General features: G+C 41.8%; 7 protein-coding genes across 10 annotated transcripts; 3 read left to right on the top strand and 4 right to left on the bottom strand.

Moving 5' to 3' along the window:
- Positions 1-908: 908 nt before the first annotated feature.
- gdf10a (growth differentiation factor 10a) lies at positions 909-5231 on the top strand. The gene is made up of 3 exons (XM_069144744.1): positions 909-1375; positions 2854-4001; positions 4149-5231. The coding sequence occupies exons 1-3, from the start codon at positions 1147-1149 to the stop codon at positions 4338-4340; spliced, it is 1569 nt and encodes a 522-aa protein (XP_069000845.1). The 5' UTR covers positions 909-1146; the 3' UTR covers positions 4341-5231.
- Positions 5232-8259: 3028 nt separating this feature from the next.
- znf488 (zinc finger protein 488) lies at positions 8260-11987 on the bottom strand. Of its 2 annotated transcripts, none has more exons than XM_069144745.1 (4): positions 11850-11987; positions 10862-11081; positions 10176-10404; positions 8260-9959 (listed from the first exon to the last, which is right to left on the bottom strand). In XM_069144745.1, the coding sequence occupies exons 1-4, from the start codon at positions 11858-11860 to the stop codon at positions 8869-8871; spliced, it is 1551 nt and encodes a 516-aa protein (XP_069000846.1). In that variant the 5' UTR covers positions 11861-11987; the 3' UTR covers positions 8260-8868. The 2 variants fall into 2 exon arrangements, with proteins under 2 accessions (XP_069000846.1, XP_069000847.1); XM_069144746.1 differs by having other exon boundaries at positions 10176-10401.
- Positions 11988-13616: 1629 nt separating this feature from the next.
- Positions 13617-36332, top strand: antxr1d (ANTXR cell adhesion molecule 1d). Its single transcript, XM_069144743.1, is given in 18 exon segments — positions 13617-13984; positions 18437-18508; positions 18596-18667; positions 19803-19884; positions 20130-20160; positions 20235-20308; positions 21500-21568; positions 21663-21743; positions 21931-21991; positions 26041-26139; positions 26351-26420; positions 29767-29845; positions 30126-30241; positions 30361-30394; positions 30578-30676; positions 30774-30938; positions 31033-31113; positions 35094-36332. Coding segments are annotated over 18 exon segments (1764 nt in total). The 5' UTR covers positions 13617-13829; the 3' UTR covers positions 35418-36332.
- Positions 36333-37039: 707 nt separating this feature from the next.
- Positions 37040-48088, bottom strand: rrp12 (ribosomal RNA processing 12 homolog). The gene is made up of 34 exons (XM_069144742.1): positions 47710-48088; positions 45178-45407; positions 44799-44882; positions 44606-44682; positions 44373-44478; positions 44177-44293; positions 43888-44026; positions 43637-43764; positions 43418-43516; positions 43240-43331; positions 43020-43131; positions 42776-42876; positions 42548-42662; positions 42319-42461; positions 42086-42207; positions 41935-41999; positions 41674-41836; positions 41414-41568; positions 41149-41216; positions 40915-41008; positions 40634-40792; positions 40447-40527; positions 40159-40264; positions 39975-40082; positions 39726-39883; positions 39530-39621; positions 38976-39131; positions 38704-38876; positions 38511-38621; positions 38384-38430; positions 38213-38291; positions 38054-38121; positions 37877-37959; positions 37040-37789 (listed from the first exon to the last, which is right to left on the bottom strand). The coding sequence occupies exons 1-34, from the start codon at positions 47846-47848 to the stop codon at positions 37687-37689; spliced, it is 3873 nt and encodes a 1290-aa protein (XP_069000843.1). The 5' UTR covers positions 47849-48088; the 3' UTR covers positions 37040-37686.
- A 654-nt stretch (positions 48089-48742) lies between these two features.
- Positions 48743-55964, bottom strand: ubtd1a (ubiquitin domain containing 1a). Its single transcript, XM_069144740.1, has 5 exons — positions 55662-55964; positions 55114-55200; positions 50530-50757; positions 49861-50046; positions 48743-49644 (listed from the first exon to the last, which is right to left on the bottom strand). The coding sequence occupies exons 1-5, from the start codon at positions 55711-55713 to the stop codon at positions 49409-49411; spliced, it is 789 nt and encodes a 262-aa protein (XP_069000841.1). The 5' UTR covers positions 55714-55964; the 3' UTR covers positions 48743-49408.
- Positions 55965-57977: 2013 nt separating this feature from the next.
- Positions 57978-63521, bottom strand: zdhhc16a (zinc finger DHHC-type palmitoyltransferase 16a). Of its 3 annotated transcripts, none has more exons than XM_069144056.1 (11): positions 63387-63521; positions 62200-62457; positions 61058-61252; positions 60871-60959; positions 60467-60495; positions 60216-60349; positions 59972-60055; positions 59788-59873; positions 59163-59286; positions 58705-58775; positions 57978-58603 (listed from the first exon to the last, which is right to left on the bottom strand). In XM_069144056.1, the coding sequence occupies exons 2-11, from the start codon at positions 62431-62433 to the stop codon at positions 58501-58503; spliced, it is 1149 nt and encodes a 382-aa protein (XP_069000157.1). In that variant the 5' UTR covers positions 62434-62457; positions 63387-63521; the 3' UTR covers positions 57978-58500. The 3 variants fall into 3 exon arrangements, with proteins under 3 accessions (XP_069000157.1, XP_069000158.1, XP_069000159.1); XM_069144057.1 differs by having other exon boundaries at positions 59972-60046; XM_069144058.1 differs by lacking the exon at positions 59972-60055.
- Positions 63522-63820: 299 nt separating this feature from the next.
- On the top strand, positions 63821-69149 carry mettl18 (methyltransferase 18, RPL3 N3-histidine). Its single transcript, XM_069144739.1, has 2 exons — positions 63821-64043; positions 66963-69149. The coding sequence occupies exons 1-2, from the start codon at positions 63939-63941 to the stop codon at positions 67923-67925; spliced, it is 1068 nt and encodes a 355-aa protein (XP_069000840.1). The 5' UTR covers positions 63821-63938; the 3' UTR covers positions 67926-69149.
- The last annotated feature ends 647 nt before the right edge of the window (positions 69150-69796 follow it).

Raw genomic sequence — 69796 nt, 5'->3', positions numbered from 1 at the left:
TGTCTGTGGGTGTGCGTGTAGTGGCGGAGAGTGACCTGAGAGGCCCAGCTAGTTACAGCCTCTCTGTTGGAGACCACCACTTCCACAAAACAAGCATTGTTGGTACAGAACTCCAGACACCAGAGACACACATTGGAAATAACTCGTATGCACACTCACACATACAAAAATACATACATACCGGAGACAAAACTGTGCTGGGTTTAAAACTGACAAACCCAACAGAGGTCGTGTTCTGTTTGCCATGAATAAAATCACAGTAAGTCCTTCAAAAGAGCCTCATCTCGCAGCTACAGCACAGACTTTCACTGCAAAACTCTCTAACAAACATAGAGAAACACACACACACACACACACACACACACACACACACACACACACACACACACACACACACACACACACACACACACAACACACTGTACAAAATGTGGATCCCTGTCCTAACAATAGCCCTTGGGTGGTTGGTCAGACTATTATTGTAGGTGTTTCTATGCTAATTATGTGTGACTGAGAGCATGTCAGAATCAGTTACTGGAAATAATGTGGTGAGCTGGAAATTGTGAGGTGGAATTACTTTGCCTGCAAAGAAAAAAAAGAGTTTGTAGAGTTTCAACAGAGGCTTTGTCTGAGCAGTGCTAAACAAATGAGCACAAGTTCTACTATGAAACACTGCGCCAAAGAAACTAGATCAATGTTATTACACATAGGTGCAAAAAAACACAGGGAAGATATCATCATCCTCATCATCAGCCGAGAAGAAAAAGGGGGGTCAGCATCATGACCTCCACTTCTGGCTGTGTGCTCTGCAGAGACCTCGTTGGCTAACAGGAGTGTACGTCAGCGCCTCTTACCGCTCCAGTATAACCCCCTCAAGCCTCTGGCGGTCACACAGACGCAAGTGTAAATGTAGCAGCTCAACTGTTGCCCGGGCAAACCCATTCAGCATCCAGGTCCCACACAGTCTGACAGAGAGGAGAGAGACGGCGCACCGAGCACGAAGAAGACAGCGAGAGGAAAGGTGGAACATTTGCGCACGAGCTTTTCATGGTCTGGATTGTTTTGGCGCGTCTTTGGATAGTTTTGGACATTTTTCTGCACAGTTCGCCTCTTGGATTCTAATTCTGTGTTCATATTACCACTTAAATGGCATTTATAAATATGATTTCCTCGCACCTGTTCCTGCTGATGTTAAACTGTCTCCTTGGCGCTGCATCGGTCAGGACAGTAACGGAGGACTCTTCATCGGATCAGTTCTCAGATGACCTGAATGAGGACATGGTCTCCCAGCACATGTACAGACTGTACGAGAAATACGACAAGGAAAGCCGCCTCAAAGAAGGAAACACTGTCAGGAGTTTCAGAGCCAGCCAAGGTGTGTGAACATACTGAACAACTTATCCTCAATACGCAGTAAATAGTTAAAGCGCTCAAATGCATCAACTTGGATTTCACTATGGAACCCGAAATAAACAACAGCCCTGTGTGCCATTAGTGCACCAGTAATCCGAGGTAAAAAAGCAAAACCTAAATGTGTAGTCAGAAAGGTCCCCTGATCCTCTCCATGGATGGTTATTAAAAGTACAGGCACTCTGTGGGGCTGCATGGCTCAGTCAGACGCTCTAAATAGTCAGGATTGTTTTGGAACAGTCTGAGAATGTATTTAAATGATTTTGGGACGCGGGAGGCACAGTGCGTTTGTGGTAGCAGCTGTGCCCCTTGTGCGCGGAGCCTGATCAATTACCGTAGACAGACGCGCAAGCATGTGATTCCCTGCGAGCAAAGCTCAGTAAAATACAGTCCAGTAAAACCTCAGTGGCAGTTGTGCGCTGCAAAGTGTCACTGTTGTGGCTCCTAGAGTCAAGGGGCTTAAAGCACAGTCCTTCCTCTCTGTCTGATGCTGTTTTTATAAACACAACTCACAGACATTTATATCCCACATAGTTCTCAGATAGCATATCATAACACGTGTGTATTTTTACTGCAGAGGCTTGGTGTAATCCAAGGAGAGATGTGAGAGAGTTTTCACAACAATGTAAGACCTGTTAAAACAGTTGATTATGTCTTGGTGTCTGGGCAGACAGTGCTGGTTGTATTAAGCTTAAGGAGAAGCTTTAAGAGAAATTGAGGTAAGCATTTCCATATGCAGGCTGAATCTGAGGTAATGTATATCTCTTGAGTCAGTCCATACTTCCGCTGAACTCTTATACAATGAACAATAACTCTGCTGTTGAAGTTAATGTTGATCATGAATATGTAGCTCCCGGCTCAACCCCCTCCACCCCTGCCAGCCGGATCCCCAGAGTCTGGTTCCTCTTAAGGGCACCTTCTGAAATCCTACCAAGGCATGAGGCTACGTACCGCTCACACAGCTCAGTCATGTAACACAGTGGAAGGAAAGGTGTTTCATTGTCCCACTTTAAGATTTTAACCCGCAATTGTGTACTTTTGGTGCAACAAAATACCTTTGTCTAAATGTTTTTACTGTCCTTTATTATTGTTTCCGTTTTAGTCATACTTGATAGTAGATATTTTTATCTAAAATTATTTGTAGCCTGAGAGCTCAAATGCCTATACTGGCAAATTTTGTAATCTTCTAATCACGGCAAATATTTATGTCCCAAAAGTCTAACATCAACCAGATAATAGTGGACTAATTTTGGCTAATTCATTCCTTTTAAAATAAGAGCACAGAAGCACCTGTGGGATACAAAACTGCAAATTATTTCCATGGGGATCTTTAAAAATAAATTTGGATTAAACAACATAACTTTATGGAAGAAAACCTGAGTTCATTCTAGTGTTGTTCACCTGCCTGACTGACACTGACTACTTGATTGATTGTCCTTGCAGACTCTGGTGACCACAGGATGATGTACCAACTAAACCTTACAACCCTTCAGGACTCGGAGGTCATCCTCTCGGCCACATTCCACTTCCTGCTTGATAGGCACCAACATCAAAAACCCTGGTTCTGTAAACGTTTCAAGAGCCCGTCCTGTCGTTCCTCAGCCATCCACCCTTCTCCGTCCATCAGCTTGCTCCTTCGCTCCGTCTCCTCTGGGTCAGAGATCAGATTTGGGTCAATGGGTTCATTTCTAGGCAATGTGACCTTCCACCCCCACAGGAGAGGGGTGTGGCAGATGAAAGATGTGACCCAGGTCATAAAGGAGGCACGGGACAGGGGTCATCTGCTTGTGGCAGTTGAACTGGACTTAGGGCAGCAGTACCACAAGAAACCAGAGGAGACGCTCTCTGCTGGCAGCATGCCCTACCTGTTACTGTATGCGGATGACCAAGCCTTGGCAGAGCCCAACAGTGTCGCTGCAAGTCTTCAGAGATATGACCCACTCAACGAGGGAGGACAGCCCTCACATTCCTCTCAGCTACTGCACAGACCTAACTCCTTGAAAGGACGCATGAGGAGGGAAGCAAATCTGCTCCCTGACCCCATCGAGAACAATGAGTTGCCTGAGGTTGACTACAGGCCTGATGGATACAGGAAAGATGACCTTTGGGAAAGCACTTGGTACCTGGCACTCAAACCCAAGCCTAAACCAGAAAGGAAGGAAAAGAAGATAAAGAGCCAGCAGGAGGAAGACATGGATCAAAGTAGAGGAGTGCATGAAGCTCAGGTCTTCGAAGAAAGAGAAAGAACATCACTGGGGATCAAAAATGATGATTCAACTGTGAAAAAACTCAAAGATAGTCACACATTGACTAACAGTGACAGGCGAAAGCATGACCAGAGAAATGAGGGAAAGGATGGAAAAAAGCACCAGAAGGGGAGTGCGAACACTCAGTCGCCTGTTCTTAGCTTTGATGAACAAACAATGCGTAAAGCCAGGAGGCGGCAGTGGGGCAGCACCCAACACCTAGGCTGCTCCAGGAGGAACCTCAGGGTGGATTTTGCAGATATTGGCTGGAGTGAGTGGGTGATCGCACCCAAGGCCTTTGATGCCTACTATTGTGCTGGCACGTGTGGATTTCCCATGCCCAAGGTAGGAGCGTAAACATCCAAGTCCCTATATCATCTCATTTGGTTCCAAATTGTCATTTTTAAGTTATACTTATTAACTAAAGTCCACTGTTCTCCCTTTTATTGATTTTCTCATTTGTATGCTTCTCCTTAACTCAAACTCTCCCAGGTGGCACAGCCGTCTAACCACGCTACCATCCAGAGCATAGTCCGAGCTGTTGGGATCATCCCTGGGGTTCCTGAGCCCTGCTGTGTCCCAGAAAATATGAGTCCTCTGGCTGTGCTCTACCAGGATGAATCCAGGAACCCAGTGCTTAAGGTTTACCCCAACATGTCTGTTCAGTCGTGCTCCTGTAGATAGAAAGGCGGCGGGGGCAGAGTACAAAGCACGGCGGATGTGGAGAGAAACAGAAAACAGGACCAACAGAGACAGAACCATACCTCTGTTAAGTGGTTTCTTGATACTGAGAAACAAAGTCACTTTGGCCAACGTTATTCCTTGAGGAACATAGGCTGTAGAGAAATCACTTCCATCTCTTCTGTCCTGCGGCAGCAGACTTGAAGAGACACATTGTCTGGCATCTGTGTAGCAAGAGGAACAGAGTCACACATGTAACGTCAGCGCTCCACATGTCTAAGAAGCCCAGTAGTTTTTATTCTGCGTTTAAAATAATGATGAGGATTTCATGGACTGGAGCATTTAAGGGATATTTCCTTTTTATCGCAGAATGTACTTGTTTTTCTCACAGCGAGCTTGTGTTCATGTTTTCTTTGGATACAAAGGCTATAAATAAAAGACTTTATTAATTTGTCATTGGGCAGTTTACACAGTAGCATACACGCGAGAGAGATTATGAAACATTTCTAAATTTTTACAAACTGTACAGCTGTTCTTACTTTTAAACTAATACGCCACATTGTATATACATGGAACATTAATTTGTTTGCAACACAAGAGGGTTATTGTACTTTCTTGTTCTTTATATCTTAAAAAGGAAGTATCCAATGAATTGTAAGGAGCATCTGGAATTAATTTACACCCACCAACCTCCGCATAACACTTCATGTTATCATGAAACCAGAAATATTTTTCTACTTTGAATGTGAAACTTGGTTAAAAATAATTTTGTCATGGTCATTAGGTTATGTATCACTATATTTTAGATGAGACTGTGTTTTTGTACATGTGTATTGTTTAAATTATGAAAAGGTAGCCTTCTATAAATTAGAATAAAAAAGTAATTTAATCCTACGCTTTTGCTGGAATATTATTGTTTCACACAGTTTGTGTTATTCTTACATTACCGTGTGTTTGATTTGTGGGGTGACCTGTTCTGTCAAAACAAACCTAAAAAGGAGACCACTGTTCCAAATAAGCTTAGTACAAAAGCAGGAAGGTTCCACTCAAACATTCCCTTAAGACCCCTTGAACCCATTATTACCCCCACACCAAAGGCTCTGTCGTCTGTTGCCCAGCAAATAATGCATCGGATGCAGCCACCGTGGATTAATGTTTGATGGAGGAAACAGGCACGCACCTATTAGGACGTCAGCCACTCGAACTTCAAAACATGGTGCACTTCCTCCTTTTATGTGTCCCCACATTCAAAAGCACAACATTTCCAAAAGCGCAGTTTGTTTTTTTAAACAGATGGTCACAGACAGATGATCTCAACCACTTTAAGTCACTGCTTCTTACTCACAGGAGGAGGAAGGTGACTGACGTTTTGTTTAAACAGCGTGTCAAACTGACAGTGAAATGACAGAGGGAACCATTTCATTATTAACCCATTACTCTGTGGCTGTTTTGCCTTGAGCCTCAAAGAGTTGGCGCAGACTACCACATCTGTTTGCAACAACAGAGGGCTTTGAAGTTTGCCATGACCGGACAGTAAGTTTGTCTCCAAGACAGAGACATTTAGTCACCACTTGGGGGAAAGGAACAAAACATTGAATCATTTTTCTGTTTATTGCATTTGAAAATAATGCTGCAGGTCTTTTGGCTTGTGTGCATGCATTGTGCATGACGAGCAGTAAGTTGTGAATTTTGTCACCCTAACTATCTGCACTGCTTTATCCATTAGATGTACAGAGATTATAAAATGTATTTACCCCCTTAGGGGGTTTTATTGTCTTACCGCAATAAATTTAAGAAAAATTTAATGTAGCTTTTTGACAATAATCAACAGAGTGAAAACAGATATCTAAAAATATGACACAGACTCACCAAAACTTTGACCTTTAAGAGTTGAAACTCCTTAACTACACAGGTGATCACCATTTAAATAATTGCGTGATATCTAAAACCAACAGGTGCACCACAAAGTGAGGATTTAGGTGTCTTTTATTAAAGGGGGTGAACACATTTATAAACATGCATTTTGTGTTTTATCACTGCATAGAAATCTGTTTTCACTTTGACACAAAGGGAACCTTTTTTGTTGTTGTTAAGTGTAAACAAGGGTTACATTTAATCCCTTTACATTCAATGTTGCAAAAGAATGAAACATGAAAACTTCCAAGGAGGGTAAATGTTTTGCGTCAAACCTGTAAGTGTAACGTAATTGAGATAAAACGTATTTTACTATTTGTTATTACAAGAGTTTAACGAAATGGATGTTTCGGAGAAAAAAGAGAATAAACGAGACAGGGTGGCCAGCAACTGATTATTCACTGACAGAGTGCAACATTATCATGAGATGATAAACAGTATCACAACTCAAAAAAGATGCTCTGTAATGCATTTGTGAGGATGATGGAGACACCAATAAGGGGAGAGAGAGATGTGTAAAATACCAAACTTATGATTCAGTTTTCTCCATTCTGAACGAGTGGAAATGTTCAGCAACTACAAGCAGCTTCACAAATGGACCATTTACGATGCCTAACCTCCATTTAGATTATGATGACTGTAATTATGGTTATTATAAATCATGTTTACATGAATAGATTTTGTAGCTTTAAAATATAGGCTGGCCCGACTCTAATGAACACATCCAGGTTAATTTTTTTTCCCTCATTTCCTAACTGATCCCTTTTACAATCTGGACCCACAGTCTGCTATTAGAAAGTGAACCCAATGTCAACCGCAATCACGGTCACAGGAGAGTACTTACAATGGTCAATTCCAGCCGAGAAAACCACAGTAGTCTAGGCTCGCGTTCAGAGCCCAATATGCCTAAAAGCCAAAACGAAACGAGGCAAGTGGGGAACCAAGCATAATATTTGTTTTTCCACATGATGACTGTTCAATTAAAGGAGAGCAATACAGCCATTATTAGACAACAGAGGATTTTCTGTGTCTGGGCTGAAATGGCTCTTTCCTCACATGGTCACTGAGCTCCCACAAGTAATAGTTCTGTTCATTAGGACGTGGCTTTAATAGAGTGACACTGTGACTCTTAACCACCTTTTCAATCATGTAGGCCGCTGCTTATTTTATTTAAAAATTGTATTTTTCCTTTCGAAACTTTAAAAAAAAAATCATTTTCAAACAAATTTTACAAATTTTATTCTGCCAAGAAGTCCATTTTAGCAAGGAAACAAATATCATTTGGGCTCCCTAAAGGTAAGTGCTATATTAAATATCCTTTTTAAAACATTGAGTATTTTGTGTGCAGTTGTCATGTCTTGGGTAAAGGTTTCAGTCACATATGAGTGCTTCTCTGAAACTGCTCATACTCACAAAACATCCATCAAGGAAATCTGTTAATATTTCCAGAAAACTATTAGTTGTCACTTTTGTGGTTCAAATACACTGGGATGATAAACTGTCATACTCAAACAGAGGTAGATTACAATAGTGTAGGGAAGTTACATACCTGCTTAGATTAAGAGGGACTGAACAAGGTCAAAGCTTGACCTTTCTATGAACTTCATGCCTTCTTCCCGCCTCATTTACCTTCAACAGAGAGGGCTATTTATGTCCATCTGTCCGCAGCCTAACCTGAGCGGGATGTGAGCTGCCCATTACTGGTGGAGGAAAATAAAATTACAAATTCAAAGCAGAAAAGCTTATGTGGACTCCATCCAGGTCTGTAGATGAATGATAAGCAAGAAACTTTTTTAACTATAGAACTTGATTTCATTTTTGAGTGGCAGCCTAAAAATAAGCTTCTTATTGCATCCCTATTTCAGTTCATCTCTTTAAATAGCCCACTGATATGTTGGGTGACACACCTTAAATGCCACATATATCAAATGGATGTATATTTAAAAAAATAAAACTTTGTTTAATATTGTCAAGTAGTGCATGAGAGCAGAGTGACAACAATAAAATGCACTGTTAATTTTTTAATAAATTACACAATCCTGGTATCATTAAGGGCAGCCTTAACACAAAGTAAATATATAGATAGTCACATTGAATATTCTGCAGAGGAAAAAATGTTGGTTTCAGTCGCCGCCTGTTGGAACATTAAATGCGGACACCCTTTTCTGATTTTAACCATCATGATGTTGGGGAAAAAAACCTCGACACATTTATTTTACTTTCATAATTTTAGATTTCAAAACGAATGTGCAAACACACTCAATCTATACCTGCACAAATTAGAGCAGAAAAAAGCTGATAAATAAGAAGATTGCGTCGAGATATTTATGACAATCATGAGCTGTCCTCGAGATCTCCCCGTTTTTCTTCCCTCGTGAGTTCCATAAGGCACAAAATAATCATTAACCTAACAGACAGGGCTAAAGAACAGACAGCAAACTGCAGTGAGATCAGATCACACGTACCTCTATCGTCATCTAGTGGACAAGCTGTAATGGTCATGTGTGCCCGTTTTCCTAAACTACCAACATTCAGTTATACTCGAGGTGAATTTGGAGTCTAAGCTTGTTGAGCATCATTGAGGAAATAAATAGAATTGTTATTGTCCCTTCTTGTCTCAGTTATGGGAAGTCATGTGTCTGGACAGGTGGTGCCGTTCTCGGAAGTATTCGTGGCAGATCGGGCACGTGAGTTTCTCCTCCCTCCTCCTCCTCACCTGAGACTCCACCGCGAACTCCTTTTTGTGATGAGAGCGCATGTGGAAAACGAGGTCGGAGGTCATGCGGAAGGACAGGTTGCATTTGGCGCACCAGTTCTGCACCGACACGCCGAATGAGGTGAAAGTTGGCGGGAGGATCGTGAGAGAAGATGTGCTCTGCATCTGAGCGCCAATGTTCCTGGACCAGTGTTCCGGTGCGTAATGGAAAGCACTGTTTAATGCCACCGGGGAGGGTACAGTCTGTAAATCACCGCCTAGGATGTTGGATACCATCAGATTGTTGTATCCCACAAGAGTCCTGGAGGTAAACGTATCAGCCATCTCCTCCAGGCTGCTAGAGGGGGCTATTATAGCACTGCTGAGATGCGCCTGAGGGTCAACAGAAGTTCTTTTACTCGGTTTACAAAAAGCGCTTTTCTGTTCGCCCTGGCTGTTGGGCAGGACCAGTGAAAATGCACTGTTGCTGCTTGAATGCACACCAAAACCTTCGCCTGTCTCCGGCCGTTTGCCCACCTCTCTGTCGTGCGTAAAAGTCCCCTTGGCTTCCCCAACTTCAGGAAAATGATCACTTTTACGTCCCAAATGATCCGTTTTGACTTTATCAGCTTTCAGTTTCCCCTCAGCGGAGGAGGCGTTTCCTGCTGCCTGGTCGTAGCCCTTGATCAGCTGCGTAATATTGTCATCATTGGAAATATTTGTTTTCTCTAACAGGACTGTTTTGCGCCATTTGGGGTAAAGACCTTCCTCGTATTTCCTCCTCTTGGGGGAAATCTCTGCGTCCTCATTGCTGCCAGATTTTTTGTGTTCCAAATCTCTGGCGATGTTGTGGAAATCTGTCACTCGGTGCTGCCTTTTAATTTCCACATGTTTGTGCTCGTAAACCTCACGACTCCAGGTGTCACTCTTTACTTGATTACACAGGAATCGGCAGTGAGCCAGGAAAGGATACTCATTTTTGAAGACCTGGTTACATCGTCCACATTTGAATTCTGCAAGAAATAAAATTAAAATCACACATATGGCAATGTACAGATAAAACCATATGTTGGAGTAATATACAATTTGAATTTTCTATTTCGCAGTCCAAAAGAAATACATTCCGGCAGTTCAGTGCCAGAATGTCAATCTCACGTTAAAGTGTTTTTAAGAAGGCCCAGAAGCCCCCCATCTTGACCTTGCACTTGCATTACAGAGCTCTGTCTCACCTTTTGATCCTTTGGTCATGTCTGTGAAGCCCAGTAGGTGAGACAGCTCCTGGTCGTACCACACCAGCAACTCTTCCTCCTGCTGGATGTCCCTGGTAGTCCGCACGTACAGGTGACCCGCTTTCAGAAAGGCCTCTATGTTCTGCTCCTCTCCATTGCGGGCAGCCTGAACGAGCCGCAACCAGGAGAATACCAGGGCAGAATTGCGCATGGCCTCGGGGTCGACCTGCTGGCAGGAATCACGGACATTTAAGTCGAGCTCCCAAATTATCACCTTTTAATGTCTGTCTTCCATACAAACTGGGATTCTTTAAAAAAAAATAATCAACAGCTAAAATATTTTGGGCACTTTTTGGCAGGTGGTACTTTTAATTGTTCAAATTATTTTACGCACGTTTTAAAATGCAAATCGTTTTGACATAATTCCTGAGACCGCAACATCATGACAACAACAAAAAATATAGCTTAAAAATATAATCACGGACATATTAAGATAAATAAAATGTAAAAAGTCGGAGTCCAAATTGAAAAACGAACACAAATCTTATATCAGAAACGTAATAATTACAAAATTAGTTGTTGGTCCATATTGAATCATGTAATCAACTAGCGCAAAGCTATTGGGAGATGCCATAAAGTAGTGTGACGTCCAGATGTCCATGTAACATGAAATTCTTTTCACTCACCCTGAACACATAGGATTTGGCTATTTTGTCGCAGGATTTCTGCGCTATGAAAGCGATAGTATCGTAGAAAGTGTTTTGGAGCACACATGGACCAAAGCACGTGCCTGCAGGGATGCTGCGCGTAACGAACACACTGGTGTAGAGGTCCGCTGGATGCTGGAGGAATTTACTGTCAGCAGTCCAGATGGACCGAGGTAGGAACGTGTGATCCATCGTTAAACTGTAACAGAATAGCAGAACTGTTATTATCAGTGAAAGAGCAGGTGAACAGTTAACCATTTAAAACCTTATGAATTAATATTGTTTCAACATAAAAGGTAAAATCACTAGGCCTAGGATAATCTTTACTATAATTAAACGACAGGCTTCCAAAAACTCTAATAAGTATAGCATACTTTTGAATTAGGCCGTTCATATTGAGAAAATATTGGAAAATATTAAGCTGTATGAAATTTAAAAACAGGCTTTAATGGCCTGGACATGATAGCCGATTTGGATTTCCAAGCGTCACAGAATTGTGTTGCCACACTGAAAAAAATAAAACATTGTGCAACAGTATTTTTTTTTTCTTACAGTAAAATTAAGAGTCCCACTGAAGCGGGCTCAGCCGGTGTCGAAGCAAAATGATTTCTAACGTCCTTTGTCTCAGTTTTTCACTCGGTTACTCCTTTTGTCTCCACATCTGCCGTGGAGTCCAACTGCCTCGTCTGTGTGCACGATAAGTTCAATTCCTTTTTTCATCATTTAGGAAAGACATTAACGCACGGAGATCACCTTACTATTGATTCTCCCCTCTCTGATCAATAAAAAGTATCGGATTTGGGTTCTAGTCTTAAAAATGATAAAAGTTGAAGGCGCAGCAGCATAAAATAATGATCTGGTGCCAATGAGAATGCCAGTGTCCCTATTAAAATGGCATTTGCGAGTAAAATCGTGTATGCCTGTGAACAAAACAGAAGTAAATTAGGAGTGTTGCATATGGACTCACCCGCCGGACATAGAGGAGGATGTTGATGCCGTGTAGCAGCAAGTTTCAGCAGGTGCAGTGGACCTCGGTAACGAAGCCCTGGCGTTATTTGGTGACGAGTTACTTATCCGACTGAATCTTCCTGCGCACTGTCGTCTCTCTCCTCTCCCACTCCCACTTATCCCCTTCAGAGAGCGCACTGAAGCGTGGCGCATTGATTTAAACGCGTGCGCGCTCACGCACAATCGCGCACACACAAACGCCTTCAATTTAGCTTTTCATTCGCAAATTCTCCTTTGTCTGATTTACAGTCCTTTCAGTGAGGAAGAGATAAGTGGGTGTTAGTGGAGACAGCAGTGATCATTTTGATAATTAACATTTTGGGATTTTATATTATGATTACACAGCATGCATTCTGCTCGCTGATATGGACACAGTGAACAAAAGCAACAGTGGCACCTTCCAAACAATATGAAATGTTTCATATACAATTTTCCAACTCTCAATTGTGTATTTTGGCATAGTGAGTCTTTCGTGGTGTAAATGAGCACAATTTGTGGTAGTAGCAGCTTTTGCCAGCCTGCCATCAATCACCTAAAAATCAAAATGTGTGCTTGGGAGTTATTCTGATATGTCATGGTTTCAAATGAATGCACTAATTATACGTTGAGCAACTGATATCCAAACTACAACATACACGCTATGTGCAATTGAAAGACAGTTTTTGGTCACGTTTATGGAAACAATAAGTCTAGCTCCACGCGAGTTGCACGCGCGTTGGAGACTGCCCTAATGTGGGCAATGGGAAATTGTAAAACTGGCCGCTATTACGTGACATGATGCAGGGTGGTCTGGTCTGGGCTTGCCACTGGGCAAATGCATTATTCATAAAGTAAATGTTTCTGTCTAATGAGCATTTAATGATTATTCTGCATCAAAGCTTTGGTTTGGGTAAATGTCCTGCTGGTTATTGAGCCAACTTTTTTATGAGAGAGCGGGAACACATTAAAGCCTCAAAGGAGGGCTGTTTGGGTGCACTCCAACTGTCTGGTCAAACTACAATTAGGACACTATGAATGAAAATACGGTCTTATTTGATGTGAGATAACGTTTCCTCTATTTGTGGTAGTTTACCACGTTACATTAGGGTGGGACGTTTGATGACAATCACCGGAATACTTGGGAATCGTTTCAGCATCACATCCTCTTGAGGTCATTTACATTCAGACCCGTACGCCTATTGAAGGGCGTGTCTTTGGAGTTCCCCTGATTTCCATTTTGGAACGAAATGTTGAAGACAGCGGATGGATGAAACTTAAAAAAAAAAAAATCAGAAGCACAGTTCCAAACAAGGTTCACATTGATGGGTCTCCTATAAACAGTGAGCATACGAAAACTGGAATGCTTCGATTTTACAAGTAGGCAATGAAGTAAAAAAAAAAAAAAAAAAAGCTATAAAGCTAAAGAACGTCAAATAATGTTAATGATTTATATAGTTGGGCTGTGAATAACATGGTTTCTTGAGGTTTCAAAACATGAATAAATCAAAGACAAAGCAGGTTTATAGGACTTTTGATTTCCCCATCCTCAAATACCCTGTTTATATTTTAGGTAATTAAATCTCAGACAGTAAATAGTTGACCCAAAAATTTGATAGCATCTGTGGTCAGTTTTATTTTCTGTGGAAAAATGAAGGAAAAAAAAAAAAAAAAAAAAAGAAGTGGAGTTTTGTGTCTCTCCTCGGGTGTCGCTCCTCTCCTTCATCCTGCCCCGCTTCCCTGATTTTTTTTTCTTCCCTCAGCCGAGGGAGAAGACTTTGGGAGAGCCCGGCTTTTCGGCTGAACAAGACTCCTGCAGGCTGAATGCACTCAACGTAACAGGACAGAACACCAAGAAACAAAGCGACGGAAGCACACAGTCGGTTCAGAAACAGATGTTAAAGGGAAATGTTTAGATCTTTAGTTGTCGCCGTATTGGAGTAGTCAACAGTAACCGGGAAAGATGGCGAGGACGCAGGCTCGCGTGTTTCTCGTCGTGGCTGTGCTCGGAGTTTTCTTTCTCGATGTCTCGGTGAGAGGAGAGCCGCAGGGAGCGCAACAGGAGGAGGAGGAGAGGTCCTGTCAGGGCGCCTTCGACCTCTACTTTGTTCTGGACAAGTGAGTCGCTGATATTATTTATGGGCTTTGTTACTTTCTGGTCGCTGCGCATTGCCATGCAACCGACTAGTTGTTCGGAAACGCGGAGCGCATCAGTCGGACGTCTTGTTGTAACGCCACCCGAGAAAAGTAAACTACAAGTGATCTTGTAAAGTCAGAAACCAAGCTTTTTAGGTGTCTTTTGTATCATCAAATCATTCCTAAAGACGTGCAATGGAACGAGTAGACTACATAGAGAATACACCGATTACCTTTTTTTTTTTTTTTTTTTTTTTTTTTTACCCTCAATGTTTATCTCCAAGTGTCTTTGTTGTATACAGGTATACAGCATTGCATTTGAAGAATATGGGACACTGTTGCATGCTTTTCTTTTGCTCCGGTTCAAAGTGGTGAGGTAAACAGATTGAGCTATACCCACGGGATGTGGGCAGGGCGAGCAGGATGGATAGTTTCAGGCTGATGACGCCTGCGGACACAGCTGCAGCAGCTGCCCCGCAGCGGTGCTGCACGGCCGGGTGATCTCTTTAACTTTTCTTCTCTCCATGTACAGTGAGCCAATTGGATCCTAGACCTGGTGACTAGAATCAGGGCCGCTCTTTATTCTTTTGTTGTTTTTCTTAATACTAAAAGTCATAAGGATGGTGTTTGTATTGAACAAAAACATGAGGGGGAATAAACGACATGCATATTGGTACTGTTTTATAAATGGGTTTAGATATATAGCAAATGCCGTTATTTTTGGGAAATAATTATTAATGCTTTTGCAATCTAAACATCTGGATTCACAATTATGACAAAATATTTTGGAGAGTGTAGAAAAACACAGCAGAATGAACTGAAATCGATTTATTGATAATTACAATTTAAACCCACTTATTCTGGGTACTACTCAATCTTCACAAATGTAAACCTCATATTGATTTTAGACTCATCCTAAACTTACCCTATTTCTAATTTCAAGTCCTTCTGCATTTTTGTTTTCATTTTACTGAGATGAAAACAAACAGAATCAGCAGAGGGTTGACAGGAAATGAAGCCTGAGAAAAAGAATGACAAACAAATGCCTGACTTGAATCGGGACCTTTCAAGTCACTCACTTCCTGGCTACCAGGATGCCCATGACCCTATTTCTGCCATTCACCAACTCTAACTCAACTAATGCACAACCAGACTTTAAACATCTTTATGCCAACAAGTCACCTGATAATCAACAGACTTGTAGCCTTATAATTAGTAATTCAAGACAGACGAGAAGAGTAACACACAACAGTCCTTAAGAGGTGCTGACTACATTCAAAATAGAGCTGTGATGGACAGATGGTCACACACATTTGTAGCCACGATACAAAAATATTTCAATACATAAGGAACGTTTCGACTTGACGTCTTCTGCATTAGAAATGCACACTAAACCACCTCTCAGCCTAAACAAACATTACTGTAAGATTTTTCAGACCGCATGGTCAGTGAAGTGAAGTTTTGCCACATTTTTTGGCATGTGTAAGCCTGACAGTCTCAGACTGTGCTGCTGCTCAGACATTATAATTTACATTTTTGTCATATCTTGGCTCAAGCTGCAAGGTGAGATTATGCACACGGGCACAGGACGATAACACATCAAAACATGCGTGAACAGAGAAAAGACACACCGAATGACAACAAAAACCATATGGGTATGTTTGAATTTATTGCCCTCTTCATGCAGAAGAATAGCAGGTTCTTATGTCAAAAGAATAATTTAGATTTTCCGAGTTGTGATTTTGTGGTGACGCAGCTAAACACTGTGGATTCTGTGTGTAACATTTAGAAATCCGCTGAGGTAATGGTTTAAAAAAAAGCTGTCTGGATGTCCTCATTTACCCTGTGTGCGCCACCTCTGAGCTGTGAAGGTATACACGTTACAGGACATTTCACTCTGGTTTCGACACGTATGACGTTCTTTCGGATGTCCATAGCAACATCTGTCAGCGACTCTTCTCTACTTACCCTTTGCTTCAAAAAGTTTAGGAGGAGCCTGGGGACCGTGGCACGTCAGGCCACTAGTACTTGTGCTTGTTTGACTGTCTGGACCTGCAAGCTTCAGCGGGCCTCCAGGAAGCTGCTGATCTTTCTCCCAAGATAGCACGGATTTTGCAGATCTTAAATGCCACACATTGACCTAATATCTCAGTGATGGAGAACAGAGCAAACTCCTGTATTAGGGATGATTTTACATGCAGTCTTCACCTCATCAATATCTGTCTGACATGTTTGGCTTTTTAGTTTCACTGGTGGGAGAATGTGTGTGCGTTCCACTGTAAGCGTCACACAGAATGAATGTTAGAAAAATGAAACTACCATCAGCTTCCCACATTCTTACACTCCCATGTCTGAGCCACACCAAATACCAGGCTGCATTTTCTTTTTTCCTCTCAATCTGGTTGCCCACAAATGGAAAAATAGGTGTTGTGTTTTTTGCGGCTGGGCTCTGAACAGATATCAGTTTTCACTTTTTTTTCAAATTCTGCCATCATAATTGAGGAATGCATGTAGAAGACTGAAGACTAATTGTTAAAGTTGTAGAAGGATACATGACCTGACTTTAAATGTAGAATATATTTGCTAATATTGCGATTTCTTCTAAAAACTGCAGTATTTAAATGAAATTTAATTCACTCAGTTTCCAGATTGATTCTTCATATTGGGCATAAATCTCTTACTTTCAGGTTAATCGATTGTTTGTTTGTTTTTTTTATTAAAAAAATAAATTTAAAAAAAAGTCAGAAAACGCATTTTGAATGTATTTGTTGTGTTTACTTTGGATTCTCAGAGGTAATGTTTCAAAAATTTCCAAAAAGATGTTTAATGATATAAAACAGAAAAACAGCAAATCTTCACATTTGAGAAGCCAGATCTGGCAGATGTTTGACGTATTTGCATCATGATTGACTTAAAATAAATAACTAACCTGTTTTTCCACATGTAAATTGCTAACTATTAGTAAAGCCAGATCCTCTTCAGCCATTCATGCACAGTATATAGTACAAAGATAGTCTGACAAGAGAGCTCTTTGTTTCAGTCTCAGTTTGACCAAAAGAACAAATGAAGAGCAGTTTTTACTCATTGCAGTTAAATCAATTCTTGTCCTGCACATGGGTTTGAAACTGAGCTTTTGTTGCTCATACGTATCAGTAAAGACAGTGATTTTTAAGATAGAGATAAGCTTACGATTTTTTTTGGGCACAGTGGGCCACTTGTTTGTCCAGGAGAGCGGCCTTTATCACGCATTCACTTTCAGGGAAGAGGGTAAGTGACTGGTTAAATGGGAGATACAAAGGAGCCATCGTAAATCTAACACCAGCTTAGACTTTCACTCAATTTATGACCCTGTTATGCACACACCCAGAGCCCTGCCCTTTGCAGAATTTGGTGTATAGGCTGTTTGATGTTGCATCCTTCAGTAGACACTCACACATTTAACCCCTGCTGAGTGTTACTTCTGGGTCCCTGTGTTGTTCATGTCATAGTCTTTTTACTCTGTGGACCCCCAACCTGTTATTGGGCTGGCTATGCTCAGTGGGACCATCTGTTCCCTCTCACAGACACACACATAAACACACACACTTGCACAGTCGTCTAAACACATATACTACACACACAGGCCAGCTGTATGCTACATGGGCCCTGCTAGAGGCAGACTGTTACATCTGTCCCTGTCTAACCTCAACCCTCTGGCCCAGCAGCAATTAGCCCCCATTAGCAGCCCCGTGGGACTGGGTTTCATTAAGGAGACTGTCATGTACGCAGCAGCATGTAGCAGGCTAACCAGCAGCTCTCAGCTGACAGGTTACAGTCCAAAGTAATGGAATGTGATCAGAAGAATGTCCTTGATGTGGGAGATAAACTGTTACTGTTGTTCTTAGAAAATATATCCTGGCATTAAATTTGTACACAGTATTAGTTCACGTCCTTACTTCAACTTCTTTAATGGCAATCCACTCTATGACATACAAATGGATTCAAAAACCGTTCCTCACAGTCCTACTGTGTGCAAATAAAAAAAAAAAAAAGAAAAAAAGAAAAGCACAAATATGCAACAACAATAAAACAGACAATGCAGTGCAAATATGGGTCCACAGTGCAAAAGTTCAGAGTTCATGGGGCAAAGGGGGAGAGAGGGGAGAGAGCCCAGCGTCCGGACAGCCTCATGGGCGAAGCTGTTCCTCAGTCTGGAGCGCTGCAGGATTTTGCTTCTGGAGCAGTGCCTCATTCCTGTTGTTGTTGTTGGGGTTAGGGGGGGGGAGGCACACCGCGACCACCACCAATGTGAAATAACAATACATTTAAATCACATTGTATTAGCAATTCTACCCTTGTTAGTTAGGTAAAGAGTAGAATTTTTATTTTAAAAAAAATTACTATTTTGGGGTCGTCCGTGACATCACATAAGCTTGTGTTTGTGTTATTTTTCAGATCTGGAAGCGTGAAGAATCACTGGATAGAAATTTACTCCTTTGTGGAGCAGCTGGCAGAGAAGTTTATCAGGTACAAGCACGGTTTGTCATTCATGTCTTTGGATGTTTTGTTTTCTGCTTTCATCAGTGGTAATGTGGAAGAACTTTGTATTTACAGCCCCATGCTGAGAATGTCCTTCATAGTCTTCTCCACAAGAGGAAATGTCATCATGAAACTGACTGAGAACAGGTAACAGCTACAGTAACTGATTTATCAGTTTTTCAATCCAACACTCTACACCTCTGAAAACAGTGGCATACGTCTTAATGCTTTATGAGACACCTCACACCAATTCCCCCTTAAAATATAAAAAAAAGGGTCACATTCAATAACCCAGCTCATGCATCCAGAAATACCAGATATACATGTGGCATGGTTGAAAGGATGAGACCTGACACCAAAATAAATAAATAAAAATGTATGCCAGTCTTTTATTTCCCCCAACTGCACCCTTTGGAGCACAGCGTTAATTTGGCAAATTTTGAAAGTACAGAACAATGTCCGTGACTTTCCCAGCATAAACAATTAACTTTTAACACACTTCACTTAATTAGCCTCTCAAAACACATAACATAGCTCACGCCTACAAATTTAAGGCCAGCACGGCCTGAGCTCCCCACTGCCTCAGTGGTAGCAGTGCACCTGGCTGCCCTTAATCACAATCATAGCTGCAGCTTCTTACCTTCCGCCTGGATCTTTGTGTAGCTACCTGCACCATGCAGGGATGTAACTGAAAGCACAGGTCATGAAAGAGTCCACGCTTTTGACTGATGTCCACATTCACGTTTGTTTTTTCCTGAAGTATCCCGGAACAGCTTGAAAACTAGAAAACAAACAAGATAGTTTCAAGCACAAACGTTAAAATAGCTTCGCGAAACAAATACTTCGCCTCTCATTTCCATATTAATACAAGTATAACATACTTAACAAGGTAATTCAATCAATTATTACCATGTCCGGCTGCGAGACCAACAGAAGAAAAACAAACGGGAGCAAACAAAAGTTTGCAGCTTTGCCGACGCTTCTCCTTCGCTCAAAACGTATGGGTGTTATGTTATGTGGCTTAAAACAAAAACTTGCTTATCATCATGAATAAAAACACAGGGATAAAAAGGTGCAGTAAACATGATGTATTTTTATTAGATCGTAAAAAAAAAAAAATACTCGCCAATATTTTAAAAATAAATTCATCCAGTTTAAGAAACCCACAAATACAAAGCAGTGTATTCAGTCTGTTGTACTAGGAATATTTCTCAATAATTTTTGTAAAGAGTATGTTCCTTTCAAAGTATTTTCTCAGGTTGTTTGTCTGTTTTCCTTACAGGGATGCCATCACTGGAGGTTTAACGGCCCTGAGAAGGGTTGTCCCTGGAGGAGACACGTTTATGAACCTTGGCCTGGAGATGGTGAGGCTGGGTTTAAGGACCCAATACTTTGGCAAAGTCAGCCTAAAGTACCCAAAAGCCACACTTGAGTAAAAGTAGAGCTATCTTACCAGACAATGACTTTGGTCAAAGTTAAAGTCACAAATTACAAAATCTCTTGGGTAAAAGTCTTTAGGTATCTGTTATTTACTATACTTAAGTATCAAAAGTAATATTTTGTTTTGTTTAAATCTGTTAACTGAATAATGTCGTCTTTGTAATTGCAGGCTAATGGCCAGATATATCAAGAGAAGCACGGTAAACCCCATCTAATATTCTCGTCACGTTACAGTACATTGTTTCAGAAAACATGACAGCTGTGTGTTCTGCAGGAACCGCCAGTGTTATCATCGCCCTGACTGATGGAGAACTGAACGAGTGGCAGTTTGACACAGCGCAGCGAGAGGTAAGATGTGTTATCAAGTCGAAGGATTTGAGGGGGCGGTAGAAATAATATTGTGAATACTTGAGCAAACATTGCTGTAGGGCGGGGCCTTGTTACTGCAGACTGTAGGGCTGTTAGCGGCTTGAGTTTCTGTTGCTGTTTTGTTTAAATGATACTATTTGTGGTTTTCATATTTTCCAGAGTGTTACCCTTCATCTGTTTAATAATTATACAGTTTTGTGTTGATTATATCTCCAATTTGGATGCAAATGGCCTGGTGTCTTGGTGCTCCATGATTTGTTTCACATTGCTATAAAAAATAGTTCCTAAAGTTTGCTTTTGTGACCACAGACTGTCACATAAACAAACTGAACACAAGTATTAAAAGCTCACCAGTTCCTGTGAATTTTATTTTTATTTTTACCTTGGACTACTGACAAGTGCTCATTGTTAGAATTCATTCAAAGCTGACAAATGAATCTAAGAGTTAATGTTGCTAATTACTATTTAACAAATATGACACACACTGTAGCAGTATGCATAAATCTGCTGCATCAGAGCTAATGTCCTTTTCATTTGTGTGTCATGTTTTGCACCTCCAGTCTAAGCTTTTTACTATGTAGACTGGGTAAATCTGAGAAAGTGTTTTTTGAGAGAAGGCCTGTAACAATTACGACACAATTGCCTAATTGAGCATAATCGTCATCATTTTTCATAATCATCAGAATAATTTCTGTTCGTTTTCATAAAAACAGATGAATTAAACTAACAGAGATTTTATTTTTAATCAATATTTTTGATTTGGTTTGACTGATGCTCTTTCAATGACGTCATCTCATCTCACCGCCAACTGTGTATCTTAAAGCCCTGAACTTTTAAGATTTAACCAACGACATTTCAATGAGCTATTGACATAAACATCATAGATTTGGTTGCAAAGTCCAACACCACAGCCAATAAATGGTTCTTCTCCTTCATAAGTTGTATGTGTATCATGAAACAATGATTACGCTTTTACTTTTGTCAATAGTAGCATAAAGTGACCAGAAAAAGTATTTTAGAACATTAATTGCAATTACTTGTATGACAATTAATCGTCAACTAAAATGTCAGGATGATGACAGACGTATTTTGGGGGCATATGGCTCCATGAGACCGGAGGTGTGTTTTTAAACTCCTTGTATTTTTGGTTTGCTTGTATTTTTCTTGCAGGCGCAAAGGGCCAGGTCTATGGGAGCCATTGTTTATTGTGTAGGGGTCAAAGAATTCAACCAGACCCAGGTAGTATCCACAGACGGATATTGGAAATGCTACAAATACATTAAAAAAAAAAGCATACACGTTATTTTCTTTCTATGTCTGTATATTTTTCTAGCTCGCAACTATTGCAGACACTGTGGAACATGTGTTTCCTGTATGGGGAGGCTTCCAAGCCCTCAGGGGAATCATTGACTCGGTATGACGCGCGTGTACACGTGTACACACACACACACACACACACACACACACACACACACACACATTGTACCACGTGTATGTCATATAAACACTCACCCACACAGAGAGACCTATATAATCATATTACGTTATTGAATTAACTCATGGCTGTGTTATAAAAAAAAAAAAATATTTTTCTCTCTCAGATCATCAAGAAGTCCTGCATTGAGATTCTAGCAGCAGAGCCATCCAGCGTGTGTGCAGGAGGTAAGAGGTGTGAGGAGCAAGGGCTTCCCCTTCCTTGTTAAGACAGTGGACAGTCACGGTGTGCGATTGTGTCAGATGACAGTCATTTAAAGCCTCTGGAGTGGAACATGAGGTTGAGTAATCGCATGGACGCTTATGACCGCGGAGTGACAGAGAGCGTATTGTGATTCACGGCCGGGGGAAATTAGCAAAGCCGCTTCAGCACAGCATGTGTGCAAAAAAAAAAAAGGGGAAAAAAAAAAAAGAGGAGGGGTAGGGCGCTTGTTGGTCCGAGGAATTAGCCGTGAATCTTTAAGCATCGCTGCATCTCTGGCCTAGTTTGCCACATCGTATATGCTAAATAGCCATTTGGGTTGTTTAGATCCTGTCCTCTTCTTCCATGCCCAGCTTCTCTGCTTCTCGACAGCAGTTTAAGGAAGTAAGAGGCAGAAAGAACTAAGAGACGCTGCCAGAGAGCCTTTATGAGCAACCAGCAGGATGGATGAGCTTTGACATGACCTTATTAGGACTCACTTAAGAGAGTGCATTTGCAGCCATGCTACCAGGACAACCAATGGAGATTAACATCCATTATAGGATATGAAGGACAGAAAAGGATATGGAGAGAGGAGAGGACATGAAAATGATGTCCTGAGAGGACAAAAAGGTGAAAGAAATAGTAAAAAAAAAATATCCTCTCGGGATAATTACAGTCTCCGGTCTCTTGCCAGAGACGGAGTGTATGTCACTCGACATGTGCCCAAATATCCTCCAACAGCCTCATTTATTATTCGATTGATGAGCAGCCTAATGGTCAGTGAACTAAGAAACCAAGGACCCGCTTTAACCAAGCGTTGATTCAGGCCTAATTAATGAAGATTGTACTGTGCTCACATGCTCATAGTGCACTTTGTTTGTCCTTGTTGTGATTTGATGTGTATGAATAAAATACAATTCTTATCTTAGACGCTTACATCTTATGCTAATGAAAAGCTTTACAGTGCAGGGTAGTGGAGAAATAACGAGCTTTTCTTTCTCAAAGCTTATTCTTTCAGCACAATGTGAAATAATGTGATTGCCAAGCATTTGTCACCATTTAGCACTTGCTTTATTTTTAACTGCAAGACCGTAGACAAGATTACACAGAGGTTCGAATATAATCTCCTCTTAAAGCATTTACATATACATTCATACATACTGAGAGGCATATATATTGTGACAGTCTCTCTGTTTTTCTTCCTGCCTGCACGTAGTCACATACCATATCGTTCATGCTTTACACCAACACACACATTTAGATGCTCTTTAGTCAGCTAGCGAACACACATCTTCAAGCACATGTACACATGTCCCTCACATTGATGTGAAGTGACCAGACCGAGCTGCCTGCAAACAGGCCATCAGACTGGACAGTGAACGTTGGGCCGCACTATCAGACATGACAGCACTGATTCCCCGCACACACACACACACACACACACACACACACACACACACACATACATTGAGGCCAGTGAGAGTTAGGCCTTAGATCTAACATGACAGGAGAGATTGCTGCTTTCATTAATGTCTGACCCTTTTCTCCCTGCTGTCCCTTCCTCCTTTGCCCCTCCCTGTCCTTCACTGTCCTTTCGCACTAACGTGATTGAAGAGCCGCCGTTCGGACAAGCCGTACCCCATTTTCTCCGCACACACAGGACACGCACATGCGTGTTCTGCACATAGTCACACATAGACACACACGTGTACAAATCTAATACTTGTCAGACACTCAGGTGTAGATGTAAAGGGACACGTGGCCACAGAGGCAGGCAGAAAGTAGACAGGAGAGGGCAGCAGCATATGTGCTGTACATGTTGGCAGGGCACTACCAGTCCCTGCCCACCATGTGTCTGACAGCACTGACCTTTCAGCCCATCAAGCCCTGCTGTGTGTGCAGGACATAACATGCTCAGATTGATGTTTTTTGTCAGTTAAAAGGTACCATTGATTTTTATTTATTTTTTAAGATTTAAAAGATTTACAGAAATCAGTCAAATATAACAATGCAGGATAAGTGAAAATGCGTTTTGCAAATATCTTTAATTTGCAAACTTTATGGATGACTCACATTTATAATAGAATGAATAAAGTTTGCTTTATTGCTTCTTTTTTTTTTCTTTTAGTGAAAGAAAACAAAATATAATGTCACCCACTTAATTGTTCATGAATAAATCAAAATCAACAACAAAAGTTTAGATTTCTTTTTTACATTTGCAAGAGAATACCAGTTCTCATTATTATAGGGATATCTGCCATTTAAGTTGTGGGTTAGTGTGTGTTCGCTCTGTAATGTTGCAGCATATGCTTTTTGATGGTAAAAAAGCAGCCACGACACTGAGCATTATGAATAATTAATGTCAAGTCCTTTCATTAAGTTGCATGTTGTTGTGGCTGCAAACCACATAAACCACAAGTTATATTGTATTGTACGCTATTATATTATATAGCTGTAATTATGCTGATTGTTGTGGCTGTGTTTTACAGCAGGGCAGGAAGATGGAGATGACATTAAACATTAAATAATTAGGCTCTCTGTAATGAATGAAATGTGTGGTTAATCCGGTGGTGAGTGTGTGTATGTGTGTAAACACATGTAGAGTCTGAGGCTTGTTGAGGAAATGACAAGGCAATGACAATGACTGATACGTTGCAAGTCACTGAACATCTGTAAATGATGCACACACATGTGGAGATAGACACTATTGTATGTTCACTGTGTGCCCAAAGGCAAGATAGTAGACATTTGACATACAGAAGGTTTTATTTTGCTGAGGCTGGATAACTGCACTGTCTATACAAACTAAGGTGCAGTTCCTGTAGTTAAATGCATTATCTAATATGAGAGCTCAATTTCAATTTCCATTTGTCTTGTAAATTAACTTTTTTTTTTCCTTCTGAATCTCTGCCAAAAGCAAATCAGCTTTCTCCAACACTTTTATACCATCTGTAAACATGCAGAGATATGCTGATAGCTGTAAAGTGGTCTTTATTTTCTCCATTCAGCTCTGCCTATTTCTGTATCTGTATTTATGGCTTTCAAGGCAGCTTATGTGACCTTTAAAGAAATACTGTCACATATACACCCACACCCTGTGATGTTTTTATCCAGTGATCTTCACGCTGGAGCTTTAAATGTTAAAGGTGTGGCAAATGTTCAGTTCTATTAGTCAGGATCATGCTAGAGGAAACCTCAGTGCACAGCCAGAGAGCGTGAACACACACACACACACACACACACACACACACACACACACACACACGTACAAACACATGGCTGCACACATTCATGCACGCATAGACTAAAGACGTGCAAATGCTTACTCATTCCTCAGAAAAACACAAATCCTCTCACACACACACACACACACACACACACACACACATTTGCATGCAGGCACACAACTGTTAATGCCATGCCATGGTGCCATAGGTAAGGTCAGACCTACTTTGACAGTACTGTGCTGTTGTCAGCCCTGCAGGCATGTTTTTAAGCAAGTGTTTTTTTCCCGCTCTTTAACATATGCTGGGTAGCAGCCACATAGACACTCCAGCATATGCTGGCAAGCCTCTGTCACTGCACTTTAACAGTGCCCAGGGGAAACTAAAGGTCAAAGTCACACACACACACACACACACACACACACACACACACACACACACACCCATACGCACACACACCTTCTGGCTACTGCACAGTCTGAGATATTTGTGAATAGCAGCAATTTCAGCATTGGCACCACTGGAGCATATTATGGCCTTTCCACACATACACGCACAAGCACACAGATATAAACAAGCAGTAATGAGGCATGCACCAGTTTATACTGCTCAAGTTGAGCACATCAGTAAAGGGAATGACCGCCGGCACTCACCATAATTGTACACTGGAAATTTTCATCAACATCAAATAGAGGACCAATTTTGATCTTTTATGACCCTCACATAGACTTAAAAATGTGTCTTACCATGAATGTGCGTGTTGCTAACCATTTTTGACGGTGCCTGCACGCTTTTTCTTTTTCGCTCAGAGAGTTTCCAGGTGGTTGTGAGGGGCAACGGATTTCTCCATGCCAGAAACATCAGCCAGGTCCTCTGCAGCTTCAAATTGAATGATACAATCACTGTGGGTAAGTTCTGCAGACGTATACAAGTATGTGTCATTTCTCTTGTATCCTTCTTATTCTAGAAAATGACTGTAATATATTTACTCCTCAGTTTTAATGCAGCATGGGATTGTGGTTTGGCCTTTGCATTTAACTAAAAAGTGAAATTTGCATTTAGGCTGCAGATGTTTAAAGTCTTCCTACATAAAGTATGATTTTCTTTTCCCCTTTGCAGACGAGAGGCCAGCTGGAATCGAGGATACCTTCCTGCTGTGTCCTGCTCCTGTCATAGAGGAAGTAGGGAGGTAAGTAGCACGTCTCTCGCAGCTCTTTCTAGGTTTTCACCCCCAGATCGTTTCTCCAAACTATCAGTATACAGCTTGCAGCGCAGATATTTGCCAGCTGCACTCAAGTTTTTGTGTAGACGCAGAAGACTCCTGTCCTTGAACAAATTAGGGCCAAAGTCATCGTGTGTCTGTGATCAATCAATGTTTGTCACAGCTAACGAAGCCAGACACCAATCACAAGGGGACAACAGGAGTAGAGCCCAGGAACATGACTTAATGAGAGCCTGTTTGAGAGGACCTCAAAACGAAGTGTGTGTGTGTGTGTGTGTGTGTGTGTGTGTGTGTGTGTGTGTGTGTGTGTGTGTGTGTGTGTGTGTGTGTGTGTGTGTGTGTGTGTGTGTGTGTGTGTGTGTGTGCAATGTTCCCAATCTATGTCTGGCATTTTGGGAGAGAGAAAGTGTGAGTGGAGTCAGCGGGGCAGTGTAAAGTTTCCTCTGGGGGCTTCCAGCTTTGCTCTTGGTGATTCAGAGCAGAGTTTCCTTGCGGGGCAGACAGAGCGGTGCTGTGGGCTGAGCTCGGAGAGCACCATCCCCGCTGCCTGCAGTCCTGTGCATAATTATACACCCGGGCCTGCGGCCTCAGACACCTCCCAGTCATCATCTGTCTTGTTTCTGTCGCTCAGATTTTTACCACGATTTGAGCTTGTCTTGTCCACCAGTGAAAAGTACTGCTTCGATGGGGAATTACCGCTCAGAGATGGGGGGAAAAATAAATGTTGTTTTTATACTGTGGCTGCAAGAAGATTTAAGAACCTGTCACACTACAGTATATTTACCTCACAACTCGTGACAAAAGTAGTACATAAGTGACAGATAATTGTTTGGGGTTCGACATAATGACACAAAAAAAGAGACGAATCAAAACATTCGTAAATTATGCAATGCAGCAAATAGCACTCTTCTCTGCTTTAGTGTCTAATAGTTGTTGCCAGTGCGGCTTTGTGGCAGGTGGAGCTGCTCCTCCTGAGAGCAGAGCCGAACAGGGAACATCATTACACACTGCAGTGATGCCTGAAGGAGGCGTCCTTCCATGTAAAAGAGGCCCATTAGAGCAGAGTCAGCACGGCCTAACACCCTGAGTGCTACTAAAGAGGAAGTCAGCTGTGAATGGCTGAAGGGCCCAGAGAGAAGGCCAACAGCTGCCTGATGAGTTCTGGGCTTCAGTGCAGTAGATGTGGAAATATGTAGTGAGGCGAGTGTGACGCTGTGCAGGCTGGACAGGTGTTACAGAATCATTTCCTTTGAGCAGCGATGTGCTATTTTTAGTCTTCTCAACAAAATCCTCCTCCTCATCACCCAATATTTTAGATTTAACTACCTTCTGCTTCTCAAATGCAGATATTGTCAGCTTTATCTCCCCGTTAAGTAAATAAAGATGAAACAAGCTCTGAGAAAGCCTCTTTCTCGGTTGATGCTAAATTTTGATGGAGATTTCTCATAATTTTATTTTGCTACTCATATGTTTCTTTATTTTTAAATTAAAAAAATAACAATACAAAAACTAAATCAAAGATAGTCTTGAAAAACAATCAACAAAGTCTAAGCAAAAGCTCAATTTTTGCAAAGCCTTCTACCCCACCTCATGGTCTTCCTCGTGGACCTTTTTGTGGCAAGCTGCTATTCTTAAGTTCACATATGATTGAAACTAAACAGCATCAGTCTGAACTAAAGCCACTGAGTGAGTGAGTAAATAAAGAAAGCAATAAGAAGTTGTTATAATACCTCTATCAGTGTTCACTGACATACGATGTTGCTTGAAAGAAAGCTGAACTTGCCCAAAACTTTTATAGAGATTGCCTCTTAAGACAAATTGCAAAGCACATTTCTGCCATTTTATAGACCAGACAGGATCAATAATAAAAAAAAATCAATAGCTGCTGTCCTCAAATCCCCCTGACATGTCAGATCAAGTTTTAGGTGAACTGCTTCCTGTTGAGGGATTGTTGAATCTTTACATGAGATTTTAAGGACTCCAGCTTCCAGCATCACCTCTTCACCCAAAACCCCAAAGACCCTCACTCACCTCCTGTTTCTCCCAAGTCGCATTGTCGCATATAATGAAGTCACTGACGCTGCCGTCACACAAATCTGTGTTGACTGGGAACCTTCCGGATGCAGCTCCCCCTCCTGAGCATGAGCGCACACGCGCGCACACACACACACACACACACACACACACACACACACACACACACACACACACACACACACACACACACACACACACACAGGGACATATATTGGGCAGATTGATGATTGATAGAGGCTGAGATCTCTCTGTCAGAGTGGAGCTGATAGCACCACATCTCCTGCCTGCCTGAAAGGAGGGCTGACCATATGATGGGGAAGGGGGACAGAAAAGGGAGGGAAGAAGTAGAAGAAAAGATTAGTAGCACCTGCACCACCAATTTCCTTCTCCCAAGTCGGTGTCAGCATGAGTTATGAGACGAGCTCCACTGGCATGGAGAGGATACAGGAGGGGGCGCGGTGCTGAAACAGAGTCGACATTGAGGAAGTGAAGAGGGGTTTTCAGAAGGGAGGGACAATGCTGAAGGGATGTAGAACAAGAAAAGCCTTCCTCCTACCATCCCCCACCCTCTGTTTCTTCTCCTCTGCCCTCCCACCGCCACCACCACCCTGCAGTGACCTCCGCCTCACAGCCCACTCCTCAAATCCAAACTCAAAGCTCAATGTCCCCCTTGTCTCCGTCGCCCTAAACCATTAGACCAGCACAAGACGCCTTTCTCCATTCTTCTCCAAACCTGTAACTACATTTGGCCCATTTGGCTAACATGTTTTTGTTTTTCCTCATATTTCTTAAGAGCTTTATGAATAACCTGTCAACTAAAAATATCCACTGTCCTCTTCCTTACCTCAGTCATGTACGGTTTTAGTTCCATTCGCATTTGCTGTGGTCTTACCAACCCGGCCCTGCTCATCTTTGTGCAGTCAGAGCTGCACATATCAGCCCTGTTTACTGCAGGATAAGAAGTCATTAAAGCTGCTTGTGGTTTCCACATTAGAGGTCTGAGTCGGAGCCAAACAGAAGAGATTCCATCTGTGGGTGGAGAACTCCCTAACCTCTTAAAAAGCTTTGGTTTTGTGTCGTTATCAGCATATTTGTGAGCTAATAAGGCAGCAAGTATGGACAAAGTAGATGGAGGAATGTAGTTGATACCTTGGGCGAGTTTTTACAGTGGCCGAAACAACAACAACACGAACGTGTTCACACACGCAGGTGCACGCCAGTCCGATGTGTGCGCATTTCTGTGTCACATGATCAGCCATGGGTTTGTGTTTTTCAGGGTGATCTACCTGCAGGTGAGCATGAATGAGGGCCTCTCCTACATCACCAGCTCTGTTCACATCACGACTACTGAATGTGTGAGTACATCCTGTATGTAATCTGCACTGTCACAACAATACGTGATCATATTTCTCTCTGGCACGCTGCCTTATTTGAATTAACTTTCTTCCAGTTTTCTTATTTTCTCTTGGTTCTTTCATCTTCTTCCCTTCTGCCTCTCTGAGGTCTCCTCTGTTGTGTCTGTCATCAGAGGAGGCTGTGAGTACTTTCACTTTTCATTTTCCCCTTTTTTCCCCCCCATCTAAAGACTTTTAGTTCAGTTTAACCTTCATCCTTTCATTCCGTGTTTGTGTGTAGTTTGACGGCACCATAGTGCTGATATCGTTGCTGGTGGTGTTCCTGCTGTTGGCAGTGCTGCTGATGTGGTGGTTCTGGCCTCTCTGCTGCACTGTGGTAAGTTCATACTGGAGTCGGTGTTTCAGTTTAATTCCCAGTTTTTTTTGTAGAACCAGGCTACTGAAGACATTCAGAAATGATTCTATTTTTTTGTTCACCTCATATTGATTATATATATATTTTTTTTAATCTTTAGGTGATCAACTCCACCACCTCCGCCTCCAGAACCAGTGAGTAACCAGCTACATGAACCTCAACAGATTCACTTCTTTAATTCCTACATTTTACTGTAATTACAGATTTGTACAAGAATGCAGGAAATAATGCAGTATTACTTATAATTCAATGAGTTCTTATTAATAGTAGTGTGTTAAAAAATATAACTTGCATCATGACTGAGGTTTCACTGACAGGAGTCAGATGATGAGGATGGGATGCCCAAGAAGAGGTGGCCCACAGTGGACGCCTCATATTATGGAGGAAGAGGAGTGGGAGGCATCAAACGCATGGAGGTACACACACATACACTTTTGACTTTCAACATTCACAGAACATAATAGAAAATGTGTGTTTCGATTCAGTTTTCCTTTACTATTTTGTGATTCCTAGGTGCGATGGGGCGAGAAAGGATCCACTGAGGAAGGTGCTAAGCTGGACAAACCTAAAAATGCAGTGGTAACGATGCCGGAGCAGGAATTTGAACCTTTCGAACCAAAGCCTCGAAAACCTCCCCGTCGCCCCCCTCAGCAGAGGAGGTGGTACACACCCATCAAGGTTAGTCTTTTATATGTTTACTCTTTAAATATTTAATGCTTATCAAAGTTTTTTTTGTTTTTTTCAACTTACTTTTTCTTTCTGTGCCCTCCAGGGGAAACTCGATGCTCTGTGGGCTCTGTTCAGGAGAGGTTATGACCAGGTATCTTTGATGAGACCGCAGGCTGGAGACGAGGTGAGCCTGCCTCTTAACTACTGTTAAATTGTATTTGTTCCTGCTGCTAAAATCCCATGTACCTCAAACATGCCCAGTGACGGATGCAAAACTATAATTTGTTAAATAAGTGTCATTTAGGGGATTGCTCTGTGCGTAACATCCACTTAAAAGCCTTTTTTTTAAATAGTGAGTTAGATGGTACAGAAGGTTTTCTGTCTCTCTTGTGAACAATGGAGCATCTGCATCCTTCTTCTGTCTGCATGAAGACATGTGTCAGAAAGCAACATGTACAGGAAAGTCTTTTAACACAGCAGCTCAGTTCTGATTTTCTACACACACTCTGACACACATTCACAGTGAGTCAATGAGCCACTGATACCACACTCTTCGTCAAAGCTGCAATTGTTCACACACAAGGAGTACTGTACTCTTCTTGACTTTTCCCTTTGGCTCCCAGAGAATGACTAGGTTACTATCAAGTTGCTGCTGTGTCATACTTTACTTTATGTGCAAGGTTTCCTGTGAAATTCAGTTCAATTTTAATTTTAATTTGCTATTACAAAGTATTACTGTCGTTCCTGCAAAGTCCTAAATCATGACATCACTGTGTCCTTTAATGGAGCAGAGCAGTTCCTGTTATCTAACCTTGACCCTGTGAATGGCATCCCACAACCCCAAAGACATGTTTTCATCATCATACCGGTTGTCATGGTGAAACATCTGCGCCGTTGTAAATGGCGTCTTTGTCGCTTCTCATAGCTGATTCTATATCACTACAATTTATTGACTTGTTCTTTGAATGCCACGATTCATCTTTACTGTGTAACCGTGTGAGTGTGTGTGGATGCTGTATCTGAAGTCTATATGAGTAGTCACCATCAGTGGTTTTATCTGTTCTTTCCATCTCTGTCTCTTCTTTCTTACTAAGCAGAACAATGACTCTCTGTCAGGGTTGAAGTTTCTGGAGTCTTTGTCGGTGGCTTTCTGTGGGACTGTGGTCCACAAAGCCACTCAACAATGACCCCCACAATAATCTTCACGCACCATTAACTGAGAAAAATAAAATGTTGCTTCTCACATGGAAGAAAATGTGGGGGGAGAAATCCACTTTTGTTCCAGGGGAGATAGTTGTTTAGAATCAGTGCTAATAGCCATATCAGACATGAAAGACAACAATGATTGAAGGGAACTCCTTGCAGTATTAACCTCAAACAACTCTGCAAAAGCAAGAAGCTGCAGCTGGACGGCAAAGAGCACAGCCGGTTCACAAAAAGCCCAACGAGGTGTTAAAAAGTACGCTGATAACTAGCAAAGCTGAGACTCCCGAGTGCAGCTTGTTAACCAGCAGCTCAGGATGAGCTCGTCCTGCTTTCTCCCCACATTACTCATCCTTCACTGCCTCTACAAACGGCCATCAGCGGGCTGCCAGTTTCTGCCACGCTCCCTGTTTGCATTTCATCTCTCTGTTCTGTGTGTGTGTGTGTGTGTGTGTGTGTGTGTGTGTGTGTGTGTGTGTGTGTGCGTGCGTGTGCGTGCGTGTGCGTGCGTGTGCGTGTGTGTCGGCTCTGCCGAATGAGCGTCACGCAAACAGATGGGGAGTTGAAAGGCCACGAGCCATATTGTGACAGACGAGGTTCCCTTCTTTTGTCCCCAGAGCTGATGGCACTGATGGCCCCCTCACACAGCGCAGGCCTCACCAGAGGGCGGCCACCAACCCTCCGTCCTCGCACAGACAGCACAAATGAGCACCTCCCCGTTTCCCCATCACGTCACTTAAAGGATCAGTTCGCCCAAATTATTTATTTCTATTTTTTTTTTTTTTATCTCTAACGCGAGACATAGTTCCTCAATTTCTCTTTCACCACCAGAGCACAGTGGAGAGGAATGGAATTTAATTTGATTAAAAATATAGTGCATTAAAATCAACCTCAACAGAGGTCCAATTAGTCACTTTTCTGGAGCTTTTAAACTTTACACAGCTTCTTTAGAGTAAACCAAAGTACAGTATGCTCGAGTTTTTAAAAGGAAAAAAATAATTTTAATAATCAGAAACATCTGTTTCAAGTAATAGTTTCACTGTGGATAATCCAAAGAAACTAATATCAACAGTTTTCCTCGGGACAATTTCTTCCACAGAAAGAAGTTGCAGTGAAAATTGTTTCCAGCAAAGTCTTAATTATCAGAGAAGTGATTCCCGTAATTGTACCCCTGGGCTGCAGTTTCCAGGTAGCACGTGGAGAGATTGTGGTAGTTAACAGCCTAAACTAAAGAGCATTAAGTCCTACGATTACACACGGAGCATTTTCTGTATGGGAGTGAATTGCTGTAATGTCATGCGAGGTGACAGGCAGAGCTGTCAGGTCAAATGTGTGTCTCCACTGTTTCTCCCATTTTCTGTACTATAATGGTAACAAACGTGCGTGTGCATCAGCTCCCTCTAAACATTCACAAACAAACTGCTGTGTGTGTGTGTGTGTGTGTGTGTGTGTGTGTGTGTGTGTGTGTGTGTGTGTGGGAAGGGCAAAGTCTTGGGGGGCTTCAAAGAAGAAACAGAGACGAGACAGAGGACTGGTGTGAAGGGGACGCTGGAGGTGCTTTAGGGTTTTGTTTTTCTCCTGAGAAGGAGTTGAGGCTTTGAAGTAAACAATCGCCAAGAAGGGAAATGAAGTAGTGACAGATATTACAGTCAAAGAGGAACACGGGGAGGCTGATCGTCACAACAAACACGTGGCTGAACTCTCACATAACTCATTTATGTACATCATCATCTCCTTAAAGGTGGAAAAATGCTCTTTACAACACTGAGCTTATGTTTTTTTGTGCGCTCCTGCAGCCCCCCCCCCCCCCCCTCAACATTTCTCTCCCTCTCTCTCTGTTATTCATGAGGCCGAGGTTTCATTCAGGCCATATGTTCTGGTGGAGGCATGCTTACAGTCACACACACACACACACACACGCACACAAACACATATATTCATGAGCTTGTGATTTCATTGTGTCCATATGCTCTCTCTGGTGTTGTGCTGCTGTTCTGCTGCTCACAAACTGGCCTTTTCACCGCGGCCGGCCGACAAGACCGAAGCAGTCACCCCCCCAACCGGGCTGCCCTCAATCAATGACGCACCCCTCACACACACACACACACACACACACACACACACACACACACACACACACACACACACACAATAGAACCCTAAGTCACAAAGCTACTGCTGCTGGGATCCTCTTAATGGCCCCTGAGTGACTTTAGGGCCTCTCTGTTTAATAAGGTGTTATAATCAGACCACCAAGGGTCTGTGTGACACAGAGACCTACTCTCCATCTTTCACACTGACTGAGCAAGACAAGAGTTTGTATGTGTGTGAGAGTGTGTGTGTGTACATCTGCAGAAAGATGCTATGCAGAGAACAGAGAGGAAAACTGTCAATGAGGACAATAAGAGAAGCGTTCCATTCTCCCCGACTTATAAATTACGTTAAACGCTAAAGGGCTTCTGTTAACTATTGTGGGGACATTTAAATTCCCCCTTTAAATTCCTTCAAGTTAAGCACACAAGAGACATAAACCACTTTCTGTTCTGCATCAAGAAAGGCCAAGTCATAGAGGGACGGGGAAAGCTGGAGACTGCATTGGGTATGTGTGTGTGTGTGTGTGTGTGTGTGTGTGTGAGTGTGTGTGTGTGTGTGTGTGTGTGTGTGTACGTACGCGCGCGCCTGTGTGATAACTTTGTCAGGGTCTGTCTTTGCTAGCATCACAGCTATTGTAGTGCAGGTGTGGACAGAAGACAGAAGCAGCTCTGTGTGCCCTCCAGGCTCTCAAACACACATGCTTCTGTCAGCAAAGCTGGGCAAAGGCTCACACAAATCGTTCTGGCTGCTGGATCTTAGAAGCTCTTTGATTCTGCACAAAGGTTCACTGTATTTTAATCTGTATTCTGCACTGAAATGATGATGTGTAGTTGTGGTTTAACCTCGGTCGGTCTGTGTGCTTTGCAGGGTCGCTGTATTCGTTTTCAGCGGGTCAAAGATGAAGAGTCCTCCCCAAAGAACCAGGCCCCTCCTCACACCCATCCCTCTCCCTCGCCCGCTCCTCCTCCTCCTCCTCCTCCTCCGACCGCTGAACAGCGACCTCTGGTCTCCAACTCTGTCCCCCGTACAAAGCCTCCGTCAAGAGGGCCCCGTACCTCTCCGCCCTCCCGCACCACACCGCCCTCCCGCTCACCCCCTTCCATGGTCCGACCCCCTCCAGGTCCACCCCCAGCTCGTGCACCCCCGGGCCCCCCCGGGGCCCCACCATCTCGACCCCCACCCAGGCTCTAATGATGAAAAGACGGGGGGCCTCCAATAAACAACTGATATGTCAACTCATTCCAAAACAAAACACGTCCTCCTACCAGACAGCAGAAAGGCGTAAAATCTCACAGGCCACGAGCTCCGACTTGAAGCTCCGTGCTTTGTTGCTGGACAGCAAAATATATTTATCTGACTTCAAAATCAGCTACTGAGTCTCAGCAAAGACCGTTTTATACAAAACGCATAAACATTATACAAAAAAAAAAACTCGTAGTTATTTGATTAAGCCTGTATGTACAGTATGAGGCGTCATGTTGACTTAAGGGTAAGAGGAAGTGCAATCCTTTCCGAAAATCCAACAAAAAATGATTTTTGTGTTGATGAAAGTTAGCTCGTAACAGTTTGTGAATGAATGATTTGATAATTGTAAATACACCTGTTTACTTTGGTTTTGTGGAAAATAATGCAAAGAAGGTATGTGGTGTGAAAAACAGCATGTAGTGATAGATGATAGAAATGTCAGTTATGTTGGCTTTTTTACATGTAGTTGGTGTTGGGTCTCTGCAAATCATGCATAATTGTACCTTTTCAAACAAAGAAACTTCTTGTACAACCTAGTTACAATTTAGTGTTAAACGTTCACTGATGTTATTGCAACTGCAGGGCAGTTTCTTCATATTTTATTTATTATAATAAAGGCCCTATCTGCATCCATCCTCTATTTAGCATCAGGTAGATTTCTGGGGTTTTCTAATCTTTGGGGGAGTGGGACATCACATGGCCTCTGATGTACTTGTAGTCTTAATATCTTCAAGTGAAAGATTGCATTGAGAATTTGTATCTTCTGAGGTCTCCCGTAAACTGCATTTACTGACTGAAATGATCATTTGCATCATTTCTTTATTAACTTGTCTGTCTTCAATAAAAAATGTTTTTTTTTAATGTGCTGCCTGGCAGTGAAATCTTTCAAAGTTATTAAAAGTATGTTTTATATTTCAGAGGATTTTTTTTCAGCCATATTGTAAATCAGCTTCTAAGCACATTAAGGTGAGTGCAGCAGAGACCTTACGGCATATTTATTAGTCAATTAGATATTGCAGAGGCAATATTTGGTGAGGTAATGCTTTCCTCTTTAAGCAGCTGGTGCCATTAGAAGTCATATTTCTGGGAAACAGCTTTGCCAAATCTTTCACTCGTTTTCCACCTAAACAAATGATACAGCGGTCCTGCAGTGGCTTTGGGAAATTCAAAAAAACCTTGTTTTCTCTTTGTCATTATAGGTTAGTGTGTAGTAAAAGTATGAATTGAATCACTTTAGATATGTATATAACTGCAGTGCTGATTATTCCAGGTCCGATAATGTCCCGAATCAGTCCGAGACATCTGCTCCTCTCCTCAGAAACACTGACTGACACACTGAACTCGGACACAAAAGAGTGTGATTAGGAGGTCAGTCTGTCACTTCATGACTCATTTTGCTGCAACCCATCTGGAGAAATGAATCACATGAGTAATGGTATGTTCACCCCTGCAGCAAAACAACAACCTACAGCTTCTCTCTCTCTGAGTTGAAGCAGCGCTGTCAGAAGAAAATGTTTCACTTGCAGGATGGAGATGACTCTGGGTTTCTCATAAGGAAGAGTGCAAGGTTATACATTTTATGTTTCAGTCCAAAACAGCTTTAATGTGTTTAAATCAACTTAAAAGCATTCATGAATGCTTACTCACCATTGCCATTCAGCTACAAGTCTACAGCACCCTCAGGTGGCCAAAAGGCGCAATAACAAAAGGCACACCACTCTTTCTGTTAACAGTTGTCTCTATATATTTAAAGACATAAATACATACATGTTTCTCAGAGGGGAGAGATTTATCTGATGCATGTCCAACGATTGCATATTGGTTGTGACCGACAATTAATTTTCCATTTGGTCTGACAATATCCTGAAAGGCAGCATTAACACGTCTGCTGTGACACAGACGTATTAACTCACTATTGACTGTTCATCTGTGATCATCAGAGCTTTGAAAGACGGTGCAGTTCAAAAACAAACTGGTTTCAACTTTGTAGAGAGTCTGTCACACACACACACACACACACACACACACACACACACACACACACACACACACACACACACACACACACACACACACACACACACACACACACGCACACACACGCACACAGACATACACACACATCCAAAGTGTATGTCCACATATTAGCATGCAAATGAACACGCCATCGCACACAACGCATTAAGAGTCCATAGAGTAATATAAAGTATGTTCTTCAGGCTTTCCTCTTATTCTTCTGCATTTTCTTTCCAGACAGAGCCCCCTTCTTGGCTCCTCTAACCATGCCCTTGAACTGACCCTGCAGTTTGGCACGCTTCCTGTGAACACAAAATAAAACATGACATTTTTAACGACGTCATCTCGAGAGTTTTAAAGAGTTGCGCAATCACAGCTACAGCTTGTACCTGTGATTGAGCTGTGCCTTCTTCAGAGGGACGTAAGCGTACGGATCCAGCTTTCCTTTTTTCTTCACGTCTCCTTTTCCTTTCTGAGGGACAGAAGATGAAAGAACAGACACTCAGAATGACAGTTTCCAACCAACACCATGGCTCAGTCCAGTTTGTGGGCGCTGTTGGACTCGCCTTTGATTTGTAGTCCGCTCCGATGTCTTGGTGGCCTCCCAGGGGTCTGTGGATACCGGAGCCCCCGGCTGAGTAAGAACAAAACACAAACATCATCAGCATGGCAAGTTGTGAGTTGCTCAAATTTTCACCCAAAAAAAGTCAATTAATCTAAGTTACCTTTGTACTTTAACTGCGGATCGATGTCCATGTCGTCATCAAAGTTGTCATCTTTATATTTCCTCTTCTGTGACTTTTTCTGAGGGCGTTTTGAAAGTGCAGACAGTAAACACAACAGCAATGAATTGTTTCCAAGACAACGCACGTACACGGTGTACTTTAAGTACTCACAGTTTTGACTCCAGCCTCTTCGAGGATATCTTTCATTTCTCCTCCATCTGTGAGAGGAGTGAAGGGTTGGTATCATGGCCTGTTTAGACACAAAGCACTGTATGGAACAGTAGAGGATTCCTCTTACCTTTGTCGTTTACATCCTCCTCTTCATCATCTCTAATGATCAGCCGTCCGTCTGAGGTCACTTTGAAGCCATGCTCAACCTTGGCGCTCTTCTTCAGCCCTGGGTTGGTGGCTGAGAAACAACACAAACCATGTTTACTCCCCTGAAGCTCCTTTCTTGACAGATCTAAAACAAAGTACCGAGGCTTTGTTACCTAACACTCTCTGGGAAACCTTCGGATCCAAGAAGTTAAGTGGGTCATCTTCCTCTCCTTCTTTGAGCCAGGCGCGTCCCTTTGGCTGTTTGCCCGCTTTCTTGTATGCATTACGAGGCTTTCTTTCATCCTCAGACAAATCGCTGTCTGACTCGGCAAGGATGTCTTCAATACTTGAAAGAAGAAGAAGATAGAAGATGGAAGGTTTTTAGGGAGGAAGTGGGTAAATGGATGAGGAAAGGCTGGGTTTTGTGTCACGAACAGAGTTCTACCTTTCCCTCTTTGTTTTCGGTGCCTCCTCTTCGCTCTCGGAGTCGTCCTGCTTCTCTGCGGTCTGTTTCCGCCTCTTGCTGCGAGCCTCATCCTTGCGGATGTTTGCCAGCACCTTGTGGTGCTCTGCAGGCAGCATGCTCTTCACCAGCTCAAAACTGAAACAAAGACAATGATCAGGCACAAAAATACAAACTGTGCATTCAAATGTCGGTCCTTCAGTATGGACTGTGATCCCGGGGTCCTTTCACACCTGCTACTTTGGTTCTGATCAAACTGAAAAGTCTGATGGTCCAGACCAATCAAGCTAGGCGTGAAAGCACCCTGACTGACACTGGTTCAAGAGTGCCAATAAAACAGGTGGAATCCTCAATCTAATCTGATGTAATTTCTCACTGGTTTGAAGAAAAACCTGATTTTACAGGTGAGTAAGAATTTAAAAAAAAAAAAACTTCTTAATTTGATATTTGACATGTATTATTTCACACCCAAATCTCCCTCAGAGGTACTAGCAAGCTGAAGATTCCCAGTATCTAAAAGATTATGGGGTACTTACCCAAACTTTCGGATAAATTTAGTGAAGATGTTCTTCAGTTTGGTTCTGAAGTGCCTCCTCACATCATCCTTGATGTTTCCAATGCCCTCCATCTGAACACAAGAGTGAAATCTCTTAAATTATTGGACCAAATATCTTCAACAGTCATGTGACAACAGTCATGTGACTCCCGGTGACCAGAATGAGCCCTGCGTACCATGACTGTGACATGCGAGGCCAGCGTCTTGGGTTCCATGATGAAGAGGATGACCTTGACGAAGCCTAAGGCAGCTTTGACGATCTCTCTCGTACGAGACGTCAGCAGCAGACAGATGTTGTGCAGCAGCTGCTCCATGCTGGTCACCTCGATAGAGTCTGGGAAAGAAAAGACAGCAGGCTGAATCCAGTCCACGAACACACGCTTTCAAATGAGCACCAGGAAACGTCTCGACGTCAGCAGGCTTACCTTTATACTCAAACACCAGACGTGTCAGAGCCAAGACCGTGCAGGTAATCATGGTGACGGAGCCCGTGAGTCCTGCGTACACCAACACCAAGTATTGCTCCATGGCATCTGGATCAGAGAAAGGTAATGTTAAACATCCAGTTGTGTCCACAAACATACAATAAAGGGAACATGGGTGAGTTACCTTTTGTGTTCCCACAGAAGCGGACGAAAGCGTTTCCTATTTCCACCAGCAGGCTGTAGGCGTTCTTACGAGCTCCAACCGACACCTCCTTGGTACAAATAATCACCTGAAAGAGAGAGGGTAAATAAAAATGAAAAATATCTGTGCGTGTGTGTGTGTGTGTGTGTGTGTGTGTGTGTGTGTGTGTGTGTGTGTGTGTGTGTGTGTGTGTGTGTGTGTGCGCGTGCGAGTGTGTGTGCGTGTGTGTGTGTGTGTTTTTTCTCTGCCAGCACTTATTTGTGTAGGTACCTCTGGCAGCAGCGTGGTGATAAAGTCTTTGTGTTCTTCATTTAACCTTTTCACGATGTGGATCAGACACTTCAGTCTCGGCTGAGAAAAAAAAAAGCAGCGCAAATAGCAAGATATGATCAGACACTGTAAATAGAGATGTGCCGTCCCATCTCATGTTTCCTTCTCTCTGTTTCAGCAGCCTCACCCTCTTCGCTGGTGAGGAGGCGTTTTTCAGCGTCTCAAGCAGGACGACTTTTAGGGTTTCCAGATTAGCCACGACAAACGATCTACACTCGTCTCTCTCGGTGCCGCATATCTCCTCCAGTACGCGGTACGCCTTCTTCTGCATGCCTGGCTCTTTTGTCTGAAAAAACACAAGGCACCAACAGACATAAAGTTAACCAAAAATGTACTTAAGTTCAACAGGAATTTTTTTTATTTTTTTTTTGTTAAATGCCATTAAGCCCGATGTATATGCAGCCTTACCTCCAAATATGGCCTAATCAGCTCAAAGGTTTTAGTCATGGTTAACTCATCCACACAGGGCGCCATGGCAACCACAAGGTCCATCACTGACAGCCTGAGAAGCAGAGAAAGCCAGAAAAAAGAAGCAAATATAAAAGAGTAAGTATACTGAGACTTTCCCTATTCTGAAGTACATATGTCACTAATAAAGAAAAGGAATAATTCTGCAGCAACGTATCCACATTCATGTCCTACCGTATGAACTCAGTGGTCTCTGGGCTTGTCAGTCTCTCGGTGGCTTTTTGCAGGAATGTGCAAATCATCTGAAGGAAATTGTTTTGATTAGTGATAGACCAGCACAATAAATATAGCCTCTGACAACAATCAGTTCTGTATGAAAAGAGGCCATACGTGATATTTTCTGGCATATGTCGAGCCCTCAGCGTGACAGTAATGTCATAAAATATGTATGTTAAATTATGTCAACAAATATGCAGCTCAATGTGTGAAAACTCCTTACCTGCATTTCAGTGACAGTTAAATAGACTTTGATGGTGTCCAGTACAGCCATCCTGTAGGTTCCAGACTCTCCAGCTGCAGGCTGCTGGCTGTACACATTAAACAGGATGGGCAGGAAGTTCTTAGAGAAGCGGCCCACTTCAGCCTTTTCCTCTTCTGCAGACATAAAGAAGACACAAAAGTTTTTGAATGACTTGATTCAAGAGATTTTGCAGTTTCTCTATGTTGTGTCTCTCTTTGTGAACATGCGAGTCCTCCTACCTGTGCTGCAGCTCTTGTTGATGATGGTGCGCAGCGCCTGGCACACGGTGAGTCTCAGGTCAGGCCGTTCATTAATAACCATACCGAGTGTGCGGGCGATGCCTTTAAAAGATGCCAGCAAGTCCACGGGACATGTACAGAAGCCAGGGAGCATGGTCCAAATCTAGAACAAAGAGCACACATTAGACACATGTACATCTTAATAACTCCCTGCACATTACCAAGTTCAGACAAGGAAACATGTTAAGTCTGTTAGGCTACCTGAAGCTGTAAGGTCTGGTAGACTTTGGCCTCCAGTTTCTGTCCTGCTTGCTGCAACTCTTCAGCTACAACACAAGAACAGATTAATCAGTTAGTACGTCGTTAGTAAGTACGAAGATCCACGTTCCCAGTTGCCCCACCGTTTCTTTACCTCTCTGCTTGAGAGTGGAGGCCAGAGGGAGGAAATAAGAGGCAAAAAATCCAAGGTGAGTGTTCTTCACATGATCACGTATGACCGGGACCAGCCAGCTGCGCGGGAACTCCAAGTCATCACTGATTAAAAAAAATAAAATAAAAAAAAAAAAACAAGCACAGTCAGTTAAAGCACAGTAACAACCAGAGGAGTGCTCCACAGTGTTTGCGTGTCCATGAATGTGCCCTTACTCGTAGCCAGTGATGTTGAGAGGCACGGCGCCCAGCACAACTTCAGGCCCCATGCTCTCCACAGCTCCTCCTACAGCCAAGTCCAACTCACCGCTGAAGGGGAACTGAGGAGTGGAGCGCAGGTCTGCCAGAGACTGCAGGGACTGTCAAGAGCCAAACACAAACACTCGGGTAAACGTTTATACCTTTCTTTTATCCCACAGTGATCCATAAGGTTTTGTAACTCTACCTTCGTCATGACGGGGTGAGCTCGCTTCCCTGCAACTCGATAGAAGCAGCCGAGGATCTGCAGCACAAATGGCCAGGAGGCATGGAAGCGGTAGGATAATCCCTCTTCTATGATACTGGAACACATACGCATAGCCATAATTATCACGATGAGCATTTACATTTAGTCTCTACAAAAAAAAAAGAGGGAAAGACGGAGACTTGCTTGGCGAACAGTTAGGGATCATACCGAAACATTTTGCAGATATAGGAGGGATTTCCAGCAGAGGCGGAGGCAGTGATCATGCCCATTTCCTCCATGTGAGGGGCAACACATTCAGTCAACAAAGTCTGAAAAGAGACAAACATCAACTCAAAAACATCACTGACTCCTTTGTAAATTTCCTCAACCTGTTAGAAGATTTTCAGACATCCGTCACAAGAAAAAATTCATCACACATCTTCATCAACTTAAGATAGTGGATGTCCTTTACCTTGAGCGCGTTGGTGGCTGCAGACACCACCTGTGTGTGAGGCGACAACAGGCAGGACATGGCAGCAGAGAAGAGTCGAGGGAGGTGACCCAAACTCAGAGAACTCTGCAAACTAGACACGGAGGCAGTCGATCAACCTTTTGCTGACTAATCTGACTGGAAAAGACCCATTTACAAGACAGAATATGTGGTGCTGTTGTGAAGAAATATGTTTTATTACTTTGCCAGGTGAACATGTGCTTTCTCCATGACAGCGAGCCAGGCCAGCAGAGGCTGCAGGTCGTTCTCACTGGGCAGGTAATCATAAAGAGCCTGCGGATGACATATGAGAGTCAGCTTTCACACAAAGTTTTTCATTATGACTAAGGCACGCACTCACTGTGTTTGTGTTCTCTCACCGTGATGATCTGAGCGTTCAGTTCTGGTGAGAGAGATGAAGCATTTGGCTTCCCACTGAACAGCCGATGAAAGGCCTGCATGGCGCTGGCTGTCACCAGCTGCAGTCAGAAACACAGCAGACATTAAAAACTAAATCTGAGCATCCGTGTGGATGACCAGAAAATGTTTTTAAAAAAAAGAGTGTCTAGCTGCACATTTTGATATTTTTGTGTTCTCACCACATGGCTGAGTGTCATCACTCGCAGCAGAGTCTCACAACAGGACTTGACAGCTCCCAGAGGAAATGTCCCCATCAACTCCTTCAGCAGGCCGAGCACATGAAGTGTGGTGGTGTCCTCTTTTCTGCCTGAGGAAAAAAAAAAAAGAGGTACAACATGCTGGACAACCACAGAATCACACAAACTCTATAAATAGGCACATTCCTTTGCTGAACTCCTATATGCGTGTGTCAATGACCATAATGCCTTACCTCCGGCCTGCTCCATTTCTTTTATGCAGAACTTGGCTGTGGTTACTGCAGCAGGGTGATGGGCTGGAGCATTATCTGTAAACAGGAAGTCACTACCTCGAAGAATGGAGCAGACTCCTGCCTGTGCTGCTTTACGGACCTGAGAGGAAAAAAAGTGAACATAAAATGAAATGGTACAACATTTCCAGCCTTTAGTATCTCAGTGAAAGTTGAATTCAACAAGTAGAACATCTGAAACAGACAGCGTGCATCTGTTTAATGCGGGTGAGCAGCTACTGGTGGGACAGACCTTCGGCTTGCTGTGCACTGTGAAGCTGAGCAGGCCGTGGTAAGCTTGAAGAGTGGACGGGTAAGTCCACACAGATGCGTCCTGCTTCCTCAGCAAAGTGGCCAGGCACGACAGGATCTGCAGACGCAAGATAGAAAAAACTATCTTTGCTAGAGTTTCCAACAATAAGGAGGCAAACAGAGACAGATCTACTCACCCATCGAAGCGCTGAGGCGGTGTCAGACGTAGCCTGTCTAGACATGATGTCCAACAGAGCCTTGGTGGTGTCAGAGAACTTGGACATGAGCACTGGAACAGGAACGCTACAGAATACAAGACAGCAAGCAGATAAAAAATATATTTCAAGTCGCTCTGACACTTCTTGGGGACGCTTATTGTCGGGGGGGGGGGGGGGGGGGGGGGGGGGGGGGGGGCAACTTGAAGTCCTACCGCTTCATGACCAGGTTGAGGAGGTACGCCACTGCAGCCTGGGACTCTGTTGAATCCACAACCTCCAGGGTGGTCATCTACAAAGATCACAGACAGGCTTTATTTCCAGACAAAAAGCCTGGATTTACTTTATCTTTCAACACGTAAGAAGTTATTTGATAAAGTCTTTGTAAATGAATAAGGCAGCACTCACCAAAGCAGCAAAGTACTCTGTTTCAGTTTCCTTTCCTCCTTGACTCCGGATCACCTCGGTCACAGCTGCCAGCACTGCACAGATCTGTGAGACATGTCAGATGACAATGCTGCAGTTACAGACAGCTACCGTATCCGGGATTTGCAAAAGATATGAGATGGGCCATCAAAAAGCTCTGAGACTGCTCCCGTCACACACGAACAGAGTGCACCATTGTGAAGTCACGACGAGGGAAGGCGAGAAAGAGTGAGGTGATTGTGTTCGTGCGGGCGAGAGACTCGATAATTTTCAACCAGATTATTTCATGGCCATACGATATGAAGGCATTTGTGAATATGGTGTTATGAATAAATTAACTACCATCAGTGGTACTACCTACCTCTTTGTGGGCAGCTGAATTAGACTCCCAGTAGCGCTGAACCTTTCTGAAGGTGAGGTTGGAGCAATCCGACAGGCCGCTGAGGAAGGTGCCTGAGGTTCTTTCTGACAACATCTCATCCGGTTCCTCTTCCATAAAGGCATCTTTGCGGCTGCCTGCACTGAGCTCCAGCGGACCGGCCTGCAGATCATTGTGAAGCTTAAGAGCATCAACCGTTAGATCACTTTTTCCTGTGGGGACACAAAAAAAAAAAAAGAGATCAGCCTTCACATGAAGCTAACCACATTTTCAGACATTAGAGTTGAGGATTTTTGTGTTGCCATTTTGTTTGCAGAAATTTAAACATTTGAGGTAGCAGCATATATTGAGGATCTACAGGAAATTTAGATATACACAGAAATGCATGAGTAGAAATCCATTGTTCGTGTTGACCTGCAGTTTTGAAGTTGTTAGGGGTATATGAATTGAGCTACAGCTGACATTACAGTGACCAGTTGTCCCACTTTATGTGGGACTGCACAGCACTTTCATGCCCTGTCCTGCATGTTGAGACAACGTCTGCCAACACTATGCCCAATGAACAAATTTGCGATTCACAAGCTATCTTCGGAGTTGCTTTTTTTTTTTCTTTCACGTGTGTTAAGTGACGGTCAGACAATGGACTGTAACTTTTCCACTTTTCTGGTGGCTCTTCTTCTACTTTTTTCCCTCTTTGTAACGGAGAGCTACGCACAGCGGACTGGGGCCATTGTTTACTCTCGTGATCAGCTGATCGCGCTGAGTAGGCCTCTACTGCTGCTGCCCGAAGCAGGGCCTGAAATCCTGGACGAACTTCGGAGAAGACGTCGGGGTTGCAGAGCTGGAGCTCAGCTGAAGGCGAAGAGGAGGAGATGTAAACCATCGGTACCGGCGATTTTAACAATGAGCTAAACTGTTTCTTCAACAGGTTTAGTTCACCGCCCTCATCTGTCTCCTCCACACCTCACACCTCCCAAACACCTCTGCTGCCTTCCCCCCTCCCCCCTCAGCATTGGAGCCAGCAACACCAACAGACTTAACAAACTGGTGAAGAAGGCCGGCTCCATCATTGGCTGCAAACTGGACAGTCTGGAAAAGGTGGTGGAGAGGAGGACGCTGAACAAACTATTATCCATATTGGATAATCCTGACCACCTTCTCCACCACCTGCTGCAGGGACATCAGAGCACTTTCTCCAAAAGATTCCTCCAGCTCCGCTGTCACAAGCACAGATACAGGAGATCATTCCTGCCCGCTGCAATAAGACTGTACAATAACTCACCTCTGGCAAAATCCATCACAGTACAATAACATTGTTGTCTGTTGTATGTTTTTCTTGGTTGTTTAAATATAAAAAAAATTAAAAAAAACTTTGCACTATTGTTTTTAGTTAGTTTTAATTTAATTATTCTATTTTATTCTATTTTATTGTATATACTGTGCATTTTATGTTTAAGATTTTTACTATCTATCTGTCTGTCTGTCTGTCAGCATTTCAGCCGAATATGACACCACAAAGAACCAGAAATGCAGCAACAACAAAAACTGGAAACTATTTACAGCTGAAGCCGGTGTAAGGCGTTGCCATTTTTGTCTTAAATTTAGGTCTTAAATTTAACATTGGGTAAAATATGTCATGAAGCGACAGTACATGCGAGTGTCACAAGAAATGTGTGGCTCATGTGGATGCATTCCTACAGAAACCCAAAGATGATTAGCCAATAGATAAGGAAACAGTAGCTGATATAACTGGGGTTCAGACAACAATGCAACACTCCCAATCAGGTCAGCAGACCATGGTGTAGTAAGATAGCGTTGCATGAGACCATGTATTGTGAAACCTTAGGTTTTGTTTATGGTGCTGCATTTACTTAGTTTGGGAGTTCCGAAAATTGCATTCAAATAAAAGTTATTTTCTCATTTCTTCATGCTGAAGGCCCAACCTGTGACCTGCATGGTATATTGTGCGTGTTTATTTTTGGATAGACGTATCAAACTGTTAAGACTACCAGTCCACAAACATATTTCGTGGTTCTTTTGGTTTGTTGAGATCTGGTCATCCTACCCAACATTCATCCAACAAAGCACGTGTTTTACTTGCTGATGATTTCTCCACTGAAGGCAATAAGCCCCCAAAACAGAAGACGTGATGCTGACCATGACATTGTTGTTTAGGCACCTTTGGTCTAAGTTTGGGTCTGATCATTGGCTTTATATGGTTATAATTGATCAGAACGGAAAGTCCCAAGTTAAACCGAATGTGCATAACAACGGTGAAGATCTGATGAGCTGGATTAAAAACGTACTATTACTATTCAGCCTGTTTGTTAAACAGAAAAGACAGAAGATAGGAAGTACGATTTTCTGCTTGAAACGTTATTTGCTGATTATTATATTATATTATATTATATTATATTATATTACATGACATTAGGCTGGGCTGTTCAAAGTTAAAGGGCTAACGTTAGCTGATGTAAGCACGAGTCACAGACCCACGTGTGAAGGGTAGCTCACCGGTGGGACGACTGAAGAACCGGCTCTTAGCGGCCTGCCGAAAACGACTCGTCTGCGGGTTTGAGTCGCTACTGTGTCCTTTCTTCCACCGTTTGAGTTTCGAGCCCGTCCCAGAGCGAAGTTTCCCCGATTTGACCATCTTCGGGGTTGAAGATAAGACGCGTTACCCCCCAAAACTGTCTTTCGGAGCTCCGGATGATTCTGTCGCTTACCTAATGACGTCAAAGGTGGGTGTCGCGTGTCTGCCCCGGCCTTCACGTTATCTCGCCAGCAGATGTCGCTGTTTACCACGTACAACGCGCACAACGTGAGATGACGCCACAACAACTAAACTCCTTGACAATTGAGACTGCCATTATCTGCAGAAGATGGCCGTGTGGTGCAGTTGAAAGCTCCGGTGAAGCTGAGGGCAGTTTCACAAAAGAAGAATTAAAAACTTCAGGATAACAGAGTAAAGTGTGGTTTGACGTAGTAGTAGACTGGTAGTGCATTCTGGCAGAATCGCTGAGCAGGTGCTGCTTGGTCCAGTCAGGTGAAATTAATCCGGATTAATGCGCATTAAAGTCTGTTTTCAAAAGACGGCGAGGTCGGTCACATGTTCACTGACGGTGAATTGGAGACGAGGTGAACCGCATACTTTACTGCCAGTAAACAACAGCTGTTTAGAAGTGTATGAGGAGGTAAAGGACAAAATACGTCAAAAAGACGGCCACCTTAGTATCCATAAAAAACATTTACCAACCACTGTGTTAACTGAAACCCGTCATAATTGTATCTATCTATCTATCTATCTATCAAACAGATAAAGATATAGGCCATCAGGTTTTCTGAAACAGCCTTCTGGACTTCTAACCATTATGTAAATAATGTTATTTCCAATTAAACTAAAAAGGGTATGAGTGGAATAAAACGCATTTCCATAAACAGCTAAACAAACAAAAAAAGCCAGTTGGTGGACTGTATTTCAGGTCTTGTTTTGGAGACAAGTTCGGGTACTTTTTTTGTCGTGCTTAAAAATCAGGAAAGCAGAGAATGACTATTAATGTCCAATATTTATTAATAGTTATTCAAGTACAGTGAGCATCATTTTGTACATAAAACTAAACTATCTTGTTTGGAGTGATGAAATAAAAAAAAAAAAAATCTGATCATCTCTTATTACTCTTCGAAAGGTGCTTTCTTTACATTTCGTGTCTTTATCAGAAATATACAGTTGTGAATTAAAAATATAGTGCACATTGTTACATGACCAAACAACACATATTAAATCTGGTATTTACAGTTTTCTTTCTACTTCTTAAATTACACAACAGAAAACTTAAAAAAAAAAAAAGAAAGAGAGAATAGATGTTGCTTCTTGGGATCCCCAGTTGAACCATATTTAATTTAAGCACGAGTACAAACGGACATGACAAAGAGGGAAACCCATGTAAACAATAGTGAGTTGACATCTTTACACACAGACTGACGGACACTGGGATGTGCATCGTAGGGCTCTACTTTTAATCTAAAGTGTTTTAGTGCTTTTCAATATTCTCACTTCATTTGGAAAAAGGAAAAATAGAAAAAGGAGCAATATAAAAGCAATCATTTCTTATATAAAAATGTACACAAAGTTCCACTGCAGTACCGGCTGGGAGGTGAGCCCTACTTTTGTTCCTGCAGCCTTCTCTTGCACGTTCTTTATCTTTTATTCACTTCACTGCCTGTGCATCACTCCACAGTTAGTTATGACTGAGGGATTGATATTGACAATCACTTGGACAACAAAGTCCTTCTGGATCTTGGCGTCTTGCAGATGAGTCTTGTCGGTCAGAAGCTTCCCGGAAAAGAACCACCTCTGGCGGATCACTTCAATTTCCTCCTGTTCTTCCAATTGTTTCTTCAGCTCAGCGATGGAGTCGGCCATGCTGGCTGTCAGACGCACGTCCCTCCCTGAGAAAACCACAAGGCATGAATGAAGCTGACACAGATTTCCAAACAAGCTGTGAGACACTGAATAGCTATGAATAATAAATCTGTCTCCAGCCGAGACGAGACAAGTGCAGATGAAATGTCATATCCATGGGAAAAGCTGCATAACATGTAGTTTCGACCCAAAAAGTATTTCATATCCATACATGTATATACTGTAAACATATCATATCATACCTGTCGATAATCGCACCCGCAGCTGAAACTCTTGTCTGCATGGGGGGGATTGAGCTTGTTTTTGTGTGGAATCAGAAACTTTGCTGTCACTGGATGTTTCATTGATGAGGTTGACAGGTGGGGCTAAAGTGTAAGCTGGCAGCTGGTAACGGTTGCCCAGTTCATCATAACTTTCTGTGAGAGAGCCTGCAGAGGAGAAATAACCAACATGAACAACCAATTTTCAAAAATATCTATCACTAACAGCAACTGATTTTAACCTCGATACATAAATTGTTTCTCCACTCTTTACCATTGTTGGAGGTATGAGCCTGTCATATTCATATCAACAACATCAGTTGTTCTTCAGCTGGTGAACTACTCCTGCGTATCAGTCGATAAATATGCAGGTACAGCATTTGTTCCACCTAAGTCTGTCGTGGCTTTCTTTCCATTCACAGTGGTCACGCAGCGCTGCCACTGTTATGTAACATTTACAGCAGTAATCTCCGGACAATTGATGCATGGGATTTTGCAAACTGTTCTTTGACATTTTGAGAATCATTACAGAGCGTTATGCTGCAAGTTCCAGGACATTTACAGCTTACAATTCAAAGCTGGATGATATTTCCATATTTGAAAGGGGATTGTGTTGTGTGTATGTTTATGTGCCTTTGTGTGCTCTCATACCATGTGGCAGTGTAATGCACGCTCCATCCACTATAGCCTGTGCTAGCTCCAGGTCATTGCACTCTGCAGCCAGGGCTGCTGCTCTGAGTGCGTCCCAGATCTCTTTCCGTCCATCAAAGGCCGGGGCTGTATCCCAAAACTCATCCCTCTTACTCCTCAGCTGGCCCTCCGTCATCGGGTACTCGCTCTTCCATTTTGGACGCTCTTTCTTGAGAGGCTCATTGCGTCCTGAAGGGGGGGGGGGAAAGGGCAGAGTTCAATCCTATCTAAAGATTGATCCAAGAACTGACCCAGACTGTAACCCAAAATAATCAAGGTTGTACTCTAGCAGACAACCTTTAGTTTCTAAAAGGTTATCTGGCAGTACACCTCTGAGAGAACTACTTAGTAGGTACATAGTTTCCAAGTTGCTTCAGGCCAAAACTGCTCTAAAGATAATAGCTTAGCTCTTTACCATTACCCAAGGCACCTGTGATTAGCAGGGAATATTTTGGTGTAATTCTGATGTATATTGGTATAAGCAGAGTTGTGTCAAGCTATAATTTCTGACAAAATAAATCACACAAAACTATTTGTGAAAGTTGTACATGATCTATCTCTTGATGATCTTATATTAGAGTTTCACTACAAAGAAATATGAAAGGCGGAACAACCATTTCCCAGTCCAATATAAGATTACATTTATGAAAGATACATTAGGAAATTTAAATGCATTACAACTTTATTGTTTTCTGTAAACACCAGTGCGGTTCGACAAGGCCCAAAAGGCTCATCTTAACACGCCCATACAGAAAGATATTCAGTATGAGTTAAAAACACACCATGAAAACATACAATATGTACACTCCCCTGTAATTTTATGGACCCTATCTCTGTGATATTTAACACTTTCTATACAGGATGACTAAAGCAGATTACTGTGATGCACGGAACTGCTTTCCATTGGAACTCCAAAAGTAGTATTTTGTGCACCTGCTGCAGTGTTTTCATGTTGGCATATAGGTATGTCCAGTATATTGGTATACCAAGAAAGTCACTTTGATTCACAAAGGGAGGAAAATCAAAGTGATTATTTATAGTGTCGTGGATTACTGCAGAGGCTGGTAACACATCCACGTGCACTGACACGCACACACACACACAAGCACTGGCCAGTGGATTATAGGCAGTAATCAGGTTCCACATAACAGGATTTATCTGTCCCTATCCCATAAGGCATTGGTTGGAGAGATGAGCACTCTGTGGCCAATGAAAGGCACACACGTCTGCCACAACAAGCAGACAACAGAAACACAAAACCACTCCAAATCAATTATCCCATCTTCACAATTTCAAATTGGAGAGTGCTCAAAAACACAAAAGCATATTCAAAGCATGGTTATGCTCCTTGCCATTCAGTTTTTCGAACAAGATCAGGTCAATTCCTTTAAGTCTTAAATTACATTTACCTATGTAACACAGAAATGTATAGAAACAGTCATGTATTAATTTTGTTACTTCCCCTCATTATCTGCATTTTAGAAGGACATAGAGAAGTTTATTTATGATCAGATTTCAAAATCTAATACTTATATGATATTGATATTGTTGTATATTTATTATGTTCAGATACTTTGTTTGTATGCAGTTTAACTTGTTTACTTTCCTATACCTCATTCGATTGATATCTCATTGTTTTTCATATATTGGAGTCTTGAATTGCACAAGAATGTCCAACTTATAGTATGTCCACCAGCTGAATGTTTATGTTAAATTAAGAGAGAGAGGAAAAAAGGCTTTTACAAACGTTGATCCTACTTCTGTTGAACACAATAAGCATGCACCTATCAGATGCATTATGATGTATAACAAAGAAGAGTGCCTACAAACTTGGGCATGAGGTGTCATTCCCATCACAAAGGGATTTACATGATTTTCTATGCCATTAAAACTGCAGGCCACAACAGTGACTTAATGATGAGGCAATGGCCTGGTTATCAGGTTGAAACTTCTTTCAGAAGATCATAATTTACTAAATCTATATTTGATGCGTTAGTCAGGAAAAGTTTCAGTAGCAAAAAAACACACTTATCCATAATTGCAATATAGCAAAAGTATGTAGACTGCTTTAAAAAAAAAAAAAAAAAAAACACCTCCAGTGTTGATTACTTCATTATGTTCATGAATATTCTATTATTTTAACCTCTTTGCACAAACATGGATTTTTAGTCTTCAAGTCTAATTTTGTTGACTTGGACAGGAAAACATGCAAAAGTGCATTAACATGCCGACCAAACAAATGCAAATTATGTTGTCTGGAATCCTACCAACCTAAAACAATCATCAAGCTTGAGCGTCCTTAGACGAGGATGAAATCGATTCTTAACTGTCTACAGACAGATCAGCTATGATAGCGTGTCCTCAGCTGTCAGCCTAGCTACCTGGAAACTAAGCTTAGAAAGTTCAATTTAATGTGAGGTAACATGTTGGTTTCCCTCTTTAAGCTTAACCATTCCTGGTGAATGGAAAATACAACCAACTAAAACTCTGCAATAAAAGGAATTAAATAAATTCCTGTCAATTAAAAGGAGGTTATTTTGGACCTACTGTTATTTCCACATCATTGCCATATTCTATCTTTAACTAATACTAATTGCACCGATCTTTGTAGTATGTTATGTTATAAACGCATATATTTTTGTTCAGTTTTTTTTATTTTTATTGTTGCTTGTATAGTATTTCATTTTCAGCTTTGCAATCACAGCAAATTGATGATCATTTAATACTGATACACATATCCACAAGAAAACCATTGTAACCTTAGTATAATAACAACAACAGTAGAGACAATAACATAAAACCCCTCTGAGACTAATTATAGCGCACACAGTAAGCAGCACAAACACGAAAGCAGAAAACATGAAAGAAAAAAAAAATCCCCTTAGACAAAAATCTAAACTTACTTTTCAGCAAAATCCTAAAAGGTGTGGTTGGAGCGTGATAGTAAGTGTATTCCCTGGAGTTAGGTACTCCCATTGCTGTTCTTCCTCTGAGGTTTGATGTGAGTCAAACTTCTGTTCATCAAAAGTCCACAACAATGAGCTACCGAGAACGACCCCGAAGAAGAAGACAGCCCCTGCTGTCCAACCCGCTCGCTTGAAATAGTTTACCGGGATGTGCAGACTCAGAGCTCTGTTAACTGATGTAACACTTCCCCAGTTGCTTAAAAATGTCCACACTCCCTCCAATTTTATCCCTTCTAGTAACAAACACTCCACAGCGCTAAAATACCTCAAGATCAGTTTGTGCAAACAGGTTCATTGCATGGACAGAGTCAGTTGGGTGTCCTTGCCATCAGGTACACAAGAAGCCTAATCCTATCAGCTCTATTTAGAGACAACGTGAGAGAGACCAAAGGCAACGTGGTAAACCTATTAACAGACAATAAACCCTGGTCAGGCAATTACAGTCTGTTAAAGTTGCCACTATTTCTGGTGAATATCTCCCACAGGTGGTTGTTTTTCTTGGCTAAGCTCTGCTATTTATAGTAATCTCCCAGAAGCTGCATTCTCACTACTGAGAGTGAGCAGAGGAGAAATACAAGGTCCAATTCCTCAAAAATCACCTGAGAGGTCATGTAAATGGTAAATGGTCTGCACTTGTATAGTGTTTTATCACCTTACGGTCTCAAAGCACTTTTACATTCACCCATTCACACACTAATGAGACTGAGCTGCCATGCAAGGTTCCCGCCATCGGGAGTACATTCACACACATTCACTTGCCCAAGGACACTTAGGCATGTGGACAGGAGGAGCCAGCAATCGAACCACCAACCTTCTGATCAGTGGGCAACCTACTCTACCATCTGAGCCACAGCCATGTCTGTCTATCTTCTACTTTCAACATAAGGAAACTCATGCACCAACTAGGTCAATCTCTGATATGAAAACTCTTCATGCAGGCCCCTGCTGCTGCTGCCCAATGCATAATGCATGTAAATCCAGCCGAGCACACAGGCACTTGTTCACAAGGAATGAACAGTATTTATATAATCTGTCCTATCAGGGCAGATCTTCAGCACAGATTAGACACATGACTAAACCACGATGCTTGAGATGTTTAACACCTGAAACTGTAAACTTTCAGATGGAGAATGAGTTCCATGCAACAGGGGTGCAGCTGGAACTCGATGCATGACTTGTTAAAGCTTCGTCTTACTGCCCATCTGGTGCTGTATGTAGGTATTATTATGTAAAGTGCTGCATTGTACTGGTTGTGCCCTGATATATTAATGAAAGCTTGACGTCTCAGTGATTCATGACACAAGCAATTTCCATTTAGTGGAAGACAATGGTAACACAAAACAATAATTACATGTAACAGTAGTGGGCCTGCAGGAATATAGACTCTTTCAAGCTCAGGAGCCTCATTGCCCCTTATTGTAACCACCTTTCATCTCAGGTGTAACAGCAGCCTGCAGAAATAAATGTATAGAAACTGTTTTATTCACAGTTTATTATTCCATGTCTTGACTATAAAGCTGTTCTCTTGTGCATTCACTAAAATTAGAGGCTGCTGTCCAACGTGTTTCTGATTTCTTACCTCCACGTTTTTTGCTCCTTGTCGAGCTTCGGGCGCTCCCATGTCCATCCATCCTACTCCTCCCCACACAGCCTCCCATCACTGTCCCTACAATCAGAACCAAGAAGAAAAATCACTCACTGTCTCAATCATGTTTAACATGTACTCCAATATAAATACTTTGAACTCCAATATAAATACTTGGAACATGTATCATTTAAACGACACATCAATTATGATGTGAAATTAAGAGCGGTATATGAAAAAGCATCATCAGGGAATATGACAGCTCAGCACTCCTTGTTCCTGCGAGGTCAGGCAGGCTGCTATGTTTATGTCACGTGTACTGCCAGCTGACAGAGACACGCGCCTGGACCTCATGCCACTCTCGCTCTTATTTTCCATTCACACGTTAAAAAAAATTTTTTTTATGTACTACTGCAATTTCTGTTATCAATTTTCAAATTAGCAGATGTGTCTCATAAGGGGTTTGATAAGTCTTATCAATCACAGGCCGTTTTCTGTATCATTATTTTGAAAAAAGAAAAGCTGTGATTCGTTTTGCCTACCGGAAATCCAGTCTGCTAAATTATGCATTCGTCTGCAGTTTGCTTGCCACATCCGAACTTGCTTCCAAGTGAAGTTATCACTGGATGTTGAAGCGACGATCAGCTGAAGATACAAGCCAGCAGGAACAGACACGGCGGTGTGTCTGTGCAGCGCTGGCGGGCTGGTGACCACTCTGGTCCTGAAGAGCCTCCAGAAAATCTCAACTGCTTCTCCAAAAAAAGGAAAAAACGCAATCAATATTTCCAGCAAATCATAATGAACAGGTCTCACCAGCACAATCCGTTTGTCCAGAATTAAAGCGTTACCAGTCTGGGCGCATGCGCACCTTTGAGCAAATGCGTCAGAATAAGATCAGAAACAAAGAAACAACTCCTTCAAAATAATAGTGTGAATTTGAAATAATTAACCATTCATTTTGCAAACATCTTAATAATCATTATACTAAAAACTGTCTTTACGATAAAACGTACATACAAAGACAAAATTGTAAATGTCATGTTTTCAGTTATACTGCAATACACTTTTGTATTCGTTAACGAGGGTTTTAGTCTGAAATATAGAGCGGAAGTTGAATTATTTGTATTATTGTTAAGGCAAATTGATGTCTCATTGTCAAAGCAGTCTTTTCCTAAAATATGGTATTTGCAATAAAAACGTATTATTAAAAAGTATTATTTCTATAACTTTGAAATTGAAAAATAGAAGTTGTTGCTGGTGTTTCTACCTAAAAAAAACCGAACTATAAATACAACAATATTGAGCAAATAGTTGTACTGCTTTTAGGCTACCTTTGTACAAAATGCTTGATATACTAGCATCTACAAATATGCCATTTTAAGATGTTTATTTAATGTTTAAATACAATAAACCATATCATTTTAATTTATATTAGATTATTTAATATCCTTGTCTGGGAACACAGGTAATCCTACTCGGTTTAATCTTGGCACAAAAATGTAGTAAACACTCTAAACCTTATCCACTAATTCATTTCAAGTGTATGCAGGTAAAGGTAAAAACAGAAACACCTAAAACTGTAAATAACTTGAGATGTCTGATCAGCCGCAGGGTAACTCGTTGCCTTTGGAACAAATTCAGTCTTCCACAGAGTCATTGCACATAATCCCTGAAGCATGTGTGGTGAAATACTTGATTATTCCACTGTGCTTGACTTTGTCCTGTCCTTCAGAAAAAAATATTGTTTAGTATGTGAGCAGTTACCATCTGAGAATGTGTGCACATAATGAACCAGGGTATGGAGTTATTTGTACCAAACAAATTATGCTTATCCCATAGCTGCCCGTGCAACAACCACATCTAGCAGTTGTAACGGAAATTGTGAAAACCAAAACAGAAGTGTAACACCAACCTACCCAAGTGCAAATAGGAGGAGGGGGGGGGGAAATGCATGTGAAGTTTTGATAATATAATTAAAAGGTTATTGTTTCCCATTTATTAGGATTGATGACAACCTCTAAATTAAATTAATTCATATAAAATTCTTTAAAAATCTGCAGGATTCTTGGTTTTTATCATTTATTACTATCATTATCACTAATTCTGATCTTCCAAACAGCTTCTGACCAAACTAGACATGTTAAACACTGACATCTACTGGAAGATGAAATGCTGACAGGTGCGTCTGTTTCAGAATGGGCGAATGTAATGAGCAACAGCAGGGTGAAAGCGGGTTAGTATCAAGCTGAAATCTGCTACCATCCCATAATCTCCTCTCTTCGTCCAGCAACCTCTTTCTTTTACGTTCCCCTTTTAACTGAAAGCACCAGCACCAATTCTCAATTTTCCAGCACTTCAAGTGCATTAATCGATAAATATTAAATACTTTTCTTAATCCATACTAAAATGTCTTCTTGCAGTGCACTGTTTCATGTAAGTGAGAAATTCCTCCTTTGCAAGGAAAATGTATTTGTTTCTCTTTTCCTTTAATTCGGATTCATCTGAACTGCTGTGTCTGCTTATCTGTGATGTGTTCATGTGAATCTGCACATCAAATCTGGCATGCAGCTCAATTAATCCTCCCATTCCAGCAGCATGTCTCTGGGTGTGTCTGCGTAACACTGTGACATAACCCTGGATGCTGGAGTCTGTCGGCTCAGTATATTTGTAAAATGATGCTGGAGGGAATTCATAACAGACGGTGAAGTAGACACGGGTGCTTACCTTAAAATTTCCAGGACAATAACAGTAAATGAAAATAGATTAATTTCGTACAAATAAAAGGAAACTAGCTTCTTAACAGTAATGCCCCATAGTAAAAAAAATTATATTGACAGTGTAGAATTATTAAAATAAAGCAAGTTATAAAGATTTATTAACTTAACATACAAAATACAGATAAATAACATTATCATTGTACTACAGTTTTCCATGAATGTTTAAGTCAAATGATAATAGACTGAAGAGTGCAAAAAGGATAGGGAGGGGAGGAGTCAACATGAACCACTGTGTCCTCAACTTGAGTGTTTTCTTCTTTTTCTTTTTAATAAAAATCACCTTGAGCAGAACAAGCTGAGAGTCTGCTTTGAAAAAAAAAAAAAAAAAAAAATCATTATTTATCCGATAGTTCAGTCAGTGTATATGCCCTACAAAAATATAAAATGCATGTAAGCACAATCACCAGAGTCAAGTAAAACCAGTTTGTAAAAATAAGTAAAACCCAGAACCGCAGAAAGTTTTTGAGGTATTGGACGTTGACGTGACTCCATATCTGCAGTCATATGTAGCCACCAATCAAGAATCCTTTAAGCCAACCTGATAAAAGTAGGTTGCCAGACCAAGACAGACAAATTATGCTACAGGTATGCCTAGCAGAGTCTGTCATACGGGTATGATGTCCTTTTTAACTGGGAAGCCGTCCCACGTCAAACCATCGCAGAGTGGTGCATGTCCAGAGGGAAGGAGAACACGCGTCACCCAGTGGCTAAAGAGAAATGACACCGCTCAAATTACAACACGCATGAGGCAACATTGAATGCGTGAACACCTGAACAGTAAATCTGTACAAACATCAGAAAAACACACCTTCTCTTCTCCACGCCCAAGAAAATTTTCCAGTTATTCAGCTTGCCATAGCTGAAGGGGTTTCTGTAAACCTGGCAGCACCATAAAAGAAACAGAAGAGGGACAATTAAAAAACAGTCAAGGTAACTCTCATTTAAACCCCAACAACAAATGTCCTTTATTTATTTGAGGGTTTGCGGTTCATCATAAAAGAAACTCCCTTGAATCTAGAGAGGACAGTCCTAGCCCAAAGGCTTGAAGTACCTGCTATGTTCAACTCTGCCAAAGATGTCTTGATTTTTAACATATTAACATTATCATAAAATAAAGCCGGACTCAAATGTACTATCCCATTATTGTTTGTTTTTGTTTTCTTTTGCTTTTTGAGTGTATATATTTGTTGGGGTGTTGTTCGAGATCCTGTTTACAGCAGAGCCCTTCTCTTATCACAACCTGAATGTGTTTATCTAAATGCTTACCCTTCCCCGTTTGGCCATTCGCTTTGCTTCTTTGCTGTTCATATGTCTTTCAATGCTGGTCTCCCCTCTGGATATGAGAACTGCATGCCAAATGGTTAAAGCTCCCAGGGCTACTGCCACTGTGCTGAAAGAACAAAGCACATTTCATTTCATCCACTGCCAAGATGATAAAAGACAACAATCCAGTCTCAGTTCCATACTAACTAATATTAAACCAGTGTGTATGAGAGAAATCAATGTATTTTGTTGTTTGATAAAAGAGGTGTCCAATTTCAAAACTTGGATCCTTCGGGAAATTATACTTGACACTGAGGGAGAAGAATTGCTTTCCAGAAATGTAATACTTTATCTTTTGTTTTTTGAGATCCTTTCGGAGCCGTTTCAACACGATCTATGATTTGATTTCTTTACAAATGTGTGCAGCACCTCCATTTCCTTTGCATTGCGGTACAATAATGTCCATCGACAAAATGCTTAAAAAAAAAAAGGAGCATATCTAGTATGCACAGATATCTTTGAGTATACTTTATTTAAACACTTTTGCCAGTATGAGCACATTGAATGGACTTGGGTAACATTAGGTGGCATGTGTGTGGCAAGTTACAACATGAAATGCCTGCATTACCTGGTGAGCACCCACATGTAGATGATGCTCTTATGAATCATCTTATCCCTGAAGGTGTACGGAGGAGCAGGTGTTTGAAAGTTGGTCTGAACAAAAATAGAAAACAGGATAAATTACACAACTGGTAGAAAAAAAAAAACCCAATATAAATGGTGTCTTTGTGCGTTTTCTGTTAAGAGTCTACCTGGCCAGGGGGGAGAAGCCCTATAAGAAGTCCCATTCCTGTCACTGGTATCCCTGGCTTTTCCAAATCCAAATGCTTAAAGCGCTAATGTGATAGCCCAAATACACACACCCGAGTGTTAAAGACAGAAACAAGGTAGTGTTAGAACCTTATATCCCACTGAGAGAGATAGCAGACATGGAGGGAAATTAAAGAGACAAAATGCCAAGTAGATGTACAGGTAACAGCTGTCAAATTGTCTCACCTCAAGAGCATTGTATGCATCTAGGAACAGATTTCTGCCACTGATGCTGCAGTAGGCACAGCCCAAGGTCAGGGAGAGGCAGAAGCAGAAGAAGTAACGGTGGTTGAAATGGCCCACGCAGTTATTCAACCAGGCTGAGATGCCGACATTAAGGAAAACCAACTTCGTGTCTCTTCGTAGAATCACTACGCGCATTTTCTGACTCTGCTTATCAAACTTATCTGTTGGTATAGGTTAAGCACAAAGGATACGACAATGATGGTCCATTTTCAGAATGCACCTGCAAAGATAAAAGAAGGAATTAGTGTGATTGAAGTGACAGACATTTTATCTAGTTGGGGTGTTAAAGGAGATTGAGCTATTAGTGATTTGTAGGAACTGACATTCGTATCTAAAATGGTAAAATCACATGGTCTTTCAGAACCAATAGATTTTATGGAGGCTTTTCCATGACTGTCTTTACATGCAGAGCGACAGCAATGCTGGACAAACAAACTTCCGAAGTTATGTTCAGGTTTTTGATATTCATTCTGTCACTACTAAGGACCTTTTATCCACCATCATGAACACAGATGATCCATGTTACCAAAACACCTGACAGTAATAAAACATTAAGTAAATATCAAAAAGAGAAGAAAGACTCCCATTGACTCACCTGTTACAGATTCCACAGTGGTGTGTCCTTGCTGGTTTAGGCATGATGCACTTTTTACAGACTGATACAAAAGGACTGTCATGTTTTTCCTAAGAGAAAGAAAGACATTTTTTTTTTTGTATTACTAAAGTAGCCAGATTACCAGGAATGTTTGTGGTTCAGCTGAAAAGTGGAGTGGATGTCTTACTGTAGGGGGATACCCGGGGGAGGTCTTGGTAGCTTTGTAGTAATGGAAAGCAATCATGACGAGGTTCCAGTGTCCATAACAAACGTGCCAAGCAATCCATGCAGGGGAGTACGTGCTGAAGATCAGCGGCAGGAGGACCCCATAGGCTATCCCCACGATGGAGCTGGTCAGTATCACCACCAACCAAACAAACACCTTTCAGACAAAAGTGGGAATATAATCAATACAGGGGCAAGAGAAGAAAAGTAAGCCCAATGAAATTATCTCCATTTATGTAAAAAAAATTTGAATATATGATCAGATTTCCATTTGAGATAAACAAACACAATCTCTGAAAACTATTACCACACAATCCATTGTATTGTTCTTGTCCATGTTGTCAATACATACACAACAATGTTATGAAAAAGTATGTTAACCCTAAGGCTAATAATCCAGAGATTATTTGTGCACATCCTTTCCTATACTTAGGTCAGGGGTGTCAATATGGGATCAAATTACATCAACGCATGGGATTGAAGCTCCCAAAAGTTTTAATGGGCTGAAAAAAAATTCAACATTTTGCCCTTCCAGTGTTGGGAGACCGTGTCTATAAATGGAGAATGATTTAGAACAGTACTGGAACTGTGGCTACTCTTACTAGATGTGGCCACCCATGAACTGAGAGTACCAGCCAAAGGCTTAAAGGAGGCATTTGAGCTTGTTAACGTCTCTGTTCTACAGCTCTTTAACAAGACTCATCAGTGCGTGCCTGAAGTTTGTCAAAGAGCACTGACACCACTGTGCCCCTGGGAAAATGTTTTGTATACTGATGAAACAAAGGTTGAATTCTGAGGGTTGTGTTTCGTCTGATCTGTAACTACCATAAATACCTGCACTGAGGTTATTGATGGTAAAGGAGGTTCTGCTAGTTACTAAATTTGAGGGGTAACTTTGTTTTTTTTTCATCAGCATTGAAAGTGTTAAATGAGCACGCTAACAAACGATACCAAAAAAAATTATAATTGATTCTTCGTCATTAGCTTAAGTATATTGTGTTTATCTATGCTCGTGACTTGGTGAAGATCAGTTCATATTTTGACCAATTAATGTAGAAATAAAATGATGACATTATATGAGCAGACAACCAAACGAGCACTCACCAAACCAAACCAGCGGGTGACATAATCCACAGTCCAAAACACTGGTTCAAAGATTGAGTCAAAAACCACATCTGAGTCTGTGAGGGAGTTAAAATAAAGTGACTGCACCAACAGTCTCATGTAAACCAATATTTCCTTAGTCCACAAAGGCAGCCTGTTCCTTCCTCGCCGGCTACAGGACCTTAACCGCACACAGCACAGCAGGTGCAGCACAGAGCTGGGACACCACCGCATCCTGCATTGGTAAAATGTACACACCTGCGAGGAAAAGAAAGAAATGATGAATGAATGATGGGCTCTCTCAGCCAACCTGAAATACACATGCCTTAAATAATACAACTCTATTTTGTTCATGTTAACACTAACTGCGGCTATAACAAGTACACCTACAACAATAAGGGTATGGAAAGAAAACTCTACTACCAATTCAACATGAGGCTGATTATTTGGATATAATGTAGGGAAATTAACCCAAAAGACAAAAATAAAAGCAGCACATCTATCCTTACAAATTAATAGCTGTACACAGCTAATGAAACGTATAATATCAAAATTACCAAAAGTTGAATCATTCAACCTTGATTTTTTTTTTTTTTTTTTTTGTACTAAAGTTGTTTATATAACTCTCTATACAGTTTGAGCCAAATGACACACAAACTTAATCCGGTGGGCCTACAGTTTAATGAAATATTCATAACAGAAATGTAGAGGTAACCAAACAAACATCAGTCTGGCTCTGCAACATTCCTTGCAGGGTGGAGTCTGGATGACAGGACAGTGGTCTGGTTGACAGGACAGTGGTCTGGATGACAGGACAGTGGACTGGTTGACAGGACAGTGGTCTGGATGACAGGACAGTGGACTGGTTGACAGGACAGTGGTCTGGTTGGGACTTTAAGCAGCAGCAGCAGCATTCAGCTTCACTCCAATCAATCAATCAATCAATCAAAGGTTTATTCAGAGACCACTGCAAGGCGACTGTCTCGAGCCGTCGCCACATAAAAGCACTGACAGTCACTTTGTCCATGATACACATGGCTGTAAACGGTCCCGCTGAATCATAACGCCGCCAAATCCGTTTTGTTTGGACGTCACACTGTTTTCCTATTCAAATGCCCGACGCTGTTTGCTGCGGCTCATTTCCTGTAATATTCAATAACATTTCGGATTTAGAAGGGAGTACTTACTATTCTATGAAGACAGGAAAATATCCGAGACCGTCGCTTCTGTCGACATTTTCAAAAATTAGACAAAAAAACCAGGATGAATGACATGTATCCGCCAAGAAGTGCAGGATCAGAGACCTGTGACAGTGAAGAGATCCGAATCCCAACCGGGAGTTAGTACGCATGCGCCGGCATGACGCCGAAAGGCATCATGGTAGTCCGAGTCACACATTTCGGAATTATTATTATTTTTTTTTTTTTTCATCGTCACGAATTTACCCTGTTTATGTCTAAATTGGCTATTTCACACGTTTCTAAACATACAGTCGCTCGTACAAACGTCGACTCGGTTAAATCAGTCATAGACGTGTAAAAACTAGGAGTCGCGAGCGATCGCGCTCAGATTTATGGGATTTGTAGTTCTTACACGCGCACACAGCGGCTCTGCTAAGCTACACTTGCACGCGAGTTTTCCACGTGGAACCTGTGTGAAACGGTGGATACCAACTTTACAGCTTCAAACCAGCCTCGGTCGTTGTTGTCAGTAAAAAAAAAAAAAAAACTAAAAAAAATATGTCGTTTTGTTTTAATTTCGACCTTCCAGCACAAACAACAAACCCCGATGACTTGGGTAGAAAGGAAGTCCAAACTGAAAAGAAAGACAATGCTGCTAAATCTGTGAGTAATGTTTACCTCAGCAATGATATGTTGCACCCAGAATATTTAAAAACCGACAGGACAATTTATAATGCCAGATTGTAGTTTCCTTCTACACATGACAGTCGACAAGCTGTCGATCAAGTATGGTCGTTGTTAAAAGACATTACATTAATATGCTCGTTGCATGCAGTAGCGCATGTAACTTTATCAGGGCTGGGGGCCGTGAGGGGAAGAAGACCCTTTGCAAAGCACTTACTGCTTAGTGGTGTCTTAAATAACGTTGTAGGAACAGCAGCATTTCATTCCATTCCTATCTATTATCATGCAAAACCATTTTTTTTTTTACTCATAAGAATACACTGAAACATTTCTTAACCTGTAACACAACACATATATAGGCCTAAGTTAAGCCTGCAGTTTTGGGCTTTTTTTTTTTTTTTCAAATGAATAATATCTGCTGTATGGGTGGTTCTATCAAAATCAACAATGAATATTATTCTGTTAGGGGTGTAGCCACTAGAGAGCGTGGGTTGATAATGTATGTGGTTATTAGTCGTGATGTCACAGCTGAGGCATTTCAAAAAAAAAAAAAAAAGTCACAGTGGAAAACAAACAAGTTCACACTGGTCTTAAACTGTATGACTTAGAGTTATATCAGACACCATCTGAAGAGTTGTGCTCTTGTAGGTGTGACACTTTGACCAACCAAGCAGTGTTTCAGTCACACACAGAGAATCACATGCTGATTTGTAATAGTCTCATGTTTGAAGTTCATCAACCAGTAAACCACCTTTTAATCATGTTGAACAGAACAAAATGACAGAAGTAAGAAGGATCCCAGATGCTGCAACATTCAGTTCATCAGCAGATGTTACTTTGCCATGCTAACTGAAGTTTGGTACTATTTATTAAAAAAATTAAAAAAAAATAAAAAAAAAAAAAATATTATTAAAGCCTCAAAACACTGTTTCAACATTTCCACTAGTTATTTTATTTCATAGGATTTACAAATTAATGCTTTTTTTATGTAATTAAGTTAGCAAGATATTGTATACTCACTGAAAGCTTTAATAATCTTAACCTTAACAGTTGTCATTGTGTTTCTTACCAGACATAGCTTTCAAAACAGCTACATAAAGGCACTCACAATTCACTGGAACTTCCTTTGAAGACTCAAAAGTGATTTGCTCAAGTAGCGGAAGTTGAATTTTAAAACCAAAGCGTATTTGGGTAGATGTAGGCTGTGTAGGCCCTTTATTTCCCAGTCAGACTGTATTCAGACTCACACTATACATACAGTGGTGTGAAAACATGTTTGCCCCCTTCCTGTTTCTTATTTCTTTGCATGTTTGTCACACTTAAATGTTTCAGATCATCAAACAAATTTAAATATTAGTCAAACAAAAAATGCAGTTTTTAAATGAAGGTTTTTTATTACTAAGGGAGAAAAAAAAATCCAAACCCACATGGCCCTGTGTGAAAAAGTGTTTGCCCCCTAAACCTAATAACTGGTTGGGCCAACCTTGGCAGCAACAACTGTAATCAAGCGTTTGCGATAACTTGCAATGAGTCTTTTACAGCGCTGTGGAGGAATTTTGGCCCACTCATCTTTGCAGAGTTGTTGTAATTCAGCCACATTGGAGGGTTTTCGAGCACGAACCGCCTTTTTAAGGTCATTTAAGGTCAGGACTTTGACTAGGCCACTCCAAAGTCTTAATTTTGTTTTTCTTCATCCAGTCAGAGGTGGACTTGCTGGTGTGTTTTGGATCATTGTCCTGCTGCAGAACCCAAGTTGGCTTCAGCTTGAGGTCACGAACAGATGGCCGGACATGGCCAGGATGTTTTGGTAGACAGTAGAATTCATGGTTCCATTTATCACAGCAAGTCTTCCAGGTCCTGAAGCAGGAAAACAGCCCCAGACCATCACACTACTACCACCATATTTTACTGTTGATATGATGTTCTTTTTCTGAAATGCGGTGTTACTTTTACGCCAGATGTAACGGGACACACACCTTCCAAAAAGTTCAACTTTTGTCTCGTCAGTCTACAGAGTATTTTCCCAAAAGTCTTGGGGATCATCAAGATGTTTTCTGGCAAAAATGAGACGAGCCTTAATGTTCTTTTTGCTCAGCGGTGGTTTTCATCTTGGAACTCTGCCATGCAGGTCATTTTTGCCCAGTCTCTTTCTTATGCTGGAGTCATGAACACTGACCTTAACTGAGGCAAGTGAGGCCTGCAATTCTTTGGATGTTGTTGTGGGGTCTTTTGTGACCTCTCGGATGAGTCGTCGCTGCGCTCTTGGGGTAATTTTGGTCGGCCGGCCACTCCTGGGAACGTTCACCACTGTTCCATGTTTTCTCCATTTGTGGATAATGGCTCTCACTGTGGTTCGCTGGAGTCCCAAAGCTTTAGAAATGGCTTTAGAACCTTTTCCAGACTGATAGATCTCAATTACTTTCTTTCTCATTTGTTCCTGAATTTCTTTGGATCTCGGCATGATGTCTGGCTTTTGAGGATCTTTTGGTCAACTTCACTTTGTCAGGCAGGTCCTATTTAAGTGATTTTTTTTTGATTGAGAACAGGTGTGGCAGTAATCAGGCCTGGGTGTGGCTAGAGAAATTGAACTCAGGTGTGATAAACCACAGTTAAGTTATGTTTTAACAGGAGGGGGCAAACACTTTTTCACACAGGACCATGTGGGTTTGGATTTTTTTTTCTCCCTTAATAATAAAAACCTTCATTTAAAAACTGCATTTTGTGTTTACTTGTGTTATCTTTGACTAATATTTAAATTAGTTTGATGATCTGAAACATTTAAGTGACAGACATGCAAAAAAATTGGAAATCAGGAAGGGGGCAAACACTTTTTCACACCACTGTAGCTGAGGGAGTGCTTTTATTCCTTAACCGTGTGTTCTACTTTGTGTTTTGCAGACAGAAGATGAAACCAAACCAGCAGAGCCAGTAAAAGAGGCCAAAGAGTACCTTCCACCATATGACCCACAGTTTCTCCTCATGGATGCTGTCTTTGAAACGGTCACCATTGGAACTCTTCCTCCTCTGCACTTCCTCAACGAGACTGTGTTTGAGCAGACGGCCGCGGAGAGAGAGGACAAGGAGAAAATTCTCTCTCGCTCGGCAGAGCAGAGGTCTGATCTCATCTCTGGCGTGTACGAGGGAGGGCTGAAGGTGTGGGAGTGCACTTACGACCTTCTGGAGCTGATCGAGACACATGGAGAGACCTTTGGAGGGAAGGCGGTTTTGGATTTGGGCTGTGGCGCGGGGCTGTTGGGAATACTGGCTCTGAAGCGAGGAGCCATGCAGGTCCACTTCCAAGACTACAACAGTACAGTCATTGAACAGCTCACAGTGCCGAATGTAATGCTGAACTGCCAAGAGGATAATGAAGAAGACAGTGAGGATGAGAAAGAAGGGAGGCCCGAGGGAAAAGTACACAAGGAAGACGGTTGCAAAAAGAAGGTGAAAGAGGAGGGAAGGGATAGCGACCCACCTCCTAAGAAGCCAGCTATAGACCTATCCCAGCACCCATCACTAACCAGGTGTCAGTTCTTCTCTGGTGACTGGAGCACATTTCTTCCTATGGTTCTAAAGACGGACCCACCGCCCAAATACCACATTATATTCACATCAGAGACCATCTACAACACGTCATACTACCCTGTGCTACATGAAACCCTCCACAAACTGCTGGCACCAGATGGACTCGTTTACCTCGCCACCAAATCCCACTACTTCGGTGTAGGTGGTGGACTGCATCTGTTCGAGACGTTTGTGGAGCAGAGGGGTGTTTTTTCTCTGGAGCGCCTGTGGGATGGGGAAGAAGGACTTCAGAGACATGTAGTAGTGCTGCGTTTCAAAAAGCCAAAGGACACTTGAATACGGACTGTCGGGGACTCTTATGCTCTGTTAAAATGGATTTATTGATGCACAATTTCATGAAAATAATAATCCCAGGACTGACTTTTAGTATGTTATATGAAGCACGTGTATGTTAAAACCACAGTGGTAAAACAAGTTACAGCTGAGATAAAAAAAAAAAAAAATGCTGTCTCATCTCCTATTCGCTCTTTGGTCACCTCCACCATCTTACACTTCCTATATAGAAATTTGAATATGTCTGCCAGTAACTGAAGTGCAGTTGAAAGGGGCTGTTACTGGTCTTTAGATGCATGGGGAGGAAAGAAAGGAAATGGGCTCAGTGACCTTTGCGAGTGATTTCCCCAGTGTTCAAACACCAGCATGAAAGCCAGGATTGTTTCTGAAGTCCAGCGCAAAATGTCAATTGCAACTTATCCCACCAGCCCAAGGATGTAGTTTGAAAGTGGATTCTAGAGTCACTGCACATCAATGGTGGGACTCTGTGGGGTCTCTGTGCCTCTTATTCTGCTGGTTTCATCTCAGTTTAATTCAATACATAATCTGTGGTGTGCTGCATTGCAAAACAAAAAGCCACGTATTGGTATTACACATCAGTGAAATATGCACCTTAGTGCAAGGAGGGACCTTTGCTGTAATTTTTAAAGCACTGTGTGAAATCCCCTTTTTGTCCAGATCAAGGAAATCCATTGAATTAATTTAACTGGGCTTTTTTTTTTTTTTTTTTTTTTTTTTGAGGAAGTGCGCATCAGGTCCAGACTAGTTTCTCATATTTGAGGTGACAAGGTAAAGAGGATGAGGAAATCAGGATTTTTACAGGGTCACTGCACAATGAAACTGTTAATAGCACTGCCTGCTGGCTTGTTTAAATAAGCCAAAGGAATTGTCTGCCAATCTGATCATATTTTGTCCAGTGAATTCACTGGGATGCCCTCAGGCCGACGTTATTATGTGCTCCCAAGTAGAACAAATCGGTAATCCTTTATTCCTTCTGTTATCGGGCTGCTAAACGCTGACTGCAGGCATTTTAAATGACTGAGATATTCTTTGACATTGGAAACTTGTATGGACTATAACTTATTTGTATCTAGACCATAACATTTTAGATACTGCAACTCTTTTGCTCGTGTCGACCCAAGTATGTTAATCTGTTTCCTCTGAAATCATGACTATTCTACTTCCCTGGGATTTTTAAAGTGTGTGCTTGGACAGGGTTCAATAAAGTTGTCAAAATATGAATTTTAGAACTTTGGTGTTACCCCGTTGACCTACTTCTGTCCTGTTCTTTTTATTGTACACAATCAGTATCGCAACCCTAACAATGTTTGACCATCAGAGAGCATACACGTTTTTTTTAGAGGCTGTGACCTTACCTTAAAAAATGACACCAGCTATACAAATAATCACACGAATCTTTATCATCCTACACATGCCCATGACGCAAGTACTATGCGCTGCCCGGTTGATAAATGCTATTCACCAAAGATAAAAAAAAAACTCTTTGAGGAAACATAGTGTCACCAGCTTAAACATGACTTTGCATTCTCAACGCCCACTGTGTGCGTGAACTGAATTTCCAACTGCCTTTTATGTAAATATACTGTAGTGTTAAACACTGTTTCACTCATACGCACATAAAATACACCAAACATGGTTTCTGTTTGCATATAGCTGGCCGGCAAACTTCCAGAGTGTCGGCTTCGTCATCGTCTCTCATCTCGACAGCTGTTCATGGCCTGTGGGGGAATTCCTGGTTCCCCGAGTAGACGCAGCCTTTCCCCTGCTTACTTTATGGGAACAGGGGGCAGGGCAAGTCAGATGGTTTTCCTCAGAAACTATTATATGTTGATTCACTGTGAGGGGGCGTGCTG

Source organism: Embiotoca jacksoni, unplaced genomic scaffold (assembly GCF_022577435.1).
Source record: "Embiotoca jacksoni isolate LCO1_2020_lvr unplaced genomic scaffold, fEmbJac1.0.p SCAF_12, whole genome shotgun sequence".
NCBI classification, from domain to species: Eukaryota; Metazoa; Chordata; class Actinopteri; family Embiotocidae; genus Embiotoca; species Embiotoca jacksoni.
Note: the sequence above shows the minus strand (reverse complement) of the source record. Positions and strands in the feature narration are given on the sequence as shown.

Coding starts and splice junctions, on each gene's coding strand:
- gdf10a (XM_069144744.1), top strand. CDS start 1,147: ATGGCATTTATAAATATGATTTCCTCGCACCTGTTCCTGCTGATGTTA. Junction 1,376..2,853: donor GAGTTTCAGAGCCAGCCAAG/GTGTGTGAACAT, acceptor TTGTCCTTGCAG/ACTCTGGTGACCACAGGATG. Junction 4,002..4,148: donor GTGGATTTCCCATGCCCAAG/GTAGGAGCGTAA, acceptor AAACTCTCCCAG/GTGGCACAGCCGTCTAACCA.
- znf488 (XM_069144745.1), bottom strand. Junction 10,405..10,861: donor CCAAATCCTATGTGTTCAGG/GTGAGTGAAAAG, acceptor GATTCCTGCCAG/CAGGTCGACCCCGAGGCCAT. Junction 9,960..10,175: donor CATGACCAAAGGATCAAAAG/GTGAGACAGAGC, acceptor TATTTCTTGCAG/AATTCAAATGTGGACGATGT.
- rrp12 (XM_069144742.1), bottom strand. CDS start 47,848: ATGGTCAAATCGGGGAAACTTCGCTCTGGGACGGGCTCGAAACTCAAA. Junction 43,765..43,887: donor AGAAATGGAGCAGGCCGGAG/GTAAGGCATTAT, acceptor TTTTTTCCTCAG/GCAGAAAAGAGGACACCACC. Junction 40,528..40,633: donor CCTCCTCACCAGCGAAGAGG/GTGAGGCTGCTG, acceptor TTTTTTTCTCAG/CCGAGACTGAAGTGTCTGAT.
- ubtd1a (XM_069144740.1), bottom strand. CDS start 55,713: ATGTGGCAAGCAAACTGCAGACGAATGCATAATTTAGCAGACTGGATT. Junction 55,201..55,661: donor TTTAGCAGACTGGATTTCCG/GTAGGCAAAACG, acceptor TTCTGATTGTAG/GGACAGTGATGGGAGGCTGT. Junction 50,758..55,113: donor AAGGAGCAAAAAACGTGGAG/GTAAGAAATCAG, acceptor CCCCCCCTTCAG/GACGCAATGAGCCTCTCAAG.
- zdhhc16a (XM_069144056.1), bottom strand. CDS start 62,433: ATGCGGTGGTGTCCCAGCTCTGTGCTGCACCTGCTGTGCTGTGTGCGG. Junction 60,496..60,870: donor CACTGTGGAATCTGTAACAG/GTGAGTCAATGG, acceptor TTATCTTTGCAG/GTGCATTCTGAAAATGGACC. Junction 59,874..59,971: donor GGCTTCTCCCCCCTGGCCAG/GTAGACTCTTAA, acceptor ATTTTTGTTCAG/ACCAACTTTCAAACACCTGC.
- mettl18 (XM_069144739.1), top strand. CDS start 63,939: ATGTCGTTTTGTTTTAATTTCGACCTTCCAGCACAAACAACAAACCCC. Junction 64,044..66,962: donor AAGACAATGCTGCTAAATCT/GTGAGTAATGTT, acceptor TGTGTTTTGCAG/ACAGAAGATGAAACCAAACC.